This window comes from Muntiacus reevesi, chromosome 5, assembly GCF_963930625.1.
Source record: "Muntiacus reevesi chromosome 5, mMunRee1.1, whole genome shotgun sequence".
Classification (NCBI taxonomy): domain Eukaryota; kingdom Metazoa; phylum Chordata; class Mammalia; order Artiodactyla; family Cervidae; genus Muntiacus; species Muntiacus reevesi.
In genome coordinates this window covers 29,592,399-29,664,487 of record NC_089253.1, presented here as the reverse complement: position 1 = coordinate 29,664,487, position 72,089 = coordinate 29,592,399, and positions in this window count along the sequence as shown.

The window sequence follows — 72,089 nt, the reverse complement described above, 5'->3', positions numbered from 1 at the left end:
AAAGTTTGAGTGCTTTATCCTCGGGAAGTTTGTGACCTGCTGAAAGAGAGGAGCAGCAGACGTTATAGGAATGACTCCGGTAGAGGTAGAAAATACTGAAGTGGGAACCTGCTGTAAAGCTCAGGAAGCTCAGCTCATGCTGTGATGACCTAGAGGAGTGGGCTGGTGGGGAATGGGTGGTCCACAAGGAGGGAATATATGTAAACATGTATCTGATTCACTTCACTGTACGGTGGAAACTAACAGTGTCACAAAGCAATTCTTATCCAATAAAAAATAGCATGCTGGAAAAATACAGCACAAGAAAGGTTTCATGGACACAACAGGTGGAGTATGGGGCTCAGAGAAGGTGCCATATGAGTTGGATTTTATGGGAAGATTGGGGCTCTAATAGAATAGGGAAGAAAAGGAATTCCAGGTTGAGCAAGCTATTTGAACAGCAGCATGGATGATGGTGAGGTTAGATCACTGCTAATAGACTGACTCGTATCCACATTGACATAGGGTGCCTAGACGGATGTGAGAGAAGTGAATTCTCTTACACTGATGGTGGGAATGCAAACTAGTACAGCCACTATGGAGAACAGTGTGGAGATTTCTTTAAAAAACTGGAAATAGAACTGCCATATGACCCAGCAACCCTACTTCTGGGCATACACATTGAGGAAACCAGATCTGAAAGAGACACATGCACCCCAATGTTCATTGCAGCACTGTTTATAATAGCCAGGACATGGAAGCAACCTAGATGCCCATCAGCAGACGAATGGATAAGGAGCTGTGGCACATATACACCATGGAATATTACTCAGCCATTAAAAAGAATACATTTGAATCAGTTCTAATGAGATGGATGAAACTGGAGCCCATTATACAGAGTGAAGTAAGCCAGAAAGATAAAGAACATCACAGCATACTAACACATATATATGGAATTTAAAAAGATGGTAATGATAACCCTATATGCAAAAGAGAAAAAGAGACACAGATGTATAGAACAGACTTTTGGACTCTGTGGGAGAAGGCGAGGGTGGGATGTTTCAAGAGAACAGCATCGAAACATGTATATTATCTATAGTGAAACAGATCACCAGCCCAGGTTGGATGCATGAGACAAGTGCTTGGACCTGGTGCACTGGGAAGACCCAGAGGGATCGGGTAGAGAGGGAGGCGGGAAGGGGGATTGGGATGGGGAATGCATGTAAATCCATGGCTGATTCATGTCAATGTATGACAAAACCCACTACAATATTATAAAGTAATTAGCCTCCAACTAATAAAAATAAATGGAAAAAAAAAAAGAAGTCAGTCTAAGGTTCCCTGCAGAATTCCTTTACTCTCCTGCTTCTAGAATGAACACACTCTCTCCAACACCCAGGAATCAGAGAAACAAATTTCACTTACAAAATCGCCTCTTATCACTCCAGGGCAGAATCCGTGAAGCGATCCTGGGGCCCTGACTCCCAAATAGGACACACATGAGGACCCCGAATTTCCCAAATCTCACTCTCCTGATAGCTATTGCCTACCCTCAGCCCCACTCCGAGGGGTCCTTTGAGAAGCTTTACATAGTCACAGATACAGAGCTTTCTACCAGACTTTAAAACAAGAATTTCACCTTGGAGGTGAGAACGGATATGAGAAATTTCAGCCCAAAGAGTGATTTTCCCCCAAGGCTGTCGTGAGCACCTGAAGACAGGGGTTTATCATGGAAGTGCCACTGCAGCTGTAACTACATCGCCGCAGAAGTGTGACACCGGCCCCAGGTACAGGCACTGTAAAAAGACAGAGCATTTAAGTGATGCTCGGAAGGACGACCATGGTATGCAGTCATCATTTTCTAGATCATCACTTCTCCCAGTCGCTTCCACTTCCAGCTGAAAAGACACACAAGTTTCATGGGGGAAAAACTTAGTGCAAGAACGGCAAGTTTTATAACTAGAGAAAAATCAATTATGAAGGACGCTGGGTTCTGACTTGAGGCAACTGTCACTAGGAGGCTGTGATAACCCCAGGGCTCTGGCAGAGTTCACCAGGGTTCAATTCCCTTCTGGCCAGCCCCCGAGCCTCTCTGGGCAATTCGCTGGGACGGTCCCTGAGCCACTTATCTTAGCATTCCATTCCAGTTTAGAATTGAGGTGATGGGATCAGGCTTTCCTGGTAGACAGCACAGCATAAAATGTAACTGTTTGTAAGGAAGCCGGAGCCAATATTAATACAAAGGGAGGTTCTTTCTCCAACAGTTCTATAAACTACTTCACTGCTCTGCTTCCACGGACCATATCCTGAGATCATGTGGGATTTCATCAAATCAGTAAAAAGGTCCCAAGTCACACAGGAGAAAAAACAAAATTCTCATCATCACATGAGACATCAGGGGGAAAAAAGCCAACAGAGAAAGAACATTACCCTTTCATTGTCAGGAAACTATGCATGTATGTACCTGTATGTGTGGATGTGTGTGTACATACGTTGTATATTGTATATATTTGTTTCAAATCTATAAGCAAGTTTCTGCATTACATGTGCCTACATGAATATCCTCTCTTCTATTTTTCACTTTATTATTGGAGTATAATTGCTTCAGAAGATTGCGTTCGCTTTTGCTGTACAAAGAAGTGAATCAGCTATTTGTACACGTACATCCCCCTCCTTCATGAGCCTCCCTCCCGCTCGTATCCCACCCCTCTAGGTCAACCCAGCACCGAGTTGAGCTCCCTGGGCTTTACAGCAGCTTAGAGAGATACCTAGTACCACTAGGTACCTGTTTTACTCATGGTAGTGTATATATGTCAATCCCAACCTCCCAATTCTTCCCACCTTCCCCTTCCCCCACTGTGTCCACACGTCCATTCTGTATGTCTGCATCTCTATTTCTGCCCTGAAAATAGACTTAATAGTCAGAAAGAGGGAAAAAAATACATGTATATTAATAAATATCCTCTTGATAGAACAGAAAACTACACCAAAAACTATGGGTCTCAGTTTTCCCCTCAGGCTAAATGTGGGCAATTTAGCTCATTTTGCATGACTTTCTTTCCATTAGTAAGGTTCCAATCCTCTTTGATTTGTTAGTTTAAAGAATAGCAAACCTACCCCTCTTCCACATTTAGCACAATACATCCTTTATCAAGGTGCCTTTGGTGCTGAAGAGAACAAGTTCATCCGTGTGGACAAGTTCGCACAGTGAACCAAATATGTGGACACTTGCCTATTAGAGCTTAACAGCTCTAAGAAATCTAATACTGCCAAAGGAAAACACCGACTTTCCCAAACTTGTTTCACCGCTATATTTAGTATGTGTGTGTGTCTTAGTCACTCAGCTGTGTCTGACTCTCTGCAACCCTATGGACTGTAGCCCGCCAGGCTCCTCTGTCCGTGGAATCCTCCAGGCAAGGGGGGATCGGGATGGGGAATACGTGTAACTCTATGGCTGATTCATGTCAATGTATGACAAAAACCACTGAAATGTTGTGAAGTGATTGGCCTCCAACTAATAAAATAATATTTTATAAAAAAAAAAAAAAAGAACACTGCAGTGGGTAGCCATTCCCTTCTCTATGGGATCTTTCTAGCCCAGGGAATGAACCTGGGTCTCCTGCATTGCAGGTGCATTCTTTACCATCTGAGCCACCAGGGAAGCCTGCATTTAGCATCTCCCCACCCCAATCTTGTTATCCTGACAATTATTCATTAGAACATATTTGGAAAATGGTGCGTGAAGTCTGTGCGCACATTGCATAGAGTATAATGCAGGGATAGGGGCCAAGAAAGGTCACTTCCCTGGCTTGTGTTTCTATGTGGACAGCTTTACATTAGAGATATTATCTTCAAATAAAAGCAAATATTTCCTGATCATGTACCATGGATACTATGCACACTGTTGACAGTATTATGTGCATCATCTCATTGAAGCCTCACAGTGAGGATAAATGATACATACGAGGTTGGTGTGCTTATTATTATTAATACACCACAGGTGAGGAAACTGAATGCACAGGACAGCTGCCTTTCCCCCAAACAGATGATTTGACCCAAAATATCAACAGTGCTAAAGTTGTGAAACCCTGTGTTAATAGGATATTTTAAAAGCAGCAGATATCTGCAAAGCAGGTTAAAATTTACAAAAGGCTTTCAACCGTGTTCTCTCATTTGCTCTTATAACATTTCTCTGAAGTAAGAAGAAGAGATTTCACCGTGTTCATTTCTTTCACGGATGAGGACTGAGGCTCAGGTGGGGGGGGGGGCTTGTCTGAGGTGGCCAGAATACAATGCCAGTGATGGAACCCTTGGGACCTCACACCCAGAGCCCTTCTCTAGAGAGAGTCACCCTCTGATACAGCCAGGCTGGGGAGCAGGTGAGGGGTGACATAGCTGCCTCTTTCCAGGAAGGTTTATGTCCATACAAAGTTTTCCAACAGCCTCTGAAGAAAAGAGAGGCAAAATGCTTATTTCTTCCCCCATCGTATGATAGAGCATGAAGTCTGTGAGATGCATCTCACAGAAACAAAATCTCCACAATTTATCCTTTAAATCAATGAAGTGAACCTTAGCGGTAAACACACATGATTTACTGGTTGTCTTCCTGGTGGCTCAGACTATAAAGAATCTGCCTGCAATGAGGCAGACCTGGGTTCAATCCCTGGGTCTAGAAGATCCCCTGGAGAAGGAAATAGCAACCCACTCCAGTATTCTTGCCTGGTGAATTCCATGGACAGAGGAGCCTGGTGGGCTACAGTCCACGGGGTTGTAAAGAGTCGGACAGGACTGAGTGAGTAACACTTTCACTTTCTTTGTTCAGTAGGATGCGGTGCTGGCACATGACAGCAATGATATTCATCTACTTAACTGTTTGTTTGTTTTTAAATTATTCCAACCTGCAAAAGGAGTCTTAGGTGTTTTTAACTTCTAATTTTTTTGTTGGGATATAGCTGATTATCAATATTGTGATAGCTTCAGGTGGAGAGCAAAGGGACTCAGCCATATATACATATGTATATATGTATCCATTCTCTCCCAAACTCCCCTCTCATCCAAGCTGCCACATAACAATTGAGCAGAGTTCCCTGCACTATACAGTAGGTCTTTGTTGGTTATTCGCTTTAAATATAACAGCATGTCCATGTCTACTCCAAATGCCCTAACTGTTCTTTCCCCTTATCTTTTCCCCTGGCAGCCATAAGTTTATTCTCTAAGTCTGCATGTTTATTCTCTAAGTTTATTCTCTAAGTCTGCATGTCTGTTTCTATTTTGGAAATAAGTTCATTTGTATCATTTCTCTTTAGATCCCACATATGAGGGATGTCACAGAATATTTCTCCTTCTCTCTCTGACTTCACTCAGTGTGACAATCTAGGCCCGTCCTTGTTGCTGCAGACTGCATTATTTCATTCTTATTAATGGCTGAGTAATAGTCAAAGGAGTTTTAGATTTCAGGGAAGTCCAAGCATGTGGCCTTTGTAGTTATAACCCACTCCCCAGATTTCACTTTCCTTTAACCAGTCAGTACTCATACTACCCGAATAGTTGCAAAAGGACATGGAGGGAATTATAGTGCTTTTTCATTTTCACACATGGCCCAGAACTCTCTGCAAGGTTCCTCTAGTCCTCGGAGTTGACATCACTGAGGCCATTTAGAGTGAATCTGCAGGAGTGAAGAGCAGCAGGGAAGAACTAACACAAGCTCATGGTGAAATGTAAGTAGCGTGTTTGTGATGTCCTCTGAGGATTATATCTGCGTGGTCTCCACCTGGAGATGATTCTCATCCCTCAAAGCTGAGGTTCCACCCTCAATAGCCAACTGTCTAAGCTCAGATTTTCACTTGTAAGCATCTCCTGAAAAAAAATCATTAATATCCTCGCAGAAGAAGATTACAAATTTAATCTTTAACAAACCTTAATGCTTGTAAGAGACTCTATGAGACAAATCATGGGCTTTGCAATCAAACGGACCTCAATTCAAGCCTGGTGTCTTTCACTTAGAATGAGATTCCAAAAGCCTACAATGACAAATAATTGGAAACTTGTGTGGATTAAGTGACATAAGAGATGTGACGGCGTGACCTCCACTCCATGATATTAGCATAATATTAGCATGAACTAATACATCAGATTACTGAGGTCAGCGCCCCATTCTCCACCCAGGCTTGGGTATAAGCGGAAGAGCAGCGTATTCACACTGGGAGGAGAAATGAGCTCAGAAGAGGAGCCAGGATAAGCCCATCAGACCAGACACAGAACCCACGCATGGGGCATGTGGGAGAGGATCCCCTACCGCAGTGAGGGGTCTCTGACACCAGATAGGAGCCCTGCCTGCCTCCTCCAGGACTCGAGCCAATTCTGGCAGGATAAGCCCCCAGCTCCTGCTGCTCTGACTGCTAGGACATATCTTAGGCCACCAAGAAGGCTGTGACAAGTACAGGACTAGCTCCAAATTCTGCTCAAGATTCTTCCAAATACGGCTTAGTGCCCAGCAGCTCCTGTCCAGGCCACAGCAAGCCAGACCAGCCTCGGGGCTTCTGTGCTGACCACCACCCCCTCATTTGGTGCCTTCGGGGGCGGCAGCAGCCCCCTTATGGACCAGCATTACTTGCAGTGCATGTCATTTTAAGTCTGCACCATCTGTTCTGGGCCCTCATTATGAATTCATAATGAACATATGTAACAATTACATCTGTAAAGGGAAAAAAGGAGGATTTTTATGGTTTAGCTTCAAGTAAATGCTCTTTGTGCAGGCAGGCATATTTTTGAGGAATTTGGTTTTGTTTTTATTTTGTTTCTCTTTTAATCCCTGAGAAACTATTTGCAGCAGATAAGTTTTCATTCTAGGCTGAAACATTCAGCTTGGAATGACCAGAAATGGAAGACCACAGCTTCCTGCTCTAAGAATAAGAAATAAAGTAAAAACCAGGGTCCTCCCCAGGAATGATACCAGAGTCAGGATATAGTAAACAGCTGGGACAGAGAACATGGAGCATGGCTTTGACCTCCTCCTAACACTGACCTCAGGCAGGTTGCCCTAAGACTGTTCCCTCCACATATTAGAAATATCGATAATAACAGCAACTCTGCCTTAGAGTCAGAAGAAGGATGGGAGGAAGCCATGCAGTGCAACCAGCATAGCACACAGAATAACTTTCAGCTTTACCTGGGTCTCAGCCTTACCAACCTTGAAAGGGGAGGAGGGTTGACACTTTATAATCAAATAGCTGAAATAGATCTGACCCACTTTCCAGAGACAAGAATCCTATAGTGATAGGAGCTTTGAAATACAGACAGTTCTTATTAGTATGTGCATGTCTGCATGTGTGTGGAGAAATAATAAGTGATATATTGGTAGATAGAAACATAGATACATAGATAACTACATAGTACACAAATTAGATATATGTATACTGAGATACAGGTAGCTAAGCTGGTAAAGATTCCGCCTGCAATGCAGGAGACTGCAGTTTGATTTCTGGGTGGGGAAGATCCCCTGGAAAAGAGATAGGCTACCCACTCCAGTATTCTCAGCCCCCCCCTGGTGACTCAGGTGGTTAAGGATCTGCCTGCAATGTGGGAGACCTGGGTTTGATCCCTGGGTTGGGAAGATCCCCTGGAGGAGGACATGGCAACCCACTCCAGTATTCTTGCCTGGAGAATCCCCATGGACAGAGGAGCCTGGCAGGCTACAGGCCATAGGGTCACAAAGAGTCGAACATGATTGAAGTGACTTAGCATGCAAGCAAGCATACAGAGGTACATAGATATGAGGGCTTCCCTGATGCTCAGGGGTAAAGAAGCCACCTGTAAGGCAGGAGACTCAGGCCCAATCCCTGGGTCAGGAAGATCCCCTGGAGAAGGGAATGGCAACCCACTCCAGTATTCCTGCCTGGAGAATCCCATGGACAGAGGAGCCTGGAGGACTACAGCCCATAGGGTCAGAAAGAATCCAACATAACTGAGCGACTACAACACCATCATCACATGGATATGAGAATAGATAATAAATACATGTATACATAACTGATACAAAGACACATAGATAGGGGATAGATAGCTAGACAGGCAAAGAGATGTGTTTCACACAAAAAAGATTGGGAGACTGTATTTATCATGTTAATGATGACTATCTCAGATAGTATGATTGGAGAGACAGGGAGAGAGAAAGTTTAGGAAAGCAACAAACGAGAGCCCGAATAGGGTCTCTAGGAAGACTCTGGAGATTCCAAAGAGTAGGGGTTTGACACAAGGATAAATGTAAAAGAGCGGTTCTCTGTTCCAGGCAGACAGCTCAGGGAAACATTACCGAATGTTCCGGACTTATCTGCAGGTATACAAGCCAAGTTAGGTTCAAGGAAACAGTTTTGAAATGTGGGAAACAGAGTTCACCACCAAACTCACCAGCTCCTCAGGAGGGTTTTCAGGATTTTGAAAAGCACGAGTTACCCCCTCCTCCCAGCAGGCAGAGGGCACCAGGAACATGGCCGGGAGTCCTGCTGCACAGCCACCTCGGCAACCGTAGTCGGGATGTGCAAGAGTCCAGGAAATCACCTGCGTGCAGGGCCATGAGCTCCTTAATTCCATCTGAGCATGGCGGGGTGGGGGGGTGGGGGAGCTATTTGTCCCCTGAAAGTAAATAGAAAAAACCCATAACATACCTGTCCCACATGGGGTGGATTTAATGAGCTTAGCACTTCAGTCACTTGTTTCTGCCCCCAAAGCCAAGGAAAAGCTTAGGGCCCCCTGGTGAATGGTAATTGCTGGCTCTGAGTCCAGGAGCAGAACAGGCACAGCAGTAATAGATTTCTTTATTCCCTGGAAGAGGTGGCAGAGGACAGCTAGCAGTGCTCAGCCAGTCCAAGCTCAGCTTAGCCGGGCGTGCCACGGCACCCATTAGCGCAGGGTAGCACCCTGGCATCCTGGCACTAGCCAGGCACGTGGGCTTGGACTGAGCACTGAGGTCACTGCCTTAAAGGTTTGGAGGCAGGCTCAGTCTCCTGTGCGAGCAACGGGACTTGACAGATGGGCGGTCAGGCCGGGGTTGATCCATGTAGAAGTGCAGTACGTTAGAATTTGAAGTCTCCTAACGTTATTCTTTATGGGCTTCCCTGGTGGCTCAGATGGTAAAGAATCTGCTTACAATGTGGGAGACCCAGGCTTGATCCCCAGATTGAGAAGATCCTCTGAAGAAGGGAATGACTACCCACTCTGGTATTCCTGCCTGGAGAATTCCATGGACAGAGGATCCTGGCAGGCTACAGTCCATGGGGGGTCCCAAAGAGTTGGACACAACTGAGTGACTAACACTTTCACTTCTTCAATGTTATTCCTCACCTTGTCCCCTCTAGAGACATGGAGATACACATAGATCACCAGCTACCTGAGAATTGAATATTCCCCTTATTAACCTAAGAAATGACCTCATGGCCCCACAATGCAAGGCTTTCACTAAAGCTTTCACTAAACTCCATTGCACAATACAGCTTTTTTGCTGAGACCAAAATGCAGCATCTTACTTCCCACTTTGTATTCAAGCCTCGTTCAGGTGTGCCTACCTTGATGAGATAGGAAATGAAAGTGCCCACTGATACCTAAGCCCAGAAGACCATGATCCATGCTGCTGGACTGATCCCTGCCCTCTCGACATGAACTCCCCTGCTAGAAGGTATGATTGATAGGCTTCCAACGCTAAATGTTTGGCTTCAAGGCTTCTCGTCCTTCGGGGAGGTGGGACTGGACAGGGGGACTGGGAGTGGCTTCTCCAACATTCCTCTGGTGCAGAGGGAAACAGCAAAGGGTCTCTCCTTTCTCAAAGTGGAAAGTACGAATGCGAGTCCCCCTTTTAACATGGTCATCCCAACCTGGGTGTAATTGAGAAGATGGGGGTTCAGCTGGAGCTCTCTTTCCTCTGGGCTGATAAAGGGGATGCCAAGCAGGTTTTTGAGACTGATGGAGCTGTTTCAGGCCTCTGCATTCTGACTCCACTGCCAGCCTGAGCCCCTTGCCTCCTCTTGAAGTGTGTTTATTGTGCAGCCAAGAAAACAGGAACGTGGGGAGAGGAGCCACAACACAGCCAGTGCTGAGAGAACTGACATTACATGGTAGCTCTGGTTTGTTTAGGAACCAATTCAAAGGTTAATTTATGGAGAACTTCTTGACATGCTCACTTGCTTGCCCACATAAGTTGCATCATATTTAAAACAAAAAAAAAACTGTGCTACAGCAGCTTCTTAAAATCTTCAAATTCAGTCGTCCTCCCTGATTGTATTGTTAAGAGAAATGAATGAATCCCAACGGTGCAGGCTTTCTAAACTCTGTGGAGTGATTTTCTTACTGCTCTGTTGATGAATCACTGTCTTTCTCTCATTATTACCTTTCTGTTCTTAGTTTCCTATTTTTAATATATTTTATTAAAGTACACTTGATTTACAATATTGTGTTAGTAATTATATATATATATATATATTCAGATTATTTTCCATTATAGGTTATTATAAGATATTGAATATAGTTCCTTGCACTATACAGGAAATTTTTGTCACTTATCTATTTTATATATAGTAGTTTGTATCTGTTGTCCCACTCTCCTGATTTACCCCTCCACATTTTCTTCTATTTATAAATTAACTAATTTTAATTGGAGGCTAAATACTTTACAATATCGTGGTGGGTTTTGCCAAACATCAGTGTGAATCACCCATGGGTGCACATGTGCCCCCATCCTGAACCCCCATAAGTTTGTTTTCTATGTATGTGAATTTCTGTTTTGTATATATATTTATTTGTATTTTTTTAGGTATCACATAAACATGATAGCATATGATATTTGCCTTTCTCTGTCTGACTTACTTCATTAAGTACAATATCCTCTAGGCTCATCCATGTTGCTGCAAATGGCAGCAATTCTTGTGTGTGACTGAGTAATATTCTTATGTATCACATCTTCTTAAGTCAGTCATCTATTGATGGGCACGCTGGTTGTTTCCTTGTCTTGGCTGCTGCTTTAGTGCCTCCATGAACACTGGGTGCATGTATCTTTTTGAACTAGAGGTTTTTTTTAACTTTTGAGGATGAATTGTCTTACTTATTCTGTAACATTGCCCAATCATCAATCCTCAAGTTCTTGCCCTCTTAATTTGCAGTATTCCTCCTCACTCAGAAAAAAGATGAGGCATGTGATCTGATTAATTTGGGATGAGGTGATGAGGAGAGAGGATGAAAGCTCACTGCTCACTCTCAATCACATTTTACTATTAGAGCAGAAATTTACTTCTCTTGCTCAGTCGTGTCTGACTCTTTGCGACCCCATGGACTATAACGCAACGGGCTCCTCTGTCCAAGGGATTCTCCAGGCAAGAATTCTGGAATGGGTTGCCGTATTCTTCTCCAGGGGAGTTTCCCAGACCAGGGATCTAGCCCACATCTCCTGCATCTCCTGCATCAGCAGGTGGGTTCTTTACCGCTGAGACACCTGAGCTTGATGCACTCAAAGGAGTCCTGGATTGGAGTGTGCTACTAGCTGATCCCCCCGCCTCCAGCATCCTCCCCTCCACACCACTCAGACCTCTAATCCTGTCAGTCCCCTGTCTGTGGATCCTTGATGATGCCCCTCTTGAACCCAGGCATCTGATACATGGATGCCTTCAGACAGAACTCAATAATATTAGGGGGGTTTAGTGTATGCTTTTATTTCTGATAATATGAAAACTTACCCAGGCATTTTGGGGGTCACCAAGATACTCACCTTGGGACAGAATACTGTCAAGCAATTAAAGTGTTTGTGTCCGCGTTTGTGTTTACAATGACGGTGGTGACAAGTTACACTTCTTTCATACTGAAGGCTAATGAGAAAAGAACAGAGGCCGACTCAATACATAAATTATGCTTTCTTTCAAAGTGAAGGTCAAATGACCTCAATGTTTACCATATGAATGAAGATTTCCCAGTAGTTTGAATAGAGAGATACAGTGGAGAAATTGAGTTATCACACTGCACAGGGTAATAAAATTATGACAAACACAAAAGCTACACTGAGGTAATCAATCACCCACACGTAACTGCAGTTTAGACAAACAACCCAGTGCACCATATTAACTTGGTTTAATTTTTATTTTATTGGCTTTTAGTTTCATGTGATTTAGTTACATATTTCTTTTGATTTTTTTTCGTTCTATTAGAGCTACAAGGACGGCATCCTTGAGTATGTTGGTAAATAAAAAGCTGCGTTACAATCAAAATATTTTATCAACATTGAGGGTTGATGGGTATGACAGTCAGGGTCACCCCAGCAGAGAGAGAACCCCTGTGGAAGAGTTGATCTGAAAATAATTTAATGAGGGAGTTGAGCAGATTAACAGCACCAACAAACATTGGTGAGGAATCCAGGAACTAGCAGCAGTGGGCTGAAAGGGCAGAGAGAGGTCTCCTGGAGAGCAGAGGGAGCCAGGGCAGCTGGAAGGGGACTGCCTGATGGTAGCGATAACCTGGAGACACTGGACCGCTTTCTGAACACGGTGCCAACGCAGGGAGGCGGCAGAGGGATAGATGCTTGTTACTCTTCCCACCGCCCTCTGATCACCCCAGAGATTGCCCCAGTCACCCAGGAGCCAGAGGATAAGGGAACCTGCAGCATGCATGGCAAACAAGGATAGAGACTGGATGGAGGAGGGAATGAAGAAAAACCAGAATAATGGGAATTTTTATTTTTCCTTTAAAAACATAGAACATACTTATTCAAATGCAAGAAATGTTGTCCTGATAGCTAAAGTCCATAATGCAGTGTCCAGGACCCTCCCTTGGCTGGACTTGACCACCTGTCTCTCCTAATCTCCAGCCACGTGAAATCACTAACAATTCATAATAAACCATGTGTTAAGCCATTATCCCTTTTCTAACACTAAATTCCCTGCCCAAAATATCTCTCTTAATCCCAGCTGCTTGTTTACCATCAACCTGTAAATAGTACCTCACCTTACAAGATTCAACACAAATGTCAGTCCTTCTGTAAAATCGCTCCTGGCTCCACTTAGCACAGATGAAGCAATTAGCTGCACTATTCTCTGCATCCCTAGTGTAAATCTGCACACTTCTACAACTATACTTAAAAAAGCACAGCTCTTCTCTTTAACACTAGACTCTAAGTTCCGAAAGGGCAAGATGCATGTCTTCATGGTCTTTTTATTCACACCTGTTTAAAAGTATGTCATACAAAAGAACTCAGTAAGCAAAAGGAGGGCTTTCCAGGTGGCTCAGTGATAAAGAATCCATCTGCCAATGCACGAGATGCAGGAGACATTTGTTCGATCCCTGGGTCAGGAAGATGCCCTGGAGAAGGGTGTGGCAACCCACTCCAGTATTCTTGCCTGTAAAATCCCATGGACAGAGGATTGGTGGGCTACAGTCCATGGGATCGCAAAAGAGTTGGACACAACTGAGCAACTGAGTGGCACATAAGCACAAAGAATGAAGGAAAGAAAGAATAAATGAGACCATGGAGTATCTAGGTTTTTTTCTTTATAGGATTTTAAGCGATTCATAACTTCTCTGATTTTCAATATCTTTATCAAAAAAATGAAGAGAAAAAGATCAAATTTCTAATGGATCTTGAAACAAAGAAATAAACAAAGAGAGGTGCAAGCTCTCAGGACAGGAGCTGACTTACTACAATTATTACTATTGAAGACCAATAAAAATGTTCATTTATCTAATCATCCATTGTCTCCACATACATACTGTCTTCCAGAAACTGAAAACATTTGTAACTCTGATCCAGTCAGTCTTTTACACCTACTCCTGTGTCTAAACTAGCAACTATGTGGTGGACCCCATGCAAAGATCTGCTATAGGCACTTGTATTTCCCTCTAAGAAAAAAAAAATGCTGCGATTTTCTTTGTTGAGCAGGAAGGGAGGAAGCAACGTGTGGATGGAAATGTGTTCTGTTCTTCAGCAGGTATTTTTCTTTTCTTCAAACGACTGGCCCACCAAATGGATGAACAAATGAATGAATTTTCTTCAGTAGATGAGTATACTACTTGCATGACAGGTGTCTCTACTAAATAATTTTCTCCATAGAGGAAAGTTTTAGACCAGGCAGAATCCGAAAGACCCACTGGTTATATGGGAAGGAGCAGAAAGAAGTCATTGTTGTCTAAAATCGAGCCAAATAAGCTCAGCCCTTAAGCTCTTGCCTACAAGATAATTGGCTGCTCAAAGAAAACATCCCCACAACAATCCAAAACCAGACTAAAACAAATTGAGAAAAGAAATGCTATGAGAGGTTCTAAGGTATTTCATGAGTTCTGGCTTTCCACATAAATTCCCAGATGGCCAATGGACCTGTAGTCTTTGATGCATTTGTGCTCGAAGTTCTAAATGTACGTCAAGTGTCTGTCAGTTGATAGAAAGGGATTAACTCCCAGGCTCATTCCATTGGAGACATTGGTAAATTTTGTGATTCTTTATTGCCATGAGGCAATTCTACAAATTCCAACATGATTTTTTAGTCCTATTAACATAGTGCATTTCAAATGTCTTTGCATTGTAATAGTAGGAAAGTTGCTAGTTTATATGACTTGAATTCCAGACATGTGTACTTTATGCCTAAGCCAACAGATTTGACAGTGGCTCCAATGAAATCACTGACTCAATGGACATGAATTTGAGTAAACTCTGGGAGATAGTGAAGCATGCTGGAAGCCTGGCGTGCTGCAGTCCATGGGGTTGCAAAGAGTCCGACATGACTTAGCAACTGAACAACCTGTGACATCTGAGTTTTTCTGCAGCTCAGTTTAATGTAATATTATAAGTGAAAAGAGGAAGGGAAAAATAATCTGAGCAAAGAAGGTAGAGGGAGAACTCTCCAGGGATGGAGGAAATTCCTCTGACCCAAGGATTTGTGAGGTTGCCTCCTTTTAAATTTTCCAAATTTTATATAGTTCCTTTAAAATGTAACATGTAAAACCCTAATAGCACAGGGCAAGCTCTTGTAAAAGGATTACTTTAAACCTTTACAATATTGTAGCACTTTTATTTCCATCTTATTATAGCATCTTATTCCCCTGGAGAAGGGAATGGCTTATCCACCCCAGTATTCTTACCCAGAGAATTCCATGGACAGAGACACCTTGTGGGCCACGGGGTTGCAAAGAGTTGAACCGGACTGAGCAACTAACACTTTCACTTTCACTGTTGTGATTTAACTGCAGCTTGTGATTCTGTGTTTTTAGATCATCCCTATGAAATTTCTCAGTCTCAACCAGATGTTATATACTTTGGTTTCTTGGCTTTAAATGTATCACTTACTACTTCATTTTGAGCTTTCCTCAGCTTGTCAAATTTGTTTGAATGACTTGACAAGGTCATTTTGAATTTTTTTCTTTGCAATGAAGTACACGTAGGATTATTTTCACATTTTCTCACTCTGTACTTGGAACCTGCAATAATTTGACCCTCATCCAGGACCTCTCCCTGAGACATACTTGAAATGCACCTCTCCTCTGCTGTAAAGCTGGCAACAATTACCATTTTGGAATAGTCTTGACCATTCATGTAACAGTTAAGAACTTTTAAATCTACAGTTGAAAATATCATTCATGATTAAAAAAAAAAAAAAAACGAGCTGATTGAGATTAAGAAAGATCACTGTCTACTTCATCTAAGTGTCATAACAGGAAAATATATCGGTCTAGAAGCCTCACTTGTCAAAGTGTGATCCATGGACAAGCAGCATCAGCCTCTCGTGGTCCATGGACAAGTAGCATCACTGTCATCTGGAAGCGTCTTAGAGATGCAGAATCACAAGACCTACTTTGAACTTGAATAAAGAGATCTGCATTTAACAAAATCTTGGTGATCTGAATGCACATTCAAGTTTGAGAACCACTGGTCTAGATGGTTTACTTTTTGATAAAGATCCTAAGCTTTCCTAGGCGATTATAATTTGGTAGTTTAATGCCTTTCCTTAAGATTGCCCAAATACTGATGGGGTTGCAACTTCCAGGGTAATAATTTTTCAAGGATGTCACCACATGTGCCCTCCAGCAGCCCTCAAGAATTTCCCGTTTCTACATAATTTCTCTATAGAAACATTTAGAAATTACATTGTCACCACAATATATTTCAAACTTTACTCATCTCACACTCAATGGAAAGACTTTCAATAGTTTAACAGGTTATTATAGAAAGGAAAAAAGTAAAATCATTGACTTTGTTTACACAGGTGCCAAGTATCAAATTCTTAACTGATTAAGTGCAATGTTTAAGGAAAATATGAGTATAAGCACATATTCGGATTTATACATAGCAGTTTGATTCAGAGAACACTGACTCTTGCAATAAGCTGTTCCGTGGTCTCATGGGCAAACTCTCCACTTCTCGGGGCCACAGTACTTCACCATGACTGTAAAGAGTGTGGGTTGGGAGTTAGATCCAGGTTGTGACACTAACTCTATCACTAATTATGTGGTCATCGGCAAGTCACTGAATCTCCTTCCGTTCAGATTTAGCATCCGTAAAATAGAAACAGTAATAGTACCTATCATGTATACTTATGACAGTCAAATAGAACAATGCATGAAAAATACTACTCTGGACCATATAGAGTAGTCAATAAATAATTGCTGTTATTGTTGTTGTTATATGAAAAAGCAAATATTATCAAAGTTTCTAAGGTTTGAGACCCCTCCCCAACTAATTCAATATTTTATCCCCACGGTCTGGCATACAGTACAAGCTCATTAAATATGTGTTGCAATGATTAAATAAATGGGTAGATGGATGGGACTGGATTCCCTAATTTGTAAACTGAAAGACTTGAACTAAATCATTGCTAAATTATCTTCAAAGTTTGAACTTTTGACCTATATGTTAAGTAATCCTTAGGTCTGTGTTTAGTACTATTTTTCAAATATGCTCCAACCTTAAAAACATGAATATAAGGAACTCCTCTGGTGGTCCAGTGGCTAAGAAGCCATGCTCCCAGTGCAGGGAACCCAGGTTTGATCCCTGGTCTGGGAACTAGATCTCACATGCTGCATTTGGCATAGCCAAATAAAAATATATAAAAAAAATTTTTTAATTGAGAATATGAGCATGTTAAGGAGAAAAACTGTGCTATGGCCAAGAATAAAGTTACTAAGCATCCCAGGGGAAGCCAAAGCAAAAAAACTGTGATATCCTAGGGAGCGCATTCAGCCAGTCATCCTGGTTGTGAATGTCATCCATTGCTGCTTTCAGCAAACCAGGGATCCAGAAAATAGGTAAGTGCTAATGACCCCAAGGAGAAAGCAGCCTATCTATTTTCATACGCACACCTAGAAGAAATTACACCTTCCCGACAACTTGATTTAGATGAAATGTCATGAGAAAAAGAATGTGCCCAATTTTTCAACAGGGAGAAAAAAAGTCCAGTAGGAAACTCAGTCACGTCTTGGGGGTAAGATTTTCCTGATATTAACCTGATGATTCCCTGTGTATAATAACTGTCCCCCTTGACTTTTATTTGTATAAAAATAGTTTTCTTCCCAGGTTCAGTCATTTTTAATCATTGCCCAGGCTTGGGACTTGACCTTGTACAGAGCAGGGGTTTGGAAAATATTTGTTGAATGTAATTACCTTATTTAAACCCAGGACTACAATTCTGGATGGTGGATATAGCAGGTTTGGACATTTTTGTTTTATGAATATCAAGTCTCTGAGGGGGTTTCCTGGGTGGCGCTAGTGGTAAATATTCCTCCTGCCAATGCAGGAGACTTGGGTTCAGTTACTGGGCCGGGAAGATCCCCTGGTGGAGGAAAGGGTGACCCACTTCAGTATCCTTGCCTGGGAAATCTCATGAACAGAGGAGCCTGGCAGGCTATAGTCCATGGGGCCACAAAGAATCAGACATGACTGAGTGACTCAGCATGTGCGCGCGCACACACACACACACACACACACACACAACGTTCTGAGAGGTTCAAAATTGCTTAAGTGCACATAGTAAATACTAGTAAATCAGGTCTCGAGCCACTGACCATTGTCCCAAAGTCACTGCACACACCATCTGTACCTACAGAATCTGGATTGAGACCAGGAGATCATTCATTCAATTAATATTCATTGGGTACATGCTAGGTACTAAATATATAATGATAAACAAACCAAACCTAATTACTGCCCCCAGGTAAACTTGTTATCAAGTTATATAGGCTGGAAAAAATGAAGAAATATTCCCTGCCTCTCATCAGGGCTGTCCTTTGGAAATTAGATAGCCCATTCAAAATATTTCGGAAAAAACTTATGACCAGAGGATGAAGTGATAGACCTTCAAATGGAAAGGCTTTGTAACCAGGCAGGATATTGTGCACATCTGTTCTCTACTGCTTGTTGGCTAAACACCCTTGGGAACATCAGGAGGTTCACTTTTCTGAGCATCAGTTTCATCATCTGCAAAAACTGGAATATAATGTACATTTGGAGGAATCATGAGAATTAAATGAAGTTTACTACAAGATAGCCTGTCAGGAGTGTCCCCTGAAGGGGGAAATGGCAACCCACTCCAGTGTTTTGCCTGGAAAATTCCATGTACAGAGGAGCCTGGTTGGCTACGGTCCATGGGGTCACAAAGAGTCAGACACGACTCAGCACACACATACATTCATATAATCCTTTAAAATTTTATGTTAAAATTTAAAACATTATACATGTTAAAATAGTTGCAAAAGGTATAATTTCCAGACTTCTGCATGACTGATACTTTAAAATAGACTTCCCTAGAAGATTTTCTATCAGTGTGAAAGTATTCAGCTTGAAAATGTTTTATAGTAACCCTATTATAATTTTCTGCAACAAAATTATAGATTAGTTTTATACTTGCTGACCATAAGGCTAAAAAATGCTTTTATTAATTTACTGTTATAATTTTTATCAAAACACAATTCATAAAACATTGTAAATATGTTATTGATTTTGCTAAATAATATCAAACATAAAACAAAAAAGTTCAAGATAGTCTGGAAAGTAGGACTGATCACATAAAAGGAGCTCAGAAAACTTTATTTCCCTTTTTCATTTCCTATCCTAAAAGTTAATGGTAAGCACCCTGATTTCCTTTGAAGACATAAAGTCCCATGAAAAGCAAACAGAAGAGGCATGGAAAGGAGAAGCTAGTGGCTGGATAACCAAGTGCCATCTGACTACCTTCAGCAGAGAAGACTGGCCAGTATCTTCCCAGCAGCCCTTATGATGCCTGAATAAGAGCCTCAGTGTCACGTGGCTTATCCTCCCTGCAGAGCTGCAAGGAAGGGCATAGCCGTGATTTCACCTCTAAGAGCTACGGGGATGTTTCTCCCCAGAAGCCAGGGCAGAGTGGACAACTGCCAAGGATCTGTGTCTCCAAGCATTCTGAGTGTCTACAAAACATGCTGAGGACCTTTAATGAAGACATGATTATTAGAAATATTGTGGTGCTTCTACCATTCGTTCCCAATCCACCTCCTACTCTGTCCTTCTATTCATTTCTCCTAAAACATTCTGCACTCAATCCAAACTGAATTATTAGATTTTCCTTCAATTTGTCATGAGTTTCCATGACTTGGATGATGCTGTTTTCTCCCCATGGAATGACTCTTCCCCTTTGCTACTTCAAATCCTAATTATCCAACCAACCCAGACCAAACATTCCTTTTCTATCAAACCTTCCCTGAAGCACCCACCTCCTATCCTGCTGCCAGATGAAACTCAGCTTTTGCAACTCTGCTCTCTCATTATAATTCATGTCTATATTCCTTGCTGCACTCTCATTTTCTATCTTGTATTAATGTTATTTCTGTATGTGTCTTATCTTCCCTTTTAGATCTCAACTTCCCCGAGGGTAGGAACCACATTGGATTCATTTTTATGTATTGATGGAACCAAACTTGGTAACTAACATATAATGAAAGCTAAACAAGTCTTCATGAGATTAATGGAAATGATGATGGCAGTGATGATGATAATGATGAAGAGGAGGAGGAGGAGGACAAGCAACTAACATTACTTAGAGGTTACTATGTGTCAGGCCTTATTCTTAGGCTCTTTCTATAGCTCATCTCTTTGAGGGCACTCAGAGAACCTACGTAGTGGTCACTGAAGTTAGTATCTTCATTTAACGCATTACAGAATTAAGGTTTAGAGTTGCCAAGTTGCTACCCAAAATCTCATAGTAAGAATAAAGATTTTAACCAAGTTATATTTCTTCAGAGATAGGATGAAGAACTATAAAAATTACTGTGATAATTAATGTTATATGTCAACTTCACTGGGCAATGAGGTACCCAGACTAAATATTTTTTCTTAGTGTGTTTGTGGGAGGACGTTTCAGGATGAAGTTAGCAATTGAACCTGTGGACCCAGTGAAGTAGATGATCCTCCCTAGCGTGGGTGGGCTTCCTCCAGCCCATTCAGGGCCAACATAGAACAAAAGGGTGATGAAGGGGAATTGGCTCCTTTTCCTCTTGTCCCTCTGCTTGGGCTAAAACATCTCACTTCAACTTCTCTTATTCTTGGGCTGGAATTTACATCATCTGCTACCCTGATTCTCAGGTTTTCAGACTTGGACTTGAATTACAATTTTCCTTAATATAGAGCTTGCAAATGGCAAATGTGGGGACTTCTCAGCTTCCATTATTGCTGAAGTCAATTCCTCATAAGAAATTATATCTACTGATCTCTATCTGTCTATCTGTATCTCCTGTTGGTCTGGTTCTGTTTCTCAGAGAACCCTGATGAGTAAAATTATCTGGCTTCCCACATTTGTTTGTTCTTAGATTCCCATAATTTTACGAAAGTACTCCTATAATTTTAGAATTATGTAGCCTCAGAAGAAAACTCTCAGTCTCATTTCTTCTTTATATTATTTTTCCTTCCTATCTCTCAAAAGGAGGATTTTAACAACCACTTAGTGAGAAGACATTTGTGGTTAATCCTGACCAGGGCAGAGCTAAAAGGGCACCCCCAGCCGAGAGGACACAAACCTTTGATGCATACAGAGTCCTGGTTGAATCAAGTGCTTTCAACTTCCCTTTCAAAAGAGTTATTCCTCCAGGATTCTATTTAAAGCTCTCCAGACATGAACAAAGGCAAACGGCATGGAGCAGCATGACATCCATTGATGATGGTGGGGCAGGAGGGGATCCCCAAGTTCCTTTCCCATCCAATAGGTCCAGTGATGCAGTGAGGGTTACAGTAAGTGTTACAGGGTGCAGGCACCCCAAAGAAGCAGGTGTCTCTACAACAGCATTCTAAGGAAGAGATGCATAGTGCGTGTGATCAAGAACTAAAATGGGTGGTTCCAGTAAACCTCAGGCAGAATAGCTGGGGAAGGGGAGAGTAAAACAACAACAACAAAAAATAGACTGGGGTCTGGCACAAGTGAGGCTGTAATGAGAGAGTGAGGTGACAGGCTTCCATAATCTCTGGGCTCTCTGCAACTTCACTTTCTCATGGGAAAATGGTCCTTGGGAGTTCAAAGACAAGCAGAAGCTGTAGAATTTGGGAGGTTCTTAAAATGACATGGGCAGCATTTCTGTTAAAGTTCTTAACACAGGGATGGATAAAAGGATCTCGGTCATTTCTTGACTTTGCCTGATCTTTCTTGCACTGCCCAAGCTCAGCATCTCCATTTGCACTGGTTTCCCTTTCTGGTCCAAGGTCCCATTTTCTCTGTATCCTGAATTTCCTCAGCCAGTTTCCTGACACTCTCGATGCATGAACACAGCATATGATCTTATACATTGTGGGTTCTCAAGAAACACTTGTCAGGGGAGGAGGTGATTTGGCAAAGATATCTAGTCCTTGCATCTTTGGCACACAGCTAATCAATCAATGCTGATTGGAATGGAATGAGGGATGTGTGGCCAAAGAGAGATTTTTTTTGAAGCTCAGTGAGCTTGATTGCTTGATTTCGAATAGCTGTTGTGCTTTGGCAAGAAGGTATACGTTTCCAAATTCGAAGTGTAAATTCCATTTAATTAGTGACATGAACTAGATGGCCACAGCTGCTGTTTCTTTCAGCGGCCAAGGGCCTGGGGGAAGAAGAGCAGCAATGAGTGCAAAATGAATCAAATGGGCAGGGAGCGAAGATGGTGGGCACAGATGGGCTCTGCAGACCTCTCTCCTCTCCACTGGTCCTGACCTCGCGGAAGTGACATCAGAGATGTCTTTAGGGAGTCCAGGAAGCTTTCATCTTTCTTGTTCTCACACAAATACTCAAAGAGAAGCTGTGAAGCAGCATAGTTTAGTGGACTAAACATGGTACTGAACATAGAATCAAAAGATAGAGTTTAATTCCACATATAAGCACTAATAGATGATATTTCTCTCTTCCTCACTTACTAGAAAAATGGTAAAGGTAAACCTATTTGCAAAGCAGAAATAAAGACACAGACATAGAGAACAAATGGTTGGATACTGGGGTGGGGGTGGAAAGGAAGGCTGAGATGAATTAGGAGGCTGGGATTGAGACATATACACTACTATGTATAAGACAGACAACTAATTAGCACCTGCTGCATCACACAGGGAACTCGCCTCAGTGCTCTGGGGTGACCTAAATGGAAAGGAAACCCAAAAACGAGGGGATATATGTATACATATAGTTGATTCACCTTTGCCTTTCAGCAAAAACTCACACGACATTGTTAAGCAAATATACTCCAATAATTTTTCCTTAAAGATTGAGATTAAGGATTTTGTTATGTTGAATAGGTATTTTTTAAAAGCTTTTAAAAAAAAGTCTGATCTGGTAAATAAATGGTATGGGGCTTGACAGATGTATTTGATGACAAAGTCAACTCTAAAAGAATATCAACTGATATGAGTAATAAAGTAAAACAAAATCATATACATTTCATAAATACAGATTAACAGAGATGAAAGGAAATGTGATATTTGGATGCTTGTACTACTATTAATGCAAAAATAAGAATGTATGTAAGGTTAGAAGTTCTTTTTTTAATGGTAAAATAACATCCAAGTGAATGGCTAAATTAAAAAACAGTAATAGTAATAATACCTGACTCCATCTGCAAACACTAATCTGTGTCATTAAGTAACCCACTTTTTGACTTTGAGCCCTCGTCTTCAACCCATTAAAGGGGAATGACAATTCCAGCCCTACCAACATCAACAGTATACTGCAGTTATCAAGTGAGTTCATATATGAAAGTGAAAGTCACTCTGTCGCATCCAACTCTTTGTGACCCTATGGACTATACAGTCCATGGAATTCTCCAGGCCAGAATACTGGAGTGGGTAGCCTTTCCCTTCTCTACAGGATTTTCCTAACCCAGGTATCAAACCCAGGTCTCCCATATTGCAGGCGGATTCTTTACCAACTGAGCTATCAGGGAAACCCTGAGTTCGTATGTAGGTGTTTAGTAAAGAGTAAAACTTTCCCAGTGGCTTAGCAGTAAAGAATCACCTGCAATGCAGGAAAGCAAGTCTGATCCCTGGGTCAGGAAGACCCCCTGGAGAAGGAAATGACAACCCACTCCAGTATTCTTGCCTGGGAAATCCTATGGACAGAGGAGCCTGGCAGGCTACAGGTCCAAGGTGTTGCAAAAGAGATGGAAAGGATTTAGCAGCTAAACAACAACAAAAAGAGTAAAGCATGATATAAATGCAAATGAATTAACAAACACTAAATAAGAGCCATGGCCTTTCACCCTATTAGGGACAATTTTGCTCAATAATCCCTTCTACTTTTCACAATACCTCTGTGCTGTTAGTATTCCCAGTTTACAAGGTAGGCAATTAGAATAGTTTTTTATGTTTGTTAGAGGTCACAGAGCTCACACATCTGGATCCACAATCCCCTTCTATCTTTCAACTCTTTTCTTCTATTTTCTGTCCCTATTTCAGTGTAAATGGAGCGACTGGGCCTGACTCTAATTCTTCCTATCGTCCATGTTTGGGTTTAAAACTTTAACCTGCAGTATAATTTCAGTCAACCTTCTGTATCTTGGGTCCACCATCTGGGGAACCAAACATGTGTCAAAAATAGTTTAAAAAAATTCTGATAAGTTCCAAAACACAAAACTGGAATTTGCCAAGCTCTGGCAACTATTTATATAGTATTTTCACCATATTTACAACCATCTACATAGCATTTACACTCTATTAAGTATTATAAGTAATCTAGAGGTGATTTAAAGTGTATGGGAAGATGTGTATAGGCTATATGCAAACATTATGCCATTTTCTAGAAAAAACTTGAGCATCTTTGAATTTTGGTATCCATGGGGATCCTGGAAGCAGTGTTCCTCAGATGAGTGCATGTTGAGTTGCTCTGTCTTGTCTGATTCTTTGCAACGCTATGGACTGTAGCCCTCCAGGTTCCTCTGTGCATGGGATCCTCCAGGCAAGAATACTGGAGTGGGTTGCCATTTCCTCCTACAGGGGACCTTCCCAATCCAGTGATGGAACTTGCATCTCTTACACCCTTCTGCATTAGCAGGTGGGCTGTTCACCACTAGTGCCACCTGGGAAGCCCATCCCTCAGATTCCAAGAGACAAATATGACTGTCCTCTGAACTACCGGGTATTCATTTGATTCTTCAATCCACATGTTCACCCTATGTAAAAATCATTACTTTAGGTCCCATGGAGTATCTTTAAAACTGTTAGTGGCAGTGTCTTCCTTCATGGAGCTTGCATTCTAGAAAAACATGAACCAGGAAAAATTATTCGTGATATCCTATATCACAGACAGATGACAAGTTGTCATGCTGAACATAGAGTATGTTTACTATATAACAGTCTCTTCTAAGCATTTTACATGTGCTAGTTGTGGAAATCAATGAAGACCACCCAAAGGAGAAAAAGAAATTTATTCAGAGCTTGTTATGGCAAGGGAGGCAGTAACCAACTCGTGTACTGGCAGAGCTCAAATGCAGGCAGAGTGAGAAAGCTTTATAAAGGGGGAAGGGGGAAGGCTTCAGATTCCCTGATTGGAAATTATTGGTGTAGACAAGCTGGGGTGGGCCAGCTAGGAGGGGGACACCCTAGGTGACCAAATAGGGGAGTATGTTTGTTTTCCTCTAATTTGTCCAAAGTTGGAAACAGAGGAAAAACTCAGGAAAACTGGCAGGTATTGCCACAGAGGTTGTGATTTGAACTAGTCACTCCCTGTACTAGTCACCGAAGATTGCGGGTGTTCTATTTTTAAATACATCTGTCCATTGTCCGTTTGTCTATCCAGTCTCTCATCATTCACTTGCAGCCGTCATATGGACCTAGAGTCTGTCCTGTAGAATGAAGTAAGACAGAAAGAGAAAAACAAATATCGTTTCTTAACACATGAGTGTGGAATCTAGAAGAAGGGTACAGATAAACCTATTTTCAGGGCAGGAATAGAAGCGCAGACATAGAGAACAAACATGTGGACATGGGGAGGGTGGAGGAGAGGGAGGGACGAACTGGGAGAGAGCATTGATATATATGCACCACCATGTGTGAAGCGGATAGCTAGTGGGAACCTGCTGTCTATAGCACTGTCTCAGCTCAGTGCTCTGTGATGGCCTAGAGGGGTGGGATGGGGGAAGGGAGGTCCAAGAGGGAGGGTATATATGTGTACATGTGGCTGATTCACTGCATTATACAGCAGAAACTAACACAACATTGTAAAGGAATTATACTCCAATTAAAAAAACCATATGGTATAGACACTGTGCTATCCAGAGAAGACTGAGGCATGGTGAGACAATTAAACTGCCCAGAATCACATAGCGAGTAAGAGGCAGAACCATGATTCTAACCTAAGTTTCCTCCAGAATCTGTACCCTCACCCACTAACTAACACATCTGAATAAAGAAAAGATCAACACGAAAGGAAACGGGCAAAGAACCAGAGCAGAGAGTTTACAAAAGATAAATGCAATAACTCAATATTAAAAAGGATGCTCAGACTCCACCAAATTAAGGGAAATAGAAAATAAATTGCAATCTGATATTCTTTATTATTTACTTATCTGGTAGGTAAATATCAAGAAGTTTGATGGCATACATTGTGGGTGCACTTGTAAATTAAAAAATCTGTGAAGAGTAATTTCACAATATCTATTAAAATTACAAAGACACCTCTCCTAGTCCCAGCAATTTTATTCCTAGATATTTGTTATACATATATAAACCCATGTGTGAAATGACATTTGTACAAGGATATTCACTGTTGCATTTATAAGAGCCAACCCTGGGAATGACCTAAATGACCATCACCAGAGAGTTGGTGCATCTATAGCAGGAACATATTTTATAACACATGAGCGATTGCCATTTTCAGTGCTTTACCAGCATTAGCTCATTTCATCCCTGTAATGATCCTATGAGGTGGGCATTCTTCATATCAGTTTACTAGACGAGCCAGCCAATGTACAGAGAAGTTAAGAAGTTAAGTGAGTAACACAAAATTTAGATTCAGGCAACCTGGCTCCAAAGTCTGTTCTCAACCTCCATGCTATGCTGACCACCCCACGGCAGTTAGGAGAGCAGGGTGGTTCTATGTGTACCGAAATATAATACTCTCCAAGGTATAAAATGAGGGAGAAAACGCAACTCAGGGCAAGCTACAGAATGGTGTGTATGTGTGTATATTATATATAATATGTGTATATATATACATATATACACACACATAAATACTGTACTTACATTATCTGTGTGAAATATATTCAGAATGATCTACAGCCTGGGAGGGGAAAGGAAGGAGAAGGATAAGAAAGAGATACTTTTATTGTAAAAGCTTATTGTTTGAATTTTGGGCAACAAATATGTTTATCTATTAAAAACATAATTATAAGCACTGAATCAGATAATATAACTTTCATGTTGCAAATCCTTTAGTTGCTTATATGGACGTGCTCAGTCATGTCCGACTCTGTGCACCTCCATGGACCATAGCCCGCCAGGCTCCTCTGTCCATGGAATTCTCCCAGGCAAGAATACTGGAGTGGGTTGCTATTTCCCTCTCAAGGGATCAAACCCAGGTCTCCTGTGTGTCTCCTGCATTGCAAGCAGATGCCTTACCACTGCACCACCCAGGAAGAACTAGAATAACCACATCCAGATTCTATAGCACAGCCAGTAAGGAGCGTGTTTTATTCAGTGCGTACTTTCTTTCTTTGGAGGATGCAAGCTTCCCTCCATTTCATCTGTCCAGCTTCTCAGAGTCCTTTTCCCTGCCTAAACATGATGAGAAGTTTCCCACCTCAGGGCCTTTGCACGTGCTATTCTTTCTGCCTGATTTCTCTTTTCTCTCACTTGCAATCAAGTGGCTACTTCTCATCCTACAGGCCTTTGCTTAGCTTCCCAAGCAAACAATTTAAAATCATTGTCCTAGTTCCCCTCCTATTTATCAAGTACCTTCTTTTATTTTTTCCAATTAGCACTACTCATAAGCTATAATTACTTGTTTTGATTCCACCTCCTTAAAGCCTTTTTAATTAGTTATTCCCTTTACCAGAACAGGGCTGTGTTTGTCTTCTTTCACATGACAATGCCAGCACCTTTTACAGTCCACAGCAAACAGTAGGTACTCAACAAACATGAGCTTAATTTTTCAATTAATTCACTAACACACCTTGCCATTCATGCAGAAGGAAACCCAGCATGAAAGGGGATTTGAGGATAATATTTTCCATTTCCAACCTCCAACACAAGTAGAAGGCAGGAGGATTCACAAGAAATGTTATGGATAGGGGTCCCCAAAATCTAGAAACAAGACTGTTGCATGATCTATGAGTGAAAGCTAAACTGTATAAGCTTTGAAGTTGTGAAAGTCACTCAATAGTGTCTGACTCTTTGCAACTCCATGAATAATACAGTCCATGGAAATTCTCCAGGCCAGAATACTGGAGTGCGTAGCCATTCTCTTCTCCCAGGGGATCTTCCCAACCTAGGGATTGAACCCAGGTCTCCCGCACTGCGAGTGGATTCTTTATCAGCTGAGCCACCAGCAAAGCCCAAGCTTTGAAGTTATTCAGACCAGAATGCAAATTTCTGCCTATTTCCAAGTCCTGTGGCTTTGGGTAGAAATTAAAGTCCCATGGACAGCAAGGAAATCAAACCTGTCAATCCTAAAGGAAACCAATCCTAAATGTTCACTGGAAGGACTGATACTGAAGCTGAAGCTCTAATAATTTGGCCATCTGATGCAAAGAGCTGGCTGATTGGAAAAGACCTTGATGCTGGGAAAGATTGAGGGCATGAGGAGAAGGGGGTGACAGAGGACGAGGTGCTTGGATGGCATCATCAACTCAGTGAATATAAGTTTGAGCAAACTCTGAGACAGTGAAAGACAGAGAAGTCTGGCACGCTGTAGTCCATGGGGTCACAAAGAATAGGACACAGCTGAGCGACTGAACAACAACAATGAGCTTGAACTATGTCATCTACAAAATGAGGATGGTGAAAATATTGTGAGGATTGAATAAAACAAAATATGTAAATCTTGGCTCGTGGTAGTGAGAGCTTACAGTGATAGTTTACAGTGTTGGATTCATGACCTCTGAAGATTTGCCTTTGGGACCAGGGACCAGGCTTGATCACTCAAGAGCTTTTGTGTAGCAGAGTTTTATTAAAGTGAAAAGAGAAAGAGAAAGATTCTGACACAGATATCAGAAGGGGGACGGACAGCGCCCCCCTCGCTAGTCTAAGCAAGGGAGTTATATACTTTTTAAATTAGGTATTACAATAAATCAAAAGAATATCTCAAGATTGTAAAGATCTTAGGAGACTCACTCACATAATTTACATTTTAAGGTAACGGGATTAGCCAGGTTTTCAGGAAGGAGTAACTGTCTTCAAACAGGATACATTATTGTTATATAATCCTTAATACAGAGTTTAAACTGAGTTGTTCATTGTGTAATCATCAGTTCCTGGCTTAAATAAAAAAAAAAAAAACTTTTTATGTGTTCTATGTGACTAAGACTAAGGAATGTAGAGAAAAAAAGAAATGCTTGTCCTTTCCTCCTCCTTGATAATTCCAGATCTCTATCTCTGCTTTGAGAGCCCCAAGCCCCTTTCTTCTTGTCAGGGACCCCAGACTTCTTATCAACCTGCTTAGGAATTGACTCTCTCATCCCCCCATTTTCTTTTAGGAGAATTATGTTGCCAAGGGAATGGGGCATCGTTTTCATTCCATAACTACTTTCTGCTGTTGAGGGGCATCATCCCTAAGTTGTTGAGGCAACGTATTCTCCTAACCCTCATGTTGAGGGTCTCTGATCCAGGGGCCCCAAGTAATAGTTGGAGGAGGTTGTGGCACTTGTAGGAGCCTGGACAACCATTTGTAACTTAAAAGCCGTCAGATAGTTAGAAACAAACCCAATTACAGTTATAGATATAAGGCAAAACAGTCATTAAGCCAAGTTAAAACATAATCAAAATTAAAAGTTACATTATGCCCATAGTTACATCAGTCCATCTTAGGATTGTTAGATGTCATCAGATCAAGAAGAGGCATCACATATGATTGTTGTTGGTGAAGGGAAGGCATTTGCAGAGTTGAAGAAAGTCCTTTCCTTGAAGTGGAGAAACCCACCATGTTAAGCCTTCAATTGATGAGGAGGTTGAAAAGCTGAAAGCTGAGTTACATAGTTAATTCTAAGGCTTTGGGATCTATGACAATATCTGTGCACAAAAACAGTCTACCATAGAGACAGTCCCTTCTTCTTAGGGGCAGTTTGAGCACTCATTAAAGCTATGGGTCAAACTTTAAACAAATGGCTTTGTGTTTCCTGAGTTAGCTTATGCAGATGCCTCTTAATTATGCCATTGGCCTTTTCAAATTTTTCTGAAGATTAGGGTTTCCAGGAACAGTGTAAGTGATATTTTTTTCCTAGAACTTTTGACACCCCTTGTGTAGAGCAGCTTTAAAGATGGAGCCATTGTCACTCTAAACTTTAAAGTTTAAGATCCCACTTACATCATGAGAAGTCAGTATAGCAAGATTTGGCCTATTAATAAACTTATGAGCTTTAGGCATTAGCAAAACAATAGTAATAATTCCCCCTAAGCAATGTAGCTATAGCCTTTTATCAGTAACAAACAAACTAAACTCTGATCCTGTGGGCAAGCTCAAAGTGAGAGCCTGCAAGAAAGCAGTTTGAAGAGCCTTAAAAGACTTTTGAGTCTCTGGGGATCAAACCAGCTTGTCAGTTTGGGCCTGCTGAGTCTCAGTTATAAGTTTACATAAAGACCAGACAAGTTCCCCGTAACCCAGACTCCAAATGCTGCAGTAGACTGTAATGCCCAAGAATCCTCTCATTTGTCTTAAAGTCATAGGCAAAGGATGATTTAGTATAGGTTCCACTCTAGAAAGCAAACTTCAAATCAATGACTGAAAAACATTTGGCTCGTTCAGGAATTTCAGACAATTAAGTATAAGGATTAGGCACTTATTATTCATGTACCTTGAGTTAGTCTCTATTTACCATTTGACTTTTTAACACCTAAAATAAGAGTGTTATATGAACTGTTATAGGTAATTAATAGTCCTTGTTCCTTTAAATTTTCAATGATGGGTTTTAACCCTTCCTTCAGGTCAGTTCAGTCTCGTGTCCAACTCTTTGCGACCCAATGAACCACAGCATGCCAGGCCTCCCTGTCCATCACCAATTCCTGGAGTTCACCCAAACTCAAGTCCATTGAGTCGGTGATACCATCCAACCATCTCATCCTCTGTCGTTCACTTCTCCTCCTGCCCCCAATCCCTCCAAGCATCAGGGTCTTTTCCAATGAGTCACCCCTTCACATCAGGTGGTCAAAGTACTGGAGTTGCAGCTTCAACATCAGTCCTTCCAATGAATACCCAGGACTGATATCATTTAGGATGGACTGGCTGGATATCCTTGCAATCCAAGGGACTCTCAAGAGTCTTCTCCAACACCACAGTTCAAAAGCATCAGTTCTTCAGCACTCAGCTTTCTTTGTAGTCCAACTCTCACATCCATACATGACTACTGGAAAAGCCTTGACTAGATGGAACTTTGTTGGGAAATAATGTCTCTGCTTTTTAATATGCTGTCTAGGTTGGTCATAACTTTCCTTCCAAGGAGTAAGTGTCTTTTAATTTCATGGCTGCAATTACCATCTGCAGTGATTTTGGAGCCCAAAAAAATAAAGTCAACGACTGTTTCCACTGTTTCCCCTTCTATTTGACATGAAGTGATGGGACCGGACGCCATGATGCTAGTTTTCTGAATGTTGAGCTTTAAACCAACTTTTTCACTCTTCTCTTTCACTTTCATCAAGAAGCTCTTTAGTCCTTCTTCACTTTCTTCCATAAGTGTGGTGTCATCTACATATCTGAGGTTTTTGATATTTCTCCCGGCAATCTTGATTCCAGCTTGTGCTTCTTCCAGCCCAGCATTTCTCATGATGTTCTCTGCATATAAGTTAAATAAGCAGGGTGACAATATGCAGCCTTGATGTACTCCTTTACCAATTTGAAACCAATCTGTTATTCACGTCCAGTTCTAACTGTTGCTTCCTGACCTGCATACAGGTTTCTCAAGAGGCAGGTCAGGTGGTCTGGTATTCCCATCTGTTTCAGAATTTTCCACAGTTTATTGTGATCCACATGGTCGAAGGCTTTGGCATAGTCAATAAAGCAGAAATAGATGCTTTCCTGGAACTCTCTTGCTTTTTCGATGATCCAGCAGATGTTGGCAATTTGATCTTTGGTTCCTCTGCCTTTTCTAAAACCAGCTTGAACATTTGGAAGTTCACAGTTAATGTATTGCTGAAGCCTGGCTTGGAGAATTTTGAGCATTACTTTACTAGCGTGTGAGATGAGTGCAATCGTGTGGTAGTTTGAGCATTCTTTGACATTGTCTTTCTTTGGGAATAAAAGAAAGGAAAAAGTAGGAAGTCAAGAAACACCTAGGGTAACAGGCTAATTTGGCCTTGGAGTACAGAATGAAGCAGGGAAAAGGCTAATAGAGTTTTGCCAAGAAAACGCACTGATCATAACACTTCTTTAACCTTGAGCTTTAGTGGGTACTACCTTTGATGTGCGAATAGGTGAGGGTCTTTGAGCTTGATAATAACAGGAACAGCATTTTGTTTTCAACCCACAGTTTTTCCATCAGCCCACACTTTAGGATTTACGTTTTGTTCAATTAAAAGAGCAGGTTCCATATTTATGAAAACAGAAGCCTGAACCTTGATCAGTGTATCCCTCCCCAGAAGGGATGAGGGAGACGCTGGCATAGTTAGAAGATAGTACAGAGTCCCAGTTGCAGCTTAAAGAATGACTGAAGTAATAGCATTTGGCTTCTTCTGACTGTCCCACTACAGTAGTGGATCAGGATGAAAATGGACCAGGGGCTTCAGTGAGCACAGAGAAAGTTGCTGCAGTGTTCAAAAGAAATTCAACTGATTGGCCCCTCACAGTTATTAATACCAGGGGTTCCTTGGGTGTTATTAGGATGGAGGCTTGTGTGGGGACCCCTGGGCACCTTTGGTCCTGATTGTCCTGAAAGCCTGGCCCCTGGGGCCTACACCTCTGGGGCAGTCTCTTCTCAGGTATGGTCCTTTGCAGACATGGAGCCGGGAGGGTGGCTTAGATGCCTGAGGGCAATCCCGCTTGAGGTGCCCCTCATTCCCACAGTAATAAGAAGTCCATCCCTTTTCACCTGGGTTCCTCTGGGCATTATTCCTCAAGCTGCTTCAGAGCAGATCTAACAGCCATTGTTGGGGCTTCAGTCCTTTGCCTGGTTCTTTTTTTCCCTATTTTCCTCCTCATATCCTTTACCATAACATACCATCTGAGCCAGCTGCAACAGTTTTTCTAATGACTGATTTGGTCCAAACGCCTGTTTTAGTAGCTTATGGAAGATATCTGAAGCCAAATGAGTAAGAAATCTATTTTTTAAGACCACTCCTCCCTCTGAACTTTCGAGATCAATGTCAGTACACTCGTGGACAGACTCCCATAGTCTATCTAGGAATTTACTAGGCATTTCCTTCTCTCCCCGTTCTATGTCAGCTGACTTAGCATATTTTAAAGTCTTAGTGAGTGTCCGCTTGTGTCCTTCAAGAATACATCTGACAAAGTGGCACTGTTGTTGGAACTGCTTGGCTCACAGTAGAAAGGAGGGTGATTTCATGTTCCCTCTTTCCCCTTATCTCATTTTCAAGCCATTCATCTCCAAAAGTAGTAGCTTCCCCCAAAACTCAAGTTTTTGAGTCAGGAGTCAGTGTCTGTCTCAAAACACACATTACATCTTTCCAAGTAAGGTCATAAAGTAAAGTCAGTCCCATAAAGGCTTCTATGTACCTTTTCGATCCTCTAGATAATACTGACCACAATTGGTACTGTTTGAATTTCTACCAAGACAGGCAACCCCTCCTGGAAGGCTGCCCGGATCCTCAGCCTGTTCAGTTGGGAGCCCCATACAGGGGCAAAGTACAGGAGGGCGCTGAAAGTTTCAGAGCCAAATCTGCACCCTTAGGACATAAGTCTGGCATGTCTTGCAGAGAGATAAAGAGCAACACATATGAAATTTCTACCCATTTCCCTTGTTTTCTACAGAACCGATCTAGTTAATTGTAAAACAATATCGCAATTGAGAGACCCTTCAACTGGCCGGTATTCCCTGTCTTCCAAAGAATATTGTGGCCATTTAGTATCACAGAAGTTCAGGCATGTCTGTTATAAAGTTTAGGGATCAACCTTGTCCCAGTTTTTTTTTTTTAATACATTGTAAAGGAGTGGTTCTGGAACAGATAGCTCCCATCTGTAAACGAGAAAAAAGCAGCATCCACAGCCGTGGCTTCTTTCCACTGGAGGTGTCCCTCCCTGCTCTAGATGGGGGTGTAGACAGACTTTCCCCTGAAGCTTTCCTTCCCTTGTTGGACTTAGTCTGTCCCTTACTGACACAGGCATCTTACTCATCCCTCCTGGTTCTACCACCGAGGCAGGGTGGAGATGTACCGGGGGTAGACCTGATGGCATCCCAAATGGACTTAGTTCCATGCCACCAAGACCTTTGTTTGATTTGTCCTTTTCCTCTGATGCCACCTGGGATGGAACAGAGTAGCTTCTTTTGGAATGCCTCCCAAGCTAGGAGTACTAGGGAAAACATCCATGTTACGTGTGCCTGTGCACATTACTGAGTACAGTCCTGACCGAAGTAGAAACGGTGAGTCATAAAGGAATAAACAACAACCAAGATGTCCCTTCTGAGTTGTCACCATGCCAGTATATGTGATAGCAAAAGGATTGGCCAGTGAGGAAAAAGTGATTTTTGTCCTCAAGCTACTAAGGCCAATCCTTCCAGTTCATTTCCGCAGATTACACAAAAGGAGCATCTAGGCAGCTGAGACAGAAGCCATCAAAGAGCCTTCTCTGGTCTGCCAAGATCTAGCACTACCAAAAGAAGAAGCCCCTTGTAATCCCAACATAAACACATCTTGAAATTCCTGATCTGTGTCCTCAAAAGCCTCATGGTCACCAGCAACGCTTCTATCCACTTAGATTAGAGGCACAGCCAAGACAAAGACTCACTTTCAGGTTGCTGGCCCCTGAGGCAGGCAGCCAAGGGAGGGACCTCTAGACTGAGAATCGTTCCAGGAGCTAGAGTCCGCCTCGCTCCCGAACATGCTCTTGTAACTTTCGGCTCCTAGCAAGGCTAGGCACTTTCATACTTGGGGTCTAAGTAAAGGTACATTGTAACAGCACGGATCACAAGTCCCTTGAAAGTCTATGACCTGATAGATTAGGTTAGTAGTTCTAACTCCCCACACAATTACGAAATGATCAGAGACCAGGAAAAGGTGACCGAGAAAGGAAAGTCTGGTCCACACACTTTCCCCATCTCTGGCCGCCCCCCTCGCAGGGACATTGGGTGTCTCTTGGCATTGGCAGGTCAGTATAAACCTCTGACAAGGCTTCCCTTTTGGGGGCTGCCTTCAGTCATTACGAGGCACCGCGAACCTGCAGAGCAGGGCTCCTCACTTGCTTCGTGCAGGGCGTGCCATTCATTCACATAAGCACACAGAAGACTTAGTAGAATAAAGCAGAAAATGTGGATGCTGAGAAAACAGGGAGTCTAGAGCTCTGAGTGTTCTTACCTTGTCCTGAAGACCCCCAATGAGCCCCCAAGACGATCGTTTGCTCACAGTGAACAGTGTCAGATTCGTGATCTTCAAAGTAGAAGATTTGGCTTCAGGACCAGGGACCAGGCTTGATCATTCAAGAGCTTTTGTGTAGCAGAGTTTTATTAAGGTATAAAAAGGGACAGAGAAAGTTTCTGACATTGACATCAGAGGGGGACAGAGAGTGCCCCCCTCACTAGTCTAAGCAAGGGAGTTATATACCTTTTTAATTAGTTATTACAATGAATCAGAAGAATGTCTCAAGGTTGCAAAGATCTTACTAGACCCACTCCCATAATTTACATTTTAAGATAGCAGGATTAGCCAGAAGGTTTTCAGGAAGGAGTAACTGTTCTTAAGCAAGATACATTGCTGTTACATATTCCTTAGTACAGAGTTTAAACTGAGTTGTTTGTTGTGTAATCATCAGTTCAGGGCTTAAAGAAAAAAAATGTTTTATGTGACTAAGACTAAGGAATGTAGAGAAAAAAAAAAAAAAGATGTTTTTCTTTTCCTCCTCCTTGAGAATTCCAGACCCCTATCTCCACTTCGAGAGCCCCAGACCCTCTTTTCCTCATAGGGGACCCTGGACTTCTTATCAACCTGCCTAGGAGTTGACTCTCTCAGTAGTCCCTCAGTTAATGCTTATTGTATAAGTACTTCCTCCTCTCTTTCCCAAGTGCATGGATGCCTGCAGAAAACAGAGGCACAGCAAATTACAGCAAAGCTTGCTTGAGGGTCCGTCAAAGCCTGAGAGGAGGGTCTTTCCTCTAAGACTGCCATTACTGCTATTATTTTGGGGCTGATGATGTCACGGGACAGCAGCAAACCCTAACCTGTCAAAGTCCTTCACCCACTCAGGTCCCATTATATTCTCCTTGCAGACAGAGCTGTATTTCCATAAATAGTGCATTGTGCTCCCTCAGGTTGCAATTTCATTAGTATTACCCAAGTTCTGTTATACTAATAAATTTGGAGCACAATGTCTACATGTCAGGCCCTTTCAAATGCTTTGATTAAGGAGGATTCGAGAGTCATTTTTTTCTTATTATTCCTTTTCTGCTTGTGTTGTGGCACCAAAGTTGGCTGGATCCTGGGAAGCAGACAGGTTATCCGTGCCCTGCCTCTTTTCTGGGCCCCAGAAGCTCAGAGAACCCACGTGCATCAAGGAGCGCAGACCCCAGGACCCCAGGCTGGCAGTACCAGGACACATTGCCCCCAACATGGGCTTGAGACACAAGTCACATTTCCCAGACAGTCTGTCTGTCATGACCCACATGATCAGAACAAGGAACTCTACCTGGCAATGATCTTGGAGATGGCATCCTTCCAACCCCTGGGGAAGGGTGTGATAAAGACTAAGAGGAGACAAGGATGCTAAAATGCCCTGCAAAGCTTTGCCCATTTCCCCCCAGTTCCAGAAGAAGGCTGTGGATTCCTGGGCGTTTGTTTTTCTAAGTCAGACTTCCAGGCCCCTCAGAGCTTGCTCCACCATCCCAGGAGGAAAACCTAAGTAGGGTAGCCAGCCAAGGAAAGAGAGAGCTCTGCCAGACAAACTCATCAGTCTGCCCTCAGGCTCTGGAGGCATGAAATGGAAATGGATGGTATCCAGTGAGCCTGCTCGGGTTTTATTATTCCGAAACATGCTGGACACAGATTAACTCTCTCTGCCTGGTGTCTAGCTCTATTTCCTCCTCTTTCTTCTGCTAGGGCCTGGCAACAAGACGCTCAGTGATGAATTCACCGGACAGCACTCTGTCTCCTTCACAAGTCCTCAACATGACTCTCTCGTCCCTTCTGGACGGAAATGTTCCACCTCAGAGTCATGCCCTTCTTTGAATCAACCCAGACACACTCCTTCAATGCTGTCTCCCGACAGCCGAGCCCCACCTGCCAGGGAGCAGAGAGGAGCAAGCCGGGCAGAGTGGCTATTCCTCTCTGTGCAGGGGTGGGCCATATCCATCAATCTCAAGGCAGTGCTTCCCATCCTGAACAGGTTTCCATCCACTTTACAAAAAGGCAGACAGCTTCTCTCTGGCAATATTCAGCTGCTTTGCTTCCAGCACCTCCGGGAACCCTGGCAGGAGGTGGGCCACCTACGATGAGTGATGACGTTGGCTTCCTCCAAGCTGTAGCTGAGGGAAGTCTCACTAAATACTCCAGACAGCATCTGTCCAGTGCACAGAGGTCCAGGAAGCAGACAGCTTATCCTGCGAGGCAACCACGGTGGTCCAAGGGTTCATTTGAATAAGGCAGTGCTGGACAGAAAACCACCCGAGTCCTCTTCTTCCAACAATAAACCCTCCTAAGTTATTAAGCACATTTGTCAGTCTTAGTTCCTCCGTCTGTTAAATGGGATGACTCCTTACTGAAAGAATAGCATTCTCTCTCTTTTTTTTCACATTAATCATACACTAACTATATCCTTTGGCTTCTTTTAACATATACGATATCTTCTCTTTCAAAGCAGCAGGTTATAGCAAAAAAAAAAAAAAAAGCAGACAGGCTACAAGCGAGTACCAGCTCAGCTCTTTGCTGTCTGACCTTGAGCAAGTTGTTTGACTTCTTTATGCCTTAGTTTTTTCATTTGTAAAATGAGGATTAGCACAGTCTACCTGGAGCAAATAAGATAATGATTTGAAGTAGCTTAACGTGTGTATTCCAAAAGTGGTAGCCACCCCTGCTGTTACCAACGACCATCAGGAACTCACAAGACATAAATGTCCATCCCCTTTCATGTCTAGCCCAGCATTGGCAGACAGAAGAAGCTCAGTAAATATTTGCTAATTGATACAGTTTTGAGCTTCTAGACAGCATAGAACTGTATCCACTAATGGTGTCATTCCTGCCGAATGATTTCATAACCCCATTAGTTTAAGAGGTAAATGGAGCTAAAAATGTTCACGTCAAGAAGTGTAGTATCCAGGCCACTAAAACATTTGATTTTTCTCCTTTCTCCATCAAGTGCCGACATGTGAGTGAACATTTCTCCTCTCCATTTTGATGTCTGTCTTGACGCAAAAGCCATTCTGGGAATGAGCTGATGACACCCAAACCGTAGCCTATTAACACATCTTCCTTTCAGAAGTGGCTGCTATCTTACAAAATGCCTTTGGGTGCATTGTGGAGAAAATGCCTGAGATGAAGGAATCTGGGCTTTGATCAGAACTGTTTTCCTTTGCACTCTCTTTAGACACTGCAGGAAGTTGACTCTCAAAACAGATTGACACAGTTATCCTTGATTCTCAGGAAAATTGATTGAAACATTGTCTGTTGTCCCTACATTTCTGGTCCAGAACAGTGTTCCTGAGACTGGCAGGCGCTTACATGGCAGCAGCACCCATGTACCGGCCTCTGTGCTCGGAGAGCGCAGATCACTTTGCAACTGAGGCTTTGACCATATCTAAAGGATTGAACTTCTTATCGGGCCCTCCATATCCCTGATCTGTGAAGCCAGAGCCACTTTGCCACTTGCTCGCAGGCCCACCCCTACTCTAGCCTCTAAGACTGATCCTCTCCCCAGGCAGCGGGGAGTACACATTCCCCCATTCAGTATCGGGTCACAGCTTCTGCAATCCCCATCCTAACAACATTTATTGAATCACATAGTCTGTAAGCATTTGCGTCATGTCATTTGCTCTTCTTATAAGGTAGGTGGTGGTAGAATTTACATTTTACTCATGAAGACACTGAAGGTTTCATGGATGTTAGCTCTTTTGTCCAGCTCCCTTAGCAGGAACTATAGGAGCTAATGGTCAGGATGGGAGCTCTGCATTTAACCCCTTACATGCTGAGGTCTCCCAGAGCTGCCTCTGGTTGTTCTTTCACCATGTCTACCCAATTCTATAGCCGTCTCTAGGACTAGGACTTCTTCTTTTGTTTCTTTTTTAGATGCTTACTTAAATTTATTTTTTTCACGCTTTAAATTAATTTATATTAATTGGAGGATGATTACTTTACAATATTGTGATGGCTTTTGCCATGCATGAACATAAATCAGCTATAGGCATATATGTGTCCCCTCCCTCCTAAACCCCCCTCCCACCTCCCTCCCAAACCCATCCCTCCAGATTGTCACAGAGCACCGGCTTTGGATGCCCTGTGTCACACATCAAACTCCCACTGGCTATCTATTTTACATATGGTAATGTATAAGTTTCAATGCTAGTCTCTCAAATCATCCCAAGACAAATTCATTTTTATTTGTTTATTTTTTGGTCAAGCTACGTGGGCATGCAGGGTCCTAGCTCCCCAACCAGGGATCAAACCCAGGTCCCCTGCAATGGAAGCACTGATTCTTAACCACAGGACCATCAGCAAACTTCCCAGAAGTAGACTCCTTGATCTTGAAGTCTATACAGAGCTTTAACTAGCTTGTGAATTGCTTGTAGGTGACTTGGGGAAGGGTAGGGCTTCATAGAGAAGTGAGTAGTTTTGGGGGTAGGGATAGGGGGTTGAGAAGGCATGCCAGGCAGCAAGACAGCAGGAATAAAGAATAAAGACAAAAGGAACACAATCACTGGGAAACCTGCAAGTCTGGCATGGAGCCAGTCTTTCCACAGTTGCCATTCTAATGACATCCTGAATGGCCAGGACCAGAATATCCAGCTGAGAGAGATGGGCAAGGCCTAACCACGAGGACAGTAGGCCACATGAAGAGGAACCAGAGGTGGTCCACACGCAAAGGGGGTGCACCCACAGGGCAAAGTTCAAGGTCAGACTAGAAGTGAAGAAAACTGACTTAAAGTAAAATCTATCTTATGTCCAAAGGTTCGGCATGAAGTCTGTCCTGGTCAAGATCAGCTGAGCAAACTGCCGGATGGCACAAAGCTCCTGGCAGGCAGGCCATGCTTGGTAGAGATATGGGTGGCCAGCGTCAGCATCCAGGCCGGCATTCATTAAATTTCGCTATTCAGAACATGGCCTGGGACTCAAGAGTTTCTCCATCAGCAATAGTGGTAAAGAACCCGACTGCTACTGCAGGAGACAAAAGGTACATGATTTCAATCCCTGGACCGGGACGATCCCCTGGAGAAGGACATGGCAACCCACCCCAGTATTCTTGCCTGGAGAATCCCATGGACAGAGTAGCCTGGGGGGCTGCAGGCCATAGGATGGCAAACAGTCAGATGCAACTGAAGTGACTTAGCACGCATGCACGCACGCACCTTGGACACAATATCACCTCTGCGGAACTCCTGCCAGTAACACATAACCTGAATCTAATTATGAGGAAACATCAGACAATCTTAAATTGAGAGAAATTCTATAAAAATAACCAACCTCTACTATTCAGAATTTTCAAGGTCAAAAAAGACAAAAACAGCTGAACAGCTGCTCCAGATCGCAGGAGACACAAAGGACACAATATAAAATACTAGCCTGATCTTGGATAAGATCCTGATCCAAGGAAAGAATTGCTATAAAGGACAGTACAATTGAACATTTTTGAATATGACCTATATTAGATAATAGTATTGTCTCAATGCTAAATTTCTTGATTTTGATAAATGTAAGAGAATATCTTATTTGTTAAGGATTTAAGGGTAGAGGACACATTGTTACCAACTTAAGTACTTCAGGAAAAAATACGTATCATATAAAAATATTAAGAGAAACAATAATAGAGTCAGTAGGGCAAAATATAAACATTTGTTAAATTTGAATTTGGCTAAAATTATGTAGTCTTTCTGGTACTATTCTTAGAATTTTTTAAAACTTTAAAATAATATCAAAATACTCTTCATTTCCAGAAAATAAAATTTAAAAGACTTAATATATATGCTAAAGAGAAAAAAAATATTGGGCCTTTAACCAGTAATTAATTAGAATGACAGAGTCTCAGATTTCATACCAGACTCAGAGAATCAAAACTTACATTTTGATAAGATCCCCATGTAATTTATCAAACCAGTCATTCATAAAGGAAATCAACTAAATATTCATTGGAAGGACTGATGCTGAAGCTGAAGCTCCAATACTTTAACCACCTAATGGGAAGAGTCAACTCATTAGAATAGACCCTGATGCTGGGAAAGATTGAAGACAGGAAGAGAAGGGGGCAGCAAAGGATGAGATGGTTGGATGGTATCACTGATTCAATGGACAGGAGTTTGACCAGACTCTGGGAGACAATGAAGGACAGGGAAGCCTGTCATGCTGCAGTCCATGGCGTCAAACAGAGTCAGACACAGCTTAGCAACGGAACAACAACAACCATGGTATTTATGTCCACATAGAAGTTTGGGAGCTTCACCACTTGCTCAGCTGGGCACCTGGTCCTGGCTTTCCGATCTCTCACTTACAAGTCATCTCCAAGCTATGCCCCAAACTCCTATTCTTCCCTGAAAACCCAATTCAGAAGTCATCTTGTCTATGAAAGTGTTTCTTACCCATGCCTGTGGCTCTCTTCCAGAATAATATACTGTATTCAGTGCTTTTCAAGGAAAATGACTTGTGTCCCCCTTTTCACGTTATATTGGAATTCAGTCTCATTTTCCTATTAGACTAAGATAGTTATTCTTTGTGTGTCCTCTGCACTGAGTCGGGCAAATGCTAGTGCTCAAGAAACATTTGCGTGAATGAATGAACGCGTATTTGAATGAATAAATTCAGCTCTGTGTTGTTGATGCCATACCATATGGATGGCTCCAGGAAAATACTGCGGAAGTCTCAGAAGGAACAAGAGGTAATTTAGGTTTGAGCAGGCACTGGGGTCTCTCACCAGCAGGGAACATAAACAAAGGAGTTGATTGGAAAAGGAATCACAGCACGTAGCTATCCAGCCTCTAAGCCAGGGCTGCTCCTATGGACCACAAAAACAACGCATTTCAAGTTTCCTCACAATTCTTAGCAGTTGTATAAATCGCCACTGTATAAATTATTTTATGACCCAGTAATGCATTGTTATGGTAACAGTTCTTTGGTAATGTCTACAAGATGTGTGGGTGTTATGAAAATACAATAAATAACAAAATATAAATTTAGGCCATATAATCACGATTCTTAAGAATAAAGAAGAAAAGGCCAAGGAGACACATATTAGGGCAGATTTGTTTGAAAGCACGTGATATTGTTATTCTAAAAGTTCTGTGCCTTTAAGAGGCACCCTTTCTCTCGCTCTGGCAGGCGCAGGTGGGAATACAGGGCAGAACTTCAGAAAGCTCAAGTGACTTAAAGGAAAGGAGAGCCTTTGCTTTGGGAGGCATGATCTCCCCCACTTGCCTTCAAATGCACAATAAGGATTTATAATGAGCTGCTTCTATCCAAGAACTAAAAAGCAAATTTAAAAGGATCTACCAGTTACAATCTAGCAGCCCCAGTGTTCTCAGTGAAAGGATAATTTCAGATATCAAACCAAAGCGTCCTGGACAAATGTAAGGCTGTGTGGACTCCAGTCTTTCAATACAGACGAGACCTGCTACCACAGTACTTGCAGAAGATATAGTATATTTTAAATCAACATGGGACTTTATAAGAATTCCCCCAGGAACAGGGTTTTGCCAAAAAACTGGAGCTTAATTTGATGAAGGTGAAAAGTTTAAGGAAGAAATATAATAAAAGGAAAGTCCTGAAAGAACAGAGGCAACTTGGAGCAGGAACACGTGTCCCACTAGTTAAAATGTATCAGCAAAGGCAGTGAGCAGATTCAAGTCATTATGAGGCCCTGAGCATCTCTGGGGATTTTCAGCGAGACTCCTCTTGCAGCTACACATGCAGGAAGCTTTTCAGATGCGAAAAGAAGAGTCATGTAGAATTGCTTGAGGAAGTTTATTTATTTTAATACCTAGTGTGGGCTAGATAACTTCAGGGGCGTGCAAAATACCTTTGTCTTGCAGATATAAAGGCACAGAGAACCAGTGATCTTGTCTGCCATGATCCCCATCCTCTAACTTGAGTGAGGCCACAACAGTCCTTTAGAAATCTGTCTCTTTGTTTCAGAGCAATCAAGTCACCTCTCCCTTGTGTCACTTCCTGCTTACTTTCTGAATCTTCAGGCCCTGCTGGCTTGCCCACAGCCAATGCTATATGAGTCTTCTGGCCTGCTATAGATTTTTTTTTTACTTCAATCCCCTCCTTCAATACAAGATGTGCCTTCACTCAAGATGTGCCTTCAAATTCTTTTGGTTCCCACTGTAGCAGCCAAGGGCCTATGCATCCATCGCCTCTGAAAGCTCCAGCTCCTAGGGCACCAGCCAAGAGAGTATAGGTTCCTAACATATAAATGGACCAAGATTTAAATCCAGATGTTTAACTCCAAAGTCCAGGCTCATTCTTCTGTTCTATGAAGCTTCTGCACAGTGGGCAGACTTTGTTTCCAGACATAAAACAAGAGAGTCAATAATGCTGAGAAAGTCACATAGCATACAGATTCCAGTGAAGGTATCCAGTGATACCTTAAATTTGAACTCCAGTAATTAAAGATGCATGATTTCTCAAGCCTGGTAGAATGTTCACAATCAAAATATGAGAGATAACAAATGCTGGCATGGACGTGGAGAAAACAAAACACTTGTGTATTGTTTCTGGGAATGTAAATTGGTATATCCACTGTGGAAAGCTAGAAGTTATAGAGGCTCCTCAAAAAATTAAAAATAGAACTACCATATGATCCATCAATTCCATTTCTGGGAATATATCCAAAGGAAATGAGATCAGTAACTTGCAAAGATATCTGCACTCCCTCCCATGTTTCTAGCAGCATTATTTACAATAACCAAGACATGGAAACAACTGAAAGTGTCTGTTGATAGACGAATGAATAAGGAGGCTATGGGATACATATACAATGAAATATTATTCAGCCACAAAAATTAAGGAAATCCTACCATTTGCAACTAGTAGTTGCAAACCATTTCCCAAGTGGCGCTAGTGGTAAAGAACCCACTTGCCAATGCAGAAGACAGAGGTTCAGGATCTACCTCTGGGTCAGGAAGATTCCCCAAAGGAGAGAATGGCTACCCCACTCCAGGATTCTTGCCTAAAGAATCCCACGGACAGAGGAGCCTGGCAGGCTACAGTCTGTGGGGTTACAAAAGAGTCAGACACAACTTAGCAACTAACACTGTCTTTTACATATTAGTTAAACCAATGTTTAACGTAAATGTTAATTAAACCAATTTGGCAATTCTTTCACAATATATGAAAATCACACCATCATGCTGCACACCTTATACAGTGATGTATGTCAATTATTTCTCAATAAAAACAGAAAAAAAAAGTGTCATTATTTCAATGTTGGCAGGCCTGAAAATTATGCTGAAAATTACCTATAAGCAAATGAATGATAAAAACAGAATCAAAGAGAAGAGAGACCCAGGGTCGGTGGGGGAGACTCAGCCTGGTTTCCTGGGTGACGGAAGGAGCCAGAGTAACACTGGATGAATAACAGGGTCCACCCTGGAGTCTGATAACCTTACAGAAAGTTCATGAAGAAGAAGGAAATCAGGAGCAACTTCTTAACCTATGGCAGTGGGAAAACAGCTTGCAAACATTGTGTATTATTTAAATATTATTGAAATTTTTTTTCCCCAATTTTAAGCAGGTAACTGAAGGTTTTGATTTTCACAGTTATCCTCCTGTTTTGAAATATGTATGTGCTCCTGTGTGCCAAAAGCACTTGCTGGACTGAGAGTCTGATTTAGTCTGCTCATATCATGCCATGCCTGGTACACTGTAATCACCCCATGAATGAGTAATAAATACACCACAATTTAAATTATATTTGGCTGGTTATGTTGTGTGTTTCACTGTCTTTATATATGCCACCAGCCTATAAGCCTCAGGAGGTGAGTGCACATGTCTGGGTGTGTTCACCTCCCCAGAGCCACCCTGAGTCACCACTTAAGATAAAAGTTAATTGTTTAATACAGTAAAACCCTCATGACTGAGCCTGGCATTCAAGATGCTAAATAATCAGACCCAATCCAGCCTCAGCAACATAATTTTTCCTTAATCCATTATCCAAAGACTATACTTTGCTCCAGCAAAATTAGTCATCTCCTTAACCAGAGAATACCATGGAGAGCTTCATTCTAGTCATCTCCAGGCTTTACTATCCCCAGCTAAGAGCCATTCCCCCCTGCATTCTGCCTTGTTTTTACTGTTCAGTCTCTAAGTCATGCCCAATTCTTAGTGACCCCATGAACTGCAGTATTCCAGGTTTCCTTGTCTTTCACTATTGCCCAGAGTTTGCTCAAACTTATGTCTATTGAGTTAGGGATGCAATCCAGCCATTTGTCCTCTGTTGCCTCTTTCTCCACCTACTCTTAATCTTCCCCAGCATCAGGGTCTTTTCCAATGAATCTGCTGTTCTCATCAGGTGACCAAAGTATTGGAGCTTCAGCTTCAGCATCAGTCTTTCCAATGAATATTTAAGGTTGATTTCCTTTAAGGTTGACTGGTGTGATCACTTTGTGGTCCAGGGAACTCTCAAGAGTCTTCTCTAGCACCATGATTCAAAAGCATCAAGTCTTTGGCACTCAACTTTCTTTATGGGCCAACTCTCACATTTGTACATGACTACTGGAAAAACCATAGCTTTGACTATACAGACCTATGTTGGCAACGTGACGTCTCTGCTTTTTAATGCACTATATAGTTTTGTCATAGTTTTTCTCCTAAGGAGCAAGTGTCTTTTAATTTCATGACTGCAGTCAGCCTCACAGTGATTTTGGAGTCCAAGAAAATAAAATCTGCCACTGTTTCCACTTTTTTCCCATCTATTTGTCATGAAGTAGCATTCTGCCTAGCAAAGCCCTATTCTTCAGGATTCTCTTCCAATAGCTTCCCAGGACCACTCTTTCAACACCTTTGCAGCTAAGATCTCTTTGTCTCTTAGTTTAACCTGCCTTGAAAATGCTTTTATCTTTTTTTCAGTGCGCTGGTTTTCTCAATGCTATGGGAAGAAATATGGCAGCAAAAACCATTCCTTATATTTCTTTATATGACAATACCTGAAACAGAACAAAGCAAAACAACCAGAATTGAATAACTTTGTGGAGTTGGAGATGATAATAATAAAACTACATTTCTGTAATCATAAATTCAGAACGTTTTGCATCTAATGTTCAAATCAGGCTATCTAAGTTACTGTAAATGACTCAGTGGTTCTAAAGAAGGGATAGCAGTTAAGCTAGAAATATTTGTTTAAATGTGCATTATTGTTAGTTCTTGGTTTTTTTAAGCTCCACACTCCTCTTTTCTCTTCTTCTCAATGTCAACTGAGGATGTCCTGTGATCTCTCTTCTCTGTGGCTGAGTAATTAAACATATTGACATGTCTGATTCTATGCTCTCAGACATTTGTCTTCTAAGCTGAAAAGCCTAATTCTTTCAGAATCCACAAATCAAACCCAAGCATTCTCCTGCTCATATTCCATTTTTCCACAAGCACTTTAAGGGACAAATGAAGCTCTATCATCAATAAATGATAATATGCTATTTAATGTAAGCCCTCACACAAAGTCTGCAAAAATGATATAAAATACACATCCCTAGTACATATTTAATTTCTTTAAAAAAGAGTATATTTGTACTCAAGATATGAAATGAGCAATTTTACAGTAAAATACTGGCAAATTGGGAGGAAAACCAATAGGTCAGAACTTGTTTGAGTCATATTCTTTTGCTTTCCAAGGAACTCAATTAAAACTAACTAAGGCAAAATGGGGAAGTCACTGCCTGAGACCATAGATAGCTCGGTTGGCAGCTAATCTCAGGCGACTTATCCAGAGACCAGGGTACTGGCTGGGTTCTTGTTCTCACCATGTTTTTTTACGCTCCATTTCTCCATGAGGCTGGACCCATGGGAACTCTCTTTACTGCCAAGGTGTAAGGCTTTTTCTTTCCTTAGATTTATTTTAAAAGAAGTTCCAAGAGAAAGATTCTGATTGGCTTGGCTTAGGTCACATGACCAGACCCATGGACAGTAGGACTCAGACATACACTTGCCTGTGGATGGAATTTCAAATCAGTTTCACAGGAGAGAGAGGTAAACTGCTTATAAAAAATGATTGACCTCCACTATAAAATTGAAGGAGAAAAAAACTTGTTTTTAATTCACAAGTGTTGTTGGTTAGATAAAAGAAAAAGGCAGGAAAAGCTTTATAATATTGAATTCTTTCCTTTCCTATAGTGAGCCCCAATACAGAGATGAAGTACTTTGCTGTAATTGGTGAAAAACCTCAAATCAATATCTGCCATAGCCCCATCACACTGCATTATAATTTTCTATGCATAAGACTGTCTTACCAATGACAACTGAACTCTTTAAACTCAAGACCCTGTTATATCTTTACTCCTGAGGCCAAGGTCAACACAAGCCTACAATAGAGGATTTTCTACAAATGTGTAGGAAGGGAAGGAAAACGAGGACAGGAAGTGAAGAGATCCTTACTCAAGTTGCTTAGCATCCAGTGAAAAATCAGACACGAGGTAAGCAACTACAACTCAAGACAGAATAATCAGTGCTAAGTAGAATTATAAAAAAGCATCCCTCATCAATGTGTTGTTGTTCAACTGCTAAGTGGCATCTGACTCTTTGTGACCCCATGGACTGTAGCCCGCCAGGCTCCTCTGTCCACGGGACTTCCCAGGCAAGCATACTAGGGTGGGTTGCCGTTTCCTACCCCAAGGGATCTTCCTGACCCAGGGATCAAAATCTCATCCCTTGCATTGGCAGGCAGGTTACTCACCACTGAGACGTTGGGAAAGCCCTTCAGTAACTTAGAAGCAATTTGCTCTACTGAGAAAAATCAGAGAAAGCTTCATAAAGAAGTTACCTTTTGAGGATTTCCAAAGAAACTCAGTTCAGTAATCCAAAAAGAGGAGAGGTGCACAGATTAAAACAAGAGATAGAAACACTGCACCACACCCTTGAATTGCTTGTACGCAGAATAGGGTGAACTTGGAGAAGTAAATGGCAACCCATTTCAGTATTCTTGCTGGGAAATCCCATGGACAGAGGAGCCTGGTGGACTACAGTCCATAGGATTACAAAGGGTCAGATGCCACTTAGCGACTAAACCACCACCAGCAGAGTGGAGTGACTTAAGGGGTTCAAGAAAGGCCTTTTTGCTCCTTATTTCCATTAAAAGATCTCCTTCACTTAATCCTATTGCCTGAGAATTATTCAGAAGGAACAAAGCCTTTCACTTCCTAATTAAGGATACATTTTTAAAATGCAAATATTCCTTGGTTTATAGTAAGGAGTAAATGACTAGTAACTCAGCCTTTCTTAGAAGCTAACTGTGGTAGAGGGGAAAGGAAGGATAAAACTGGGGCCTTGGGCTCCATTGTTTAATGGAAGAGTGACAGAGTCATTGCAGAAAGCATACAACCAGGGAGACCATTCACTGGGGTGATGAGTGAGGTTGACCTAAGACTCTTTAAGAAACAGGCCTGCACAGTCTTGATGGAGATGCAGTTATGATCTGCAACCTAGTTTGAGGACTGCTAATGGGCTCTATTTCAAATCCTAAAAGATGATGCTGTAAAAGTGCTGCACTCAATATGCCAGCAAATTTGGAAGATTCAGCAGTGGCCACAGGACTGGAAAAGGTCAGTTTTCATTCCAGTACCAAAGAAAGGCAATGCCAAAGAATGCTCAGACTACCACACAATTGCATTCATCTCACACGCTAGTAAAGTAATGCTCAAAATTCTCCAGTCAGGCTTCAACAGGAGGAGAACTGGGAACTTCCATATGTTCAAGTTGGATTTAGAAAAGGCAGAAGAACAAGAGATCAAATTCCCAAGATCCACTGGATCATCGAGAAAGCAAAAGAGTTCCAGAAAAACATCTATTTTTGCTTTATTGATCCTTTGACTCTGTGGATCACAACAAACTGTGGAAAATTCTGAAACAGATGGGAATATCAGACCACCTGACCTGCCTCTTGAGAAATCTGTATGCAGGTCAGGAAGCAACAGTTAGAACTGGACATGGAACAACAGACTGGTTCCAAATCAGGAAAGAAGTGCATCAAGGCTGTATACTGTCACCCTGCTTATTTAATTCATATGCAGAGTACATCATGAGAAACACTGGGCTGGAAGAAGCATAAGCTGGAATCAAACTTGCCGGGAGAAATATCAATCACCTCAGATATGCAGATGGCACCACCCTTATGAAAGAAAGTGAAGAGGAACTAAAGAGCCTCTTGATGAAAGTGAAAGAAGAGAGTGAAAAAGTTGGCTTAAAATTCAACATTCAGAAAACTAAGATCATGGTATCTGGTCCCATCACTTCATGGCAAATAGATGGAGAAACAGTGGAAACAGTGACAGGCTTTATTTTGGGGGGCCCCGAAATCACTGCAGATGGTGACTGCAGCCATGAAATTAAAACATGCTTACTCCTTGGAAGAAAAGTTATGACCAACCTAGACAGCATATTAAAAGCAGAGAGATTAGTTTGCCAGCAACAGTCTGTCTAGTCAAAGCTATGGTTTTTCCAGTGGTCATGTATGGATGTGAGAGTTGGACTGTAAAGCAAGCTGAGTGCTGAAGAACTGATGCTTTTGAACTGTGGTATTGGAGAAGACTCTTGAGGGTCCCTTGGATTGCAAGGAGATCCAACCAGTCCATCCTAAAGGAAATCAGTCCTGAATATTCATTGGAATGACTGATATTGAAGCAGAAACTCCAATACTTTGGCCATGTGATGGGAAGAACTGACTCATTTGAAAAGACCCTGATGCTGGGAAAGACTGAAGGTGGGAGAAGGGAATGACAGAGGATGAGATGGTTGGATGGCATCACCGATTCAATGGGCATTAGTTTGAGTAAACTCTGAAAGTTGGTGATGGACAGGGAGGCCTGGCATGCTGTGGTCCATGCGGTTGCAAAGAGTCTGACACAACTGAGCGACTGAACTGAACTGAACAGAACCGGCTCTTCAGTGTGGTATGTGACTGTCCTCTCAGTCTTTCTCAATATTTGCTCATGCAACCAGGCTGTTAAAAGGAGTCATCAGATTGAAGATTCCTGAATATAATATGCATATAAATATAATCAACATAGATCCCTGGGTTGGGAAGATCCCCTAGAAGAGGGCATGGCAACCCACTCCAGTATTCTTGCCTGGAGAATTCCCAAGGACAGAAGAGCCTGACAGGCTACAGTTCATGAGTTCAAGAGTTGAACATGACTGAGCGACTAAACACATCACATATAATCAACATATCAATATGTAACTTCTACAGTTGTATCTATTCAGCATTCACTTTACAAACCATTGTGAGGTTCAGTATCAGTTTTGATACATAAGACCAGGGAAATGCTAAAGGCATGTGAAGGTGAAAGTGGTAGTCATTAAATCATATCTGGCTCTTTTGCGACCCCATGGACTGTAGCCTGCCAGGCTCCTCTGTCCAAGAACTCTCCAGGCAAGAATACTGGATTGGGTTGCCATTCCCTTCTCCAGAGGATCTTCCTGACTCAGGTATCAAACCTGGGCCTCCTGCACTGTGGGCAGATTCTTTATCATCTGAGCCACCAATGTGCCTACCAGGGAAATGCTAAAGGTATAAATGGAATTAAAGGAAAAAATGAATGAAAGGGAGGGGAAGACATGAAGGAAGAAGGGAACTGAGGCTTAAAAGCATTTCTGCCTCAAGACAAATGCTAGAAAGGGTATTTCTGTGGAGAGTTCTGGGCACCTGGGGGACAATTCTGAATTAGGTTTGGAGATGGATATTGAGTAGATGAAGATGATGGATGGCTTAGGAGAGATATATGGGCACCAACCCCTGAAGCAAAAGTGCAAAACAATAACTTTGTAAGATGAATTTAGGGGAGAAAGTATTCAGAGGTGTAAGCAAAAGTATATTAAAATGTGGATATGTTTTTATTTGTTGAAATACGTTCCTTCCTACCTCTCCCCCTTCTTAGGAAAGGGGAAAACAGTGAGGGAAGGAAAGGGGCACAATAAAATGTACAGAAGAGGAAAGGAGACTGGAGAGGCATTGAAGAAGCCTCCCCAGCCTTCTTCAGAATCACATCGGGAGCCCAGAGGTGAAATCAGGAGGGCGTGATCTGAACCAGGAGGGTGAACATGTGACCAAGATGCAGCGTGGCTAGGAAAATAAAAGCAACCCGGAGGAGATATTCACAGCCAGGGTTCACTCTGACATGATACGAGATTTAGGCAGATGTGCTAAGAGTTTGAGCATCGCTGCCCCAGTTGGCGTGATGACAGAACTCCCCTCCCAGCTGTTCCCGGAGGAAGGTCAGGTGTTAAAAACATACCCAGGACTGAACGGTCTGATCTCAGCACGCAGGTCCTTTCAGCCACTCAGGGATATCAGGACAGCAGTTGGGTATTTATTAGCCATCAGCAGGCTCGCTGGTAGAGGACCAATCCCTGTTAAAGCACAGGTCCAGGCCCAGGGAGGCTTTAAAGGCACAGAGCCAAAGGGAGGACAGGTCCAGGCAGTCACCATCCTCAGATAGGCAGGCTTAACTTTTACAGTCTGGTCATTGTGGGCAGAGAAGGGTTCTGCTTTCCGAATGAGCTGTTTGACTAATCTTCTGTCTCTCAGAGACAATCCTGCAGCCAGCCATCAGAGAAAACCCTAGATGATCAGAAAAGGATGAAGTATTTTCTGGAGTGGAGAGCGTGAAAAGAGATCGGAAATATTATAAAAGATGTAGAAGCCAGTAACAGCCACAATCCATCCCATTCCAACTCTTTGCCAGTCACGTTGGCTAGAGAAAGCGGCTAGGCTTAGGAGAACAGTCTGACTCAGGGCGAATAGAGGAAAAACAAAGACTGAGGGATAGCGGACAAGGAAGTCCATAAAAGAAAATCCAAGGAATGAAAAGTAACTTGGAAAATTGTATCTAATATCACATATCAAAATAAATACGAAAGACTTCTTTGGTGGTCCAGTGGTTAAGACTCCAGGATACCAAAGCTTGAGGGTGCCTGTTTGATCCCTGGTTGAGGAACTAAGATCCCACATGCCATGAAGCAAGGCCAAAAGATTAAACAAATAAATAAAATCATACAATTATATGAAGGCAACACAATTTGGGGTAAGAGCACAAAACTGAAAATTAGAAGAGACCAGTTCAAGTTCTGGCTCTTCTAGTTACCAGCTGCTATTTGACCTCTTTGAGTTTCAGTTTCCCGATGATAAATGGCATGGTAGTCCTAAATTACACAATTACTGTGAGTGTCAAGGAGAGAGAAGTTCTAGGAATGTGCCTGTAAGCCATAAATGTAGCTTTGCAAATGTTAATGTTCATAATTGGTATTATCATCATGTTTGATAAAAAAAATTATCATCACGTTTGATTCCAGCACCTAAATTTGCATGTTCATTAAAACCTAGGAAAATGCTGATATTATAACTACAGTCATTGCTGCGGAACCTGTGGCAGGCTAGATCTGTCAAAAAGAAAATTACAGAAACATGCCTGAAGTAGCCTTGCTCTCCGTCTGATGCTGATAAGAGAAATGAAAAATGGACTGCATCTGTTTGCAGGAATGTCCCTTTTACTGTCTTCAAACTAAATATTCATTCTTGCCAACTCTCAATGTTAAGCTGAGACAAAGCGGAGATCACAGTTTATCTCTTGGACTTTTAATATCCCCCATTTGTATGGATTGAAAAGTTGAGATGCTTGGACTCAGAAAGCCGCTCAATCCACATTCACATGTCCTGGGAATAGCTGGCCGACCGAACCAGAGAACAGCCTGGGCAGAACGCACCTACTTCTGGCTAACAGCAAAGCGCAGATACAATGCAAAATATTAAACAAATAAAGACCAAGGATGGGAAAGAAAAAAGATATATTCTGGGACATATTTTCAAAATAAGAAAGATAAATTCTGAGAAGGAAACACGTTGGGAGAACAAGACAAATGCTAAAATAAATATGAAAAGAAGACAAATTCGGGCCAGCCAGAAAGGAAAACTCGAAAATGTTAGACAACAGTTGAAGAAAAGGTAAAACTGGGAGAGTAAGATAAACACCAAAGAGCAATAAATCATAGAAATAACACTTCTGAGAATTATTGTGGATAAAACACGTCCCACAAAGTAAGTCTGCAAAGAGCAAGACAAATGCAATGTGCCTAAAAAATACAGATAGCGTGACAAGGATGGAAACTAGTGTTGGGAAGATAAATATCCAGAAGAACACTGGCCTTCCTGACCTTCCATAGAGAATCCGATTTACACGCATTTCCTTAAGCTCTTCCTCTTGGGTTGTGCTCTAGGCTTTTTCTTTTCAGCCCTGGATTGGAGATCACCTCTCCCTTAACTGATAGGAGGTCTCATTAACTTTGTGACAGATGGACTCACCCCCTTAGGAGGGACACTGTTCTCCTTCCGTAACTGAAAACTTCTCCCTTGGAAAAAGCCAGAAGGCTGCTCTCCTGTTCCCAAATCTGGACCTCATCACATGGAGGAGAGTAGCTTCAAATACGTGTCATGTGCCATTGGCAACTTGCCTAGCTTCCCCCAGTCATCAGGGTCAAGGTGCTGGATCAGGCTCATCACCAGAGTCTCCTGTGAAAATCCCCGGACAAGATGGAGAGACAGTAGCTTCTTCTGATGAACTCCAGTCAGGCTTTGAAATCAGACAACTGAAGACTTGAAATTCTATAGCCATTTCAAATCAGCTGTGTGGTGTTGAACTGGTTAGTTTAACTCTCTGAGGCCCCTGCTGCCTCATCTGGGGAATGGAAATAGCACTTCATATTCTGAGAAAATTAGAAAAACACATAAAACATCTAGCTGCTCTAAGGACTCAGAAATGGTAGTTTGTGGAACAACTATGATTCATCACAACCGCGATTCTCACCTGCCAGTGTGATCTGGGTTCTGAGTTTCTGGGACCGCATCACCACAGAAAAGATCAGACATTACAAGGAGGAAGATGGAGAGGACCAGTGCCTCATCTCTGAAAGCAGAAATGAGTCCCAGTAAAGAAATACGCAGCATCCAGAACACAGTGATACCCATGATGCTATTAAGATACTGATGCTGGGAAGGACAGGGCAGAAGCAGAAGGGGGCAACAGAGGATGAGATGGTTGGATGGCATCACCGACTCAAATAGACATGAGTTTGGGCAAACTCCGAGAGATGGTGAACAACAGGGAAGCCTGACATGCTGCGGCCAATGGGTTTGCGAAAAGTCGGACATGACTTAGCGACTGAATAGCAACAGTATCTGTATCAGACATTATAAATGTATCAAGTGCTTTCACTCAAGCAGGAGCTGAGGACTTCCCTGATGGTTCAGTGGTTAAGAATCTGCCTAGCAATGCAGGGGACACGGGTTCCATCCCAGGTCTGGGAAGATGCTACATGACTCGGAGTGGCTAAGCCCATGTGCCACAACTACTGAAACCCCTGTGCCCTAGAGCCCAAACTGCAAGAAGGGAAGTCACCCCAGTGAGATTAGAACTGCTTGCTACAACTAGAGAAAAGCTTGCCTACCAGCGAAGACCCAGCACAGCCGATAAATAACTACTAAAAAAGAAAAGGCTGAGATTTTGGATACTGCACATCAATGACAAGATGATAAGGCTACTTACTCTTTATAGAACAGGTTTCTCTACCTTGCAGGGTAGTTTCACATCCATTGTTTAACACAATCACTTCCACTTGGAACATAAATGGAGCAGGAAATATCCACCTCCTTCTCAAACAAGGGGGTTTCCCTGATGACTCAGACAGGAAAGCACCCGCCTGCAATGTGAGAGACCTGGGTTCAATCCCTGGGTCAGGAAGATCCTCTGGGGAGCCCGAGGCCTGGAGAGGTTGTGACTCACCTAAAGTCATGCAAGTTCAAGCAACCAGACGTGGCAGCTCGTGGAAGGCTCCAGAGCCACAGATGAGGATGGAATGTTCTAAGCCATGCCCTCCAGAAAGAGAAATATTCATTGCTTCCCGTGCTGCATCCAGAGGACCCTCTTAGCTAGAAGTACCTCAGGCAAATGAATTCTCCTCCAGGGAAGAAAATACAACCAAACAATCAGTTGGAAAGTAAATGCGTTAATATCAAAATGAAAGCCTGGAAAGTGCCTCTCCTATCCTATCCACCAAAGTGCATGGTCCTCAGATCAGTGACACCATGTCACCAGCCTGCCGATAAGAAATGCACAATCTTGGGGCCCACTCAAGGGCCACTGAAGCATTATCTGCATTTTAACAAGATTCCCCCAGGTGATTCACATGCAGATGAATATTTGAGAAGCCCTAGTCTAGATAATTCAGACAGGAAATCACTTTGCCATTGATATGGTCCTAAATTCACTGTGTCAGGGAAGAGCTCTCCTTTGCACTGTTGGACCAGGATGACTTTTAGGATCATCCTACCTAATTATCTACCCTCACTCCCTACCTGAGCACATCCATCCAGTTGTCTGTATTAATTTGTCTACCTCAATCCCAGCTGGCTCTTCTCTTGACAGAACATGTACAGAAAGAGGGAGCAGAGGGTGGGGTAGATCTTTACTTCAGAAATGGACCTCATGGAGCTGGAAAAGGAATTCAGCAGACCCCAATCTACATCATCTTGAAGTCTCTTGCATTCCTAAAATCCCATAGTCCTGTTTCTACATTGCACTCTTGGTTAGAGCTCCTTGTTCTATGTATCTTTCAGAAGTTTTCCTTGCCCTGATCTCTGACATATCCCTATTTGTCAGTTATTTACCTGGGGATAAATTTACTTTTTAATCTATTTACTTGGGTATACATTTACATGCACGGTGGATTGTTCTCTTGATTATTTCTGACCTCTATTATCTGAAGAGCCACCTGACAGCAACTAACTCTACACGGTCACTCTTATTTGAATGGCTCCATCTGGAATCTAGAGGAAGAATGTTCTTGGGAGAGACACGTTCAGTCTATGACCCAGTTTTGTCTGTTTTGCAGAAATAAGACAGGTCTACCTGGCTCTTTCCCTTGGAGACATCGGGCCACATTACATCATGCATAGGGAGGTCTCACAAAGGTGCACCATTATTGAACGGTATTATTACCCTATCGCCCCTCAATTAAAATAAGTGGCACTTTAAAAATGCAGTAACAGCTGCTCTCAGCAGTGTCTCCTTACAAAGCATTTGCGTTCTCAGTTTTTGCCTTTCCCTACAGCCTTTTATATCTTTGTTTAAGCTGTGCTTCATAGCCACCATTGTGAAATCCACAGGACTCCTAACTTCAAAATGCCTAATTAATCCAAAACCAAAAACGAGCCCAAGGTCCAAGAGGATGCCATTCAACTCTCATACCTGGACCCTAAATGCCCTTTGCCATAAGATTATTTCGCAGCAGTAGCTTTATGAGGTCTTCCTATGATGCTATCAAATCCACAGGCATCATACTTGGGCTCTATAAGAAGCCAGTGGCATGCAGTGAAAGGCAACAAGTATATCAACCACATGAGCTTACTGTTGAAAAAAATTTGTGCATCCAACACAAAAGATATATTTCATGGCATAAAACAGTGTCACATGTAAAAAACAAAAAAAAAATCATTAACAATCATTAATAAGTTAATGGTTCACACCATTTTTTCTCTTCTCAAATTTCCAACAACTCTTTCCTCTTCCCAACTCTTAATGATCTTTCTTCCTATTTCTCTGAGAGCAAGTGGAACAGTTTTTATAAAGCTGAATCTACTCATGCCTGAGCCCTTATTCTGCCTTCCTTTATGTGAGCCCTGGGGAACAGTGCTTTGCTGTTGTTTAGCCGCGTCCAACTCTTTTGAGACCCCATAGACTGTAGCCAGCCAGGCTCCTCTGTCCATGGGATTTCCAAGGCAAGAATACTGGAGTGGGTTGCCCTTTCCTCCTCCAGTGGATCTTCCTGACACAGGGATTGAACTCCAGCCTCCTGCATTGGCAGGCAGATTCCTTACTGCTGTACCGCCTGGGAAGGATGGAACAGTGTTTATCACTAGCCAAACCCAATCTCTAACCCTGGGCCACTGATCCCATCACCTCTTCCTGCTCAAGAATATCACTGAGAGAAAATCTTTTCTCTCACATACATATTTCCTTATTTCTTAATTCTTCCCCACTACCAGGCTATTCGCATTAATATCTAAACATATTGCAATTTTTCCACATTAAAAATTAGACTCTCCTTAATTTACAGCTATGTCTCACAGTCTACTGACCCTTTTTCAGTTCTGTATTTTCCTTTCAAACAAAACTCCCTGAAAGTATTTGTCTATATTCACTGTCTCAATTGAACTTCTATTCCTTCTTGAACATTTTCCAATCTGTTTTTGCTTTTTCTGCCTGTCTTTAATAAAATTGGTCGTGTCAGGGTCAACAGTGACCAACATATCATTAAATCCAGCTGCTAATTTTCAACACTTATTTCATTTGATCTATTAAAAATATTTGATAGGATTAATCACATTTTCCCCTTCACTAGGCTTCCAGGTTCTTCCCAGTGGCACTAGTGAAGAACCTGCCTGCTAATGCAGGAGACATAAGAGATGTGGGTTCAATCCCAGGGTCAGGAAGACGCCCTGGAGGAGGGTATTGCAACCCATTCCCATATTCTTGCCTGGAGAGTCCCATGGACAGAGGAGCCTGGTGGGCTGCAGTCCATAGGGTCACACAAGTCCATAGGATCACACAGAGTCAGACACAACTGAAGCGACTTAGCACGTACACAGGCTACAGGCTACAGAACATGCTTGATTCCTTTTTGCATCACTGATGGATCTTTCTTGGTCTTCTTTTCTGGTTTTTCTTCAGTTTCCTGATCTTTAAGCATTTGAGAACCCATGGCTTTAGTCCTAGTCCTCTCTGTTCTCTACATACAGTCATTCCCTTGGTGATTTCATTCAGCATGATGACTTTAGTTGCCATGATAACATGGTGATTCCCAGATTTATATAGCCAGTCCTGGCAACTATGTTTAACCCCAAAGCTTGGAGATCTAATTGGCATCTCAAACTTAATATGCCCCGAACTAATATCCTGATCTTCCTCTTTGAAGTCACTCCTCCTGCACTTGTGTGTGTATATGTGTCAATTAAAGGCAACTCATACTCTATTTGCTCAGGCTAAAGCCACAGTTTCATCTCTAATTTCTTTCCTTTTCTCACACTCCACAGCCAATCCATCAGAATTTATTTTTGATTTCAAATTTCAAATTCACATTTTCAAATCACTGAAAATGCGACCACTTCTCATCAATTACACTGTTCCCATTTTGGTTCATGCCATCATCATTTCTCACTTTTTAAGTGACCTCTGAGTATCTGTTCTGTCTTCTGAAGTCCACATAGCAGTCAAAATGATTCTTTTAAAATATATGAACTAGATCATGTCACTCTTCTGCTCAAAACTTTCTAATGGCTTCCAATCTTGCTCAATAGCTGAGTCAAATTATCACATTCAGGACTCCATTTATGCATCTGTGAAATGATGATAACAGTGGTACCCCTCCACCCATAGGATAATTATTAAAAGTAGATGCAACAGTGTTTGCAGCTTGTTTAGGGAGCTGCTGGGATGAGCTAAAGCTCACAAATGTAAACTATCATCATCATGATCACAGATGCACTGATAATGTATTTAATCAAAAAGACCCATAGTGTAGTCGACAAATTATTATAAGATCTTAAAATGAAACAGGAAACTCCGTTGTACTCTCTGTCCATTTGCTTCTAAGCAGACATGTCACAGGCCCTTTGGGGCCCAGGGCATTGCCAGGGATAAGTAAGATTACTCAGCTGGCAATGAAAGTGGGCACCAAAAGGTGATGACAGTGATAACAACAAAGTCAGTGAGGGAGGAAATGTCCGTGACAACGCCAGGAGCTCAGACAGGAAATCCATCGCGGACAGCCAGAACACCTGTGGAATCTGTCTCCCAGGCTCATCTTCTGCCAGCTCTAGCTCATGGCAGCCTTGCCTCTGGAGTACGGGCAATCAGACACTGGCAATGGGCTGCAGTTTGACCCTCTGATCCCTCCAGTTGCCTCCACACCATGCCTTCTGGTGCCCCTGTTTCTGCCTTTTCCCCAGTCCTCCCTCCTGGGATCTTTTTAGGGAGAGCTGTGCCAGCTCGTACCAGCTGGTAGAGAGACCCATACGAAAAGGTGAGCGCATCTTTGTGCTGGCGTCTGGCAGTTTTTCCCTGTGTGTGTGGTTTCTTTTTTCCCCTAAGTTGACTATTACCATTTTTCTTTTTTCTCTTTCCTATCTGAATGGTACCACTAATGCAGTGAGAGAGAAAAGAAAAAGAGCCAAAACCCATTAAAATATGACAACAAAATAACCCAAGGCTCAGAATGCTGAGGTGGCCTGAAGGAGTCCCCCTTCCTTTTCTAATCAACTCCCTTATTCAGCCACCTTCCCCAACAAACTGGTCCCCTCCCTCCTCCCTATCCTTGGATGCTTTTACTTTTCCCATTTGATTGCCCAGATTCTTCCCTTCTCTTCCCTTTCCTTCTGCTCCTTCATCCTTCTCTCCATCCCTCCTTCCTAAAAGATTTTACTTCACAGCCTGTTTAGTCACTTTATAAGCTATTGTTACAGGGTCCACGTACTATTAATTCTCAGCAAGAGTAACATCCTGAGGACATGATGAAGATGGTGATGAATGAAAAAAGACCAAGGGAAGCAGAAGATCAGCCATTCCTCCTCGTGGCAGCCCTCCAGCCCAGAGGGACCAGATGATGCAAGACAAGCAAACAGCAGGAATGAGGACAGAGAGCCCTGCTGGGAAAGCAGAGAGCGCAGGGCTCAGGGACATCACGGAGGACAGAGAAAACTGCCATGGAGTTGCTCGGTCATTGAACTCTGTGAGCCTCATCTGTAAAATGGGCACCGTGAGTTCTACCTGTCTCTTAGCCTTGGCAAAGATCCAATGAATGGTATGTGGGAGAGGTTAGTGTAACTATGAAAACACTAGACAAAATAAAGCAGTTGTTATTCTTACTGTGGAATCTCTTTAGAGGAAAACATGGGTATTTCCTCATCCTGTTGGCCTCAGAGTCAACAGATGACCTTGAATGTGGCAGTGGTCATTGAATGATTGTGGAATATAAGATAATTAAACTGAATTATCACATGTTTAATGGAACAATCCTACATGTTTTATTTCAACAACAGTCATTTCTTCTACCTCTCAAAATTACCCAACCAAAAAAATAAATCAAAAAATAAAGCTTGGCACTGCCCTATATGAAATCTCTTATGCAGCCATTAAAAATTACCTGTTTATTGAGTTTGCATAGCCTCAAAAAGTATGCTTATTATCTTGTTGTTTTAAAAGCAAGATACAAAACTGCCTATATACTTGGTATGAGTCCAGTTATTTGTGTTGTGCTATATATTCTAAGTATTAATATCTAAAATATTAATACTGTAAAATATTATGACTCCAAATTTTGATAGCAGTTATTTCTGGGTTGTGAAATTATGGCGTGTGTGTGTGTGTTTGTGTGTATGTGTATTGTTTAGTGTTTAAGTTGTGTCTGACTCTTTTGCAACCCCTGTCCATGAGATTTCACAGGCAAGAATACTGGAGTGGGTTGTCATTTCCTTCTTTTATACACATACCATTATATATACACCATAGTATGTATTATATATCATATAGGCCATATATTACATATGTGCCATGTATACACACACACACATATTGCTGCTTAAAAGTCTTCAACACCGATTTTGTAAGATTTTATTAGCTTAAAGAAAGCATAAGATAATGTATTAAATAAAGATTACAATGGTCGGGAGCAACTTTGGATACCCCCTCCCCACTCCCACCTTACCAGCAGTACTGAGTTCTTCTAAGACAATTAGTGAAAGTAGGAACAGGAAACCCATAGGACATCAACAGTATATGAGTTACTTTATCTTCACACCTGTATCCCAGGGCTTCCATTCTCTCATATACCAACAACATCATCATTCCAGGCAGAAAACGTGGGCTGGAATTTCATGTTAGTGAGTCCGAAGATGGGTTCCATGGAGCAGCAGCCATAGGAGGAAGAAGAAGGTGGCCACATTCATAACTCACCTGACCTTCCCAGGGTCTTCTCTCCATAGTCTAGCAGTGAAGGTCTATAGGCAGTAATTCATTTTTACTTCTCCTTGAAGGAGTTGTGTTCACTGAGGCAGGTTTAGCCAGGTGTTTTAACCAGTACAGGGTTGACAGAGCCAACACATCAAAGCCATGGTGGAATTGGGCAAAAGAAGTATAACCTGGGTAGAAGATATTACCTGGTAATGGACAAGAAGGACGTAAAGTTTATGAAAACACACCGCCTTTCAGGGCAGAATCCATATTTTTATATACTCATTGCTCTTCTATAATATATATCTATGCAAATGCGGACTCACTCAATACCAAGCTCCCCATGTTCCCATAGACCATGGGGAAGCTCCCTCACACTTGTTTTATACTTTTATGTACCAAAGGCTTAAATACTCTCAAACTAACCATCTTGGTCCCATTATTTGTTGGAAGAGGGTTTTTGTCTGCTTGTCTAGGACTTTTCCTATGTTAGATGAAGTATACCAAAGGTTTCTGCTTCAAGAAAAGTAAACAAATCTATCCTCCCAAGGAGAAAGTTTAAGTACTTAAAACCTTCCAGATATTGTGGAGTGAATCAGAAGGAATCACAATGTAAAATACAAAATCATGGTCAGAAAGTAGGTCTTCTGTGAAGCTATGGCTTGAAATTTAATTCAACTACTTAATGGGAAGCTAGCAATTAGAAAAATGAAGCAAGAACTCAGAAGGTGAAGAGAAATTTCTTGGATTTCAGAACTGAACCTATTCCCCTGAGGTAGAATCTACACAAAGAAAATTTTGTTATTCGACCTGCCTTTTCTGGAACTCCATCACTGGAAGATAATTTTTAAAGCATCTAAACAAAAATGTGCTTTTTTTCTGAGAAGCCATATTGGCTTCTGATTCATATCTTTTAACCAGAAGAACACCTCTAAACAAGAGAATCTCAGGAAATATCCTTTGGTGCGTGTAGGCATTTTACAAAATTTAAGTTTCTAAAAGAAATTTGGAAAGGGTACATGGCTTGTAATATGGCCCTAGGAGTTTTCCTAGGGCTTTAATTTACATGGCACAGTTTTATCTGATATGATTGCATCCCATTGGACACCACACTTCACCTGATACTTTTCTAATCCTAAATTAATGCATAGGCAGTCAAGCAAAAATCTCACGCCAGAATCCCAATGGTATGTGTGTGTGTGTGTGTGTGTGTGTGAGTGTGTATGTGTGTTAGTCTCTCAGTTGTGTCTGAATCTTTGCAACCCTATGGACTGTAGCCCACCGGCCTCCTTGGTCCACGGGATTCTTTAGGCAAGAATATTGGAGTGGGTATACATTTCCTTCTCCAGGGGACCTTTCCAAGCCAGAGACTGAACCCAAGTCTCCTGAATTGCAGGCAGACTTTTTACTGTCTGAGCCACCAGGGAAGCCTGTATATATATGTATACATATATGTGTGCATACATATGTGTGTACATACACATACATATGTGTATACATATGTGTATATGTATATACACAAATGTGTGTATACAGGCTTGTATGTATATGTGTATGTATATATGTGTATGTATGTATGTATACAAGCCTGTATATGTATGTGTGTATGTGTGTATGTATATGTATGTATGTATACACACACATACACACACACATACAATTCCTGGTGTGTTATTTTTATTCCAAACTATTACCTGGGTTCACTCAACTCTCACTAATACCCAAGCCATTTATCTTAGCTTGGACTGCAAAGAAAAAAAAATTTAAGTGTATAAGCTTTCGAATTTTGGTTGAATACTGCTCCTTGGACACGTCTGAACTTTCAAAATAAATCTTTCTTTTTGATGTTGGGTCACTGAGTGCCTCATACCTTTCCTGCAGTGCCATTTATCTTCACCAATGTATTTTCTCATTGGCTGGATAAATACATATATGTTTTCTTGTTTTATTCACCTTGCAGTAGAGGGGGAAAAAATGAACTCTGACAATATAACTTGGTTATTCCTCTTCTGCCTCAGTCCCTGGAAGAGAAAGCAACGCAGAGAATGTCAAAACCTGGAGAATGCCTGAAGTGCAAAGACTTTTATAACTCACTTTCACAACATAAACCACTTTGAGAAACTTCCAGAATGGCAAGCATAATAGTAAATCGACAGTGCCATCTGCCAAATGGCCTGAAGATGCAGAGAACCGATGGGCTCATCAATTATGGATGACAATCAGAGTCAATTTGACTTCATTACGGGCCAAGAAGAGGAGATCATTGAGGAGCTTGCTCTTAATGGACCTCAGTGTAAAGAGGAGTATACGGGGGGTGGGGGAATCCATCTCACCACCTCCTCTCTTCCATCTCTTTGAGAGCAGCACTGTGACCAGAACTACGTGAAATGTCTAAATAATTTAGGCAAAAGTCAAATGTTGGGAGGCCCTGAGTTTCCAAAACCTAATATCTGTCTATATGACTCACAGATCATCCAATGATTGTACTGTCCTCCGGCACAGAGGGAGATTGCTCAGTCAAAACTGGATTTCTTCAAGAATTTTTACCCGTTTTTGTGCCCACTCTTCAGGCCACAATGCCAGTCCCCTCCTTGAAGATAAGATATGCCATGGCATACAGCTTCCAGGCTACACTGAGGCTCTCCATCTCGTGTGCTCAGCTTCCTGGGCCCTTCACCCACTCCTTGCGAGCAGCCTCTATTTATCAGAGCAGACTGCAGAAAAGGAATGAAGCTGGGTACCACAACCGATTGGACCTGCAGGGGGCTTTCAGGAGGTAGGATGTAATTACTCCACTTGGATTGCAGCCGGAGCCAGCACTCCTGTGTTCTCTCTGCCTCCTTTGTGTTTCTCTAGCACCTTTTCTAGCATAACGCACTGCCGTTCGCCCACCTGAGCTTCAGAAGAGCATCTGAGCTTCTCCAGCAGCTCCTCTTTTAAACAGTTCAATTCAAACTGAACAAAACAGAGGCTATGATATCCCCAGAGCTGCGCAAGTCTTTCTGGGAGTCATAAGCAAACTCTAAAGTATAACCTACATGGTCTTAGTGGAAGCAAAATGTAAACCAAAGGCACGATCGGAGAGCAGCAGAAAGCATACAGAGGTACAAAAATAAGGTGCCACAAGACAGTGTTATTTTTACAGCTCGATAGGAAAGGAACACTCTTTTCTTGGTTACAGGGGACATAAAAACTCATCTTGAAGTTAGGTGATTTGTTATTGGTCATACCTATACACTCAAAAATAGCTTGAGGGACTTCCCTTGTGGTCTAGTGGTTATGACTCCACCTTGCAATGTAGCAGATGCGGGTTCCCTGGTCAGGGAACTAAGATCCCACATGCCTGTTGTTGTTTAGTCGCTAAGTCATGTCTGACTCTTTGGGACCACATGGACTGCAGCATGCTAGGCTTCCATGTCCTTCACCATCTCCTGGATTCTAAAACAAAGGTAGCTAGCACCTCTGTTTTTAAGATATGCAGAAAGAAATGGATGGTGACCATCTCTAAATCTATATACTAATAGTCTGATGAGTAGGTCTTGTGGTTTAACTTGAGTTTAGATAACCTCTTCAACCTGACAAAACTAGTAATGGTTGGGTTATTATGTAAACCTGTATCTTTTCACTCTACATTCCAAATTCTACTCTTCCATGTTGCCTGTCCAAGGTTGATGCAATATTTAAAGACAATTAGTATCTCTGCATCCACTGAATCACGCCTTCTGATCAACAACCACTCCTTCAGTCCTGGTGTAGTAGAAATACCAAACATCTATTTACTGTGTTCACACGTTACCCGCTAGATGCAGCAGGAACTATATCGTGACTCTGAAGAGTGAACATGAAGCAGATTGACTTTGAGCTGATGAGCTACTTGACAGGAGTGTGAGTCCAAGATCTGAAGCCAGAGAGAGCTAGATTTTACTGAATAAAAAACTAAGCAGACATTGACATGGGGGGATGGAAACCAAGAAGAGAGGAAGATTGCTAGTGGAGTCTAGGGGCTGAACAGAGTAAAGGCAGATGTGGACTATAGCCCGCCAGTCTCCTCTGTCCATGGGATTCTCCAGACAAGAATACCGGAGTGGGTTGCCATCCCCTTCTCCAGGGAATATTCCTGACCCTGGGATCAAAGCTGGGTCTCCTATATTGCAGGAAGATTCTTAACTGTCTGAGCTGCTAAACTTCACCACTTGCTAGCTGTGTGACCCTGGGTAACTAATTAACTTCTCTGTGCCTCAACTCCTTTATGTGTAAAATCGAGCTAAAAATAGTACTGACATCAGGGGAATGTGTGAGAAATTAAATAAGAAAGTCTTCACATAGTGTTTGGCATATGGTAAGCAATTAATAAGCATTAGCTAATTTTTGTCATTTTATTATTGTTGTTTATTGCTATTTTTCAACATCATCAGTGTAGAAAAGAACAAAGTTTTGCTCTCAGAAACCGATTATCTTTTAAAACTGAAAAACCCAGCTAGAGACCAAGTCAATGACAGTGACTTTATGGTCTTCCTAAACTAGGAAGTGTCTAGAATCTATCATATTCAGAACATATTCAGAGCAGAGGTTGCAAATATTTCAACTGGCATGTCAAATATTAGCAGCCTGTGTTTGAATGTGTGAATATGTTCATTCAGTTCTGGAAAAGATGTCATCTCCATATCAAGGGATTAAAATCATTGTTTGAATGTTTCCTCTAAGTTGAGATATCTTTCACATTATAGGATTCTCTATTATTAATCATTTTCTTTAATATCTTAATAATGTGATAGGAAAATCAAATTAGGCTGGTAGAAATTTCCCGTCAAATTGTATTAACTTGGTCTAGTAGAGACTTCGGTTTTCTTTCTAATGAGAATGCTCTCAGCCAGTTTTGTCTGCAGAGTGCATGGATCAGATGAGCTCCTTCTTTTTTCTGGGGGATGTGTCAGAATCATCTTACACTCTTTCCCCTTTGTTGCCATTTATAGCCAATCAGTTTCCAGTGTTGGTCAATCCTGCCTTTGTATCAACTTCCCCTTCTCTGTTCTCAGCTGCATAGACCCTCGCTAAATCCTGTCTAGAAGATCTTAGCCTCCAACAATGGCCTCTACCATGTCTGTTAACACTGTCATTGGTCTCTGATTTCACCATATTGACATATCAAAGACATGTCTCTGAATGGGCTTCCCTGGAGGCTCAGTGGTAAAGAATCTGCCTGCCAAGCAGGAGATGCTTGGCAAATTTTTGGAAATGCTCTCCTAACCAGCTTAACGGATATACAGATGCCAAAACATCTAGTTTGAGTGCTCATAAGGAAACAAGGGTTTCCCAGATGACTCAGCAGTAAAGACTCCACTTGCCAATGCAGGAGACACAGGAAACCTTGGTGCAATCCCTGGGTCAGGAAGATCTTCTGGAAAAGGAAATGGCAGCCCACTCCAGTATTCTTGCCTGGAGAATCCCATGGACAGAGGAACCTGGCAGCCTACAGTCCATGGGGTTGCAAGGAGTTAGATATAACCAAGCGACTAATCAACAATGACAGCATAAGTCTCTAATTATGACTTTCCCCTGCTCATGTTTAATTTTTATTTTTATCCTTAACTGGCTTTATCAAGCTGCTGAAAAATAATCACCACCTTTAATTGCTTATGTGTTTCAGATACCATTTTGTGCATCTTGTATGTAATAACTTATTCAGTCCGCCAGCACACTTTCATAGTCATTATTATTACAACATCTATTTTACAGAGAAAGAATTGAGTCCCAAGTAACTTGCTCTAGGTCACACACCTACCAAAATGGCAGAACAAGCTTCAAGCCCAGCATTCTGGCTCCAAAGCATATACTTTTAATTATGGTCAGTATACCATCTTTATTAAAATAGATGGAAATAAAAATAAAGGAAATTCTGAAACATGTTACAACACAGATGAACCTTAAAAAGAGTTAAACAAAATAAACTAGCCACAAAACGACAAATATGGCATGATTCCATTTATAGGAGGTCAGAGGGCTTCCCAGGTGGTAAAGAACCCACTTGCCAAGGCAGGAGATGTAAGAAATGAAGGTTCGATTCTTGGGTCAGAAAGAGCCCCTGGCAGAGGGCATGGCAATCCACCCCAGTCTTCCTCCCTGGAGAATCCCATGGACAGAGGAGCCTGGCGGGCTACAGTCCATGGGGTCACAAAGAGTCGGACAGAACGGAAGCAACTTAGCACACAGCACAGATTCACAGAGACAGAAAGTAGAAGGGTGCTGTCTGGGGGCTGCAAAGACAGGAGAATAGGGGAGCTATTGTTTAATGGGTGTGGAGCTTCAGTTTGCAAAGATGGAAAGGTTCTGGAGATGGATGATGGAATGATAGTTGCACAGCAATGAGAACATGCTTAATGCCACAGAACTGTACATGTCAAATGGTTAAAAGGTAGATTTTATGCTAGATATACATTACCACCATATGTTAATCAATTGATCAGTTAATTTTTTGAAACGCGTAGAAAGAATAAGTGAACAAATTTACAGACTAATTAATTAATGAGGAAATCGATTTTAGAGTCGATAGCAACCAGCCAGACAGCTGACCTTCCCTATGCATCCAATTTCATCATACAATCCAAGTTGATGCAGGAGGTGCAGGTTCGATCCCTGGATTGGGAAGATCCCTTGGAGGAGGAAATGGCAAAGCACTTGAAAACCATCCTCAAGTAATGCCTGTTTGAGGATATGGACTCCCTATTTTTAACTAACTAACTAGATTCATTTTTTTTTCTTCAGTTAGAAATCTGCAGTATTTTCCCATTTCCAATGGCATCATGTTAGCTCATCAACTTTTTTCAGCTTTTCCCTTTCCCTGACACTTGGCACCCCTGTTGCTGTAACATAAACACAGAGTAAATGAGTTGTAGTTGCAATTTACACAGCCCACAGGAAGAGCAAGAGACTCCCAGAATCAGAGGTTTTAAGCGATAACATGTGCATATATCTTATTCTTATAAAAGGCATTTGTCAAATCTTATATTTATCAAACTGGTAAAGAGCTCTCTTTTATTAGCTTTCTACCTTAAATAATACAGATTCATTTCTGAGTCAGAGCATCGACTGAACATATGACACCACAACCCCACTGTGTGATCAAACTTTAAATTTAAACTCCATAAAATTTCTCAAGGGCAGCTTCCCTGACTTGAGCAGAGGTCATGAGGAGGCAGAAAGCACATGGAATCAAACTATAAGATATTCTCTCAGGATATGGGAGAATAAATTATAGAATAAATAAGAATAAATTCTTAGCAGTGTCTGGTAAATAAGTGCTCAATAAAAGTTGCTTCTTGAAAGAGTTTGTGAAGACAGTATTATTTTGTTAACAGAAATCATCAGTGAAACAATTTGGGAATTTCTGGAACTTTCTTTGTGGGATAATAAGTTTAATCATTTTAATAGCTTATAAGGCTGTTAACATTTTCTGTTTCACTTTGCATCATTGTATTATATTATCTTGTATATTATTTTTCAAAATACTGGTTTCTTTCAACTAAGTTATTGAATTTAATGACATTTAGTTGCTCATAGTATTCCTTTATTTTTCATTATTATATGACATATTTATATATAGTATTGTTGTGCCCTCCTCCAGGGGAATCTACCCCATCCAGGGATGGAACTCGTGTCTCTTATGTCTCCTGCATTGGCAGACATATTCTTTATCACTCCCGCCACATGGAAAGTCCATATTACATATGTGCATATGAATATACACAATCTATGGTGATCATCACTCATACTCTTGATATCAACTTACTTTTTTCTCTTTTCTTTTTGATGTTCTAGCTAGGAGTTTATCAGTTTTGTTGCTTCTTTTCACTTTGTTAATTTTCTCTATCTGTGAGTTCCTATTTCATTGATTTCTGCTCTTTTCTATTATTTCTCTCCTTCTATTAATTTTGGGTTTACTTTGCTCTTCTTTTTCTAGCTTCCTAAGATAGAGACTTAGAGTACTGATACTATATCTTTCTTTTTTAATCTTTATTTAAATATGTACTATTAATGTTTACTAAGTCAGAGCTATTTCAAATCTTCAAAGATGATGCTGTTAAAGTGCTACACTCAACATGCCAGAGAATTTGGAAAACTTAGCAGTGGATACAGGACTAGAAAAGGTCAGTTTTTATTCCAATCCAAAAGAAAGGCAATGCCAAAGAATGTTCAAACTACCATACAATTGCATTCATCTCACACACTAGCAAAGCAATGCTTAAAATTCTCCAAGCGAGGCTCCAATAGTACGTGAACTGAGAACTCCCAGATGTTCGAGCTGGATTTATAAAAGACACAGAAATTATAGATCAGATTGCCAACATCCAGCTGCTGCTGCTAGGTTGCTTCAGTCTTGTCCGACTCTGTGCGACCCCATAGACAGCAGCCCATAAAAAGCGAGAGTTCCAGAAAAACATCTACTTCTCTTTTATTGACTATGCCAAAGCCTTTGACTATGGATTGCAACAAACCATGGAAAATTCTTCAAGAAATGGGAATACCAGACCACCTGACCTGCCTCTTGAGAAATCCGTATGCAGGTCAAGAAGCAATAGTGAGAACTGGACATGGAACAATGGACTGGTTCCATATTGGGAAAGAAGTATGTAAAGGCCGTATATTGTCACTTTGCTTATTTAACTTCTATGCAGAGCACATCATGAGAAATGCTGGGCTGGATAAAGCACAAGCTGAAATCCAGATAGCTGGGAGAAATATCAATAACCTCAGATTTGCAGATGACACCACCCTTATGGCAGAAAGTGAAAAGGAACTAAAGAGCCTCTTGATGAAAGTGGAGGAGAGTGTAAAGGCTGGCTGAAAACTCAACATTCAGAAAACTAACATCATGGCATCTGGTTCCATCACTTCATAGCAAATAGATGGGGAAACAATGGAAATAGTGAGAGACATTATCTTTGGGGGTTCCAAAATCACTGCAGATGGTGACTGCAGCCATGAAATTAAAAGATGCTTGCTCCTTGGAAGAAAAGCTATGATCAACCTAGATGGCATATTAAAAAGCAGAGACATTACTTTGCCTACAAAGGGCCATCTAGTCAAAGCTATGATTTTTCCAATAGTCATGTATGGATGTGAGAGTTGGACTATAAAGAAAACTGAGCACCAAAGAATTAAAGCTTTTGAACTGTGGTGTTGGAGGAGACTTTTGAGAGTCCCTTGGATTACAAGGAGATCCAACCAGTCCATCCTAAAGGAAATCAGTCCTGAATATTCATTGGAAGGACTGATGCTGAAGCTGAAACTTCAATATTTTGGCCACCCGATGTGACGAACTGACTCATTGGAAAAGTCCCTGACACTGGGAAAGACTGGAGGTAGGAGCAGAAGGGGCTGAAAGAGGACAAGGTGGTTGGATGGCATCACCGACTCAATGGACATGAGTTTGAGCAAGCTCTGGGAGTTGGTGATGGACAGGGAAGTCTGGAGTGCTGCGGTCTGTGGGGTCGCAAAGAGTCGCACATGACAGAGCAGCTGAACTGAACTGAAGGATGTACTTGCATTTCTTCCCCTTTTGTTTTTTTATGGCTTGTTTGTCTGTTTCTGTTGTTGTTTGATCTTTATTTATTTATTTATCTTTGGACCATGTCATGTGGCATGTGGGATCTAATTCCTTCACCAAGAATCAAACCGAGCCCCACTGCACGGGGAATGTAGAGTCTTAACCACTGGACCACCAGGGAAGTCCCACCTTTCTTATTTTCTAGTAGAATCATTTTAACATTATAAATTTCCTTACAGGAACTACTTTAGATATAAATTCCAATATATTGCATTTTTATTATCATTTAGTTGCATTTTCTAGCATTCTCTGTGATTTGTTCTTTGACCTATGAATTATTTAGGAATTATTTGTTTAATTAACAAATATTAAAGTTTTCTAGATGTATTATTTTTAAGGATTTATAATTTATTTCCATTCAGGCAGAGCACGTGCTCTGTATGATTTCAATCTTTTTAAATTATTGAGTTTTGTTTTATGGGCCAGTATATGGTCTATCTTGGGGAAAATATCCTGTGCATTTAAAAAGGAATATTATCTGTAGTTGTTGGGTGTAGTAGTCTATGTACAAGAATTAGATCACGGTAGTTGATTGCATTGTTCTGCTATACTAGATCTTTCTTTGGTCAAATAATTTTTTTTTCTCAAATAGTTGTATAGATAACTGAGAGAAGAATGCTAAATTGTCATCTGTTTTGTGACTTTTTCTAAATCTCCTTTAAATTCTGTCAGTATTATATTCATACATTTTAAAGGTGTATATTTAAGTTCATAAACCTTTATAATGGCTATATACTGTGCTTTGTGTGAATGACCCTTTTATCTTCATGAATTGTATTATTCTAGCTCTAAAAATTCTCTGTTTTGAGATATATGATACTTGATGTTACTATTGCCATTTCAGCCCTTCTTATGCTTACTCTTTGTATGTTACATCATCAGCCATCCATTTTATTTGAACTCATCTGTATCTTTACATTTAAAGTACATCTCTGGTAAATAACCTATAACTGTACTTTGTTTCCTATCTGTTCTATTACTCTGCCTTTTAATTGGGGAGTTTGCATTCCATGTACATTTTAAGAACATATTAATGAATTGGGTTTAAGTCTGCCATACGATTATATTTCTTCCTGTTCATACCTCAGTTTCCTGTTTCTCATTTTCTCCTACTAGGCTTTTCTTACTTTTGCTTTAAAGTCAATTTTAATTTGTCTACTGGCCCTTTAAGCTGTACCACTTTTCATTTTTTAGTAGTTTCTAGGGATTACAATATATATCTTTAATTTTTCACAATATACTTAGAGTTAATATTGGACCACATCACATAAAATATAAGAATCTTGTAACTATATGGATGTATTTACAACCTGTTGATACTTTTTGCTTTTATCGTCATGTATTTATCTTATTGTCGTCTACATTTGCT